Source organism: Procambarus clarkii, chromosome 38 (assembly GCF_040958095.1).
Source record: "Procambarus clarkii isolate CNS0578487 chromosome 38, FALCON_Pclarkii_2.0, whole genome shotgun sequence".
Taxonomy (NCBI): domain Eukaryota; kingdom Metazoa; phylum Arthropoda; class Malacostraca; order Decapoda; family Cambaridae; genus Procambarus; species Procambarus clarkii.
Window position 1 is genome coordinate 28,828,065 of NC_091187.1, and position 72,089 is coordinate 28,900,153.

A 72,089-nucleotide genomic window follows, 5' to 3' on the forward strand; every position below is an offset into this window, starting at 1 on the left:
GATTTTTTGAAAACTGCTGGATGAGACTGGTCAAAATGTGACCTATCGCTGCTCTCAGTAATTGGCATATTTTCGGTATAAAAAATCGTAATTTCAAACGGCGATTACCTGCAGAGAGCCAGAATTTGCCTTCAAAATATGGCTCAAGCTTCGAATTTGGGATGTTTGGGATATTTCAAAAACTGCAGGGAGGGTTTGGGCAAAATGTGGTCCATCGCCGCTTTCAGTAATTGGCATATTTTCGGTATAAAAAGTCGTAATTTGAAACTGCGAGTACGTGTACAGAGCCAGAATATGGCTCCAAAATATGGCTCAAGCGTCGAATTTGGAGTGTTTGGGATATTTTCTAAACTTCTGGGTGAGACTGGTTAAAATGTGACCTATTGCCGCTCTCAGTAATTGGCATATTTTCGGTATAAAAAATCGTAATTTTAAACGGCGAATACGTGCAGAGAGCCAGAATTTGCCTAAAAAATTTGGCTCAAGGGTCGAATTTGGGATGTTTGGGATGTTTTGAAAACTGCTGGGAGGGTTTGGGCAAAATGTGATCCATCGCCGCGTTCAGTAATTGACATATTTTCGGTATAAAAATTCGTTATTTTAAACAGCGAATATGTGCAGAGAGCCAGAATTTGGCTCCGAAATATGGCTCAAGCGTCGAATTTCGGATGTTTGGGATATTTTAAAAACGGCAGGTAGGGTTTGGGCAAAATGTGGTCCATCGCCGCTTTCAGTAATTGGCGTATTTTCTGTATAAAAATTCGTAATTTCAATCTGCGAATACGGGCTAAGAGCTAGAATTTGGGTCCAAAATATGGCTCAAGGGGCGAATTTGGGATGTTTGGAATATTTTGAAAGTTTCAGAGGGGATTGGACAAAATGTGACCCATCGCCGCTCTCAGTAATAGGCATACTTTCGGTATAAAAAGTCGTTTTTTCAAACTGCGAATACGTGAAGAGAGCCAGAATTCGGCTCCAAAACATGGTTCAAATATCGAATTTGGGATGTTTGGGATATTTTAAACTGCTGGGAGAGTTTGGCCAAAATGTGATCCATCGCCGCTTTCAGTAATTGGCATATTTTCGGTATAAAAAGTCGTAATTTTAAACGGCGAATACGTGCAGAGAGCAAGAATTTGGCTCCGAAATATGGCTCAAGCGTCAATTTTTGGATGTTTGGGATATTTTGAAAACTGCAGAGAGGAATTGGGCAAAATGTGATCCATCGCCGCTTTCTGTAATTGGCATATTTTCGTTATAAAAAATCGTAATTTCAAACTGCGAATACGTGCAGAGAGACAGAATTTGCCTCAAAAATATGGCTCAAGGGTCGAATTTGGAATGTTTGGGATATTATGAAAACTGCAGGGTGGGTTTGGGCATAATGTGACCCATCGCTGCTCTCAGTAATTGGCATATTTTCGGTATAAAAATTCATAATTTCAAACGGCGAATACGTGCAGAGAGAGAGAATTTGCCTTAAAAATATGGGTCAAGGGTCGAATTTGGGATGTTTGGGAGGTTTTGAAAAGTGCTGGGAGGGTTTCGGCAAAATGTGATCCATCGCCGCTTTCAGTAATTGGCATATTTTCTGTATAAAAATCGTAATTTTAAAGGGCGAATACGTGCAGAGAGCCAGAATTTGAGTCCAAAAAATGGCTCAAGGGTCGAATTTGAGATGGTTGGGATATTTTGAAAACTGCAAGGGGGGTTTCAGCAAATTGTGAACCATCGCCACTCTCAGTAATTGGCATATTTTTGGTAAAAAAAGTCGTAATTTGAAACTGCGAATACGTGCATAGAGCCAGAATTTGGCTCCAAAATATGGCTCAAGCGTCGAATTTAGGATGTTTGGGATATTTTTAAAACTGCAGGGAGGGTTTGGGCAAAACGTGGTCCATCGCCGCTTTAAGAAATTGGCATATTTTCGGTATAAAAATTCGTAATTTTAAACGGCGAATAAGTGCAGAGAGCAAGAATTTGGCTCCGAAATATGGCTCAAGCGTCGAATTTTGGATGTTTGGGATATTTTGAAAACTGCAGAGAGGGTTTGGACAATATGTGATCCATCGCCGCTTTCAGTAATTGGCATATTTTCTGTAAAAAAAAATCGTAATTTCAAACTGCAAATACGTGAAGAGAGCCAGAATTTGCCTCAAAAATATGGCTCAAGGGTCGAATTTGGGATGTTTTGGATGTTTTGAAAACTACAGGGTGGGTTTGGGCAAAATGTGACCCATCGCTGCTCTCAGTAATGGGCATATTATTGGTATAAAGTCGTAATTTGAAACGTCGAATACCTGCAGAGAGCCAGAATTTGCCTCCAAAATATGGCTAAAGCTTCGAACTTCAGATGTTTGGGATGTTTTAAAAACAGCAGGGAGGGTTTTGGCAAAATGTGGTTCATCGCCGATTTCAGTAATTGTCATATTTTCTGTATAAATATTCGTAATTTCAATTTGCGAATAAGTGCAGAGAGAGAGAATTTGGGTCCAAAATATGGCCCAAGGGTCGAATTTGAGATGTTTGGGATATTTTGAAAACTGTAAGGGAAGGTTCAGCAAATTGTGACCCATCGCCACTCAATAATTGGCATATTTTCGGTATAAAAATTCGCAATTTGAAACTGCAAATACGTGCACAGAGCCAGAATTTGGTTCCAAAATATGGCTCAAGCGTCAAATTTGGAATGTTTGGGATTTTTTGAAAACTGCTGGATGAGACTGGTCAAAATGTGACCTATCGCTGTTCTCAGTAATTGGCATATTTTCGGTATAAAAAATCGTAATTTCAAACGGCGATTACTTGCAGAGAGCCAGAATTTGCCTTCAAAATATGGCTCAAGCTTCGAATTTGGGATGTTTGGGATATTTCAAAAACTGCAGGGAGGGTTTGTGCAAAATGTGGTCCATCGCCGCTTTCAGTAATTGACATATTTTCGGTATAAAAAGTCGTAATTTGAAACTGCGAATACGTGTACAGAGCCAGAATATGGCTCCAAAATATGGCTCAAGCGTCGAATTTGGAGTGTTTGGGATATTTTGAAAACTTCAGGGTGAGACTGGTTAAAATGTGACCTATTGCCGTTCTCAGTAATTGGAAAATTTTCGGTATAAAAAGTCGTAATTTCAAATTGCGATTACATGCAGAGAGCCAGAATTTGCCTCCAAAATATGGCTTAAAGGTGAATTTGGGATGTTTGGGATATTTTGAAAACTTCAGGGTGAGACTGGTCAAAATGTGACCAATCGCCGCTCTCAGTAATTGGCATATTTTCGGTTTAAAAAGTTGTAATTTCAATCTGCGAATACGTGAAGAGAGCCAGAATTTGGCTCCAAAATATGGCTCAAACATCGTATTTGGGATGCTTGGGATATTTTGAAAACTGGTGGGAGGGTTTGGGCAAAATGTAATCCATCGCTGCTTTCAGTAATTGGAATATTTTCGGAATAAAAAGTCGTATTTTCAAACCGGGAATACGTTCAAAGAGCCAGAATTTGCCTCCAAAATATGGCTCAAGCTTCGAATTTGGGATATTTGAGATATTTTAAAAACTGCAGGGAGGGTTTGGGCAATATGTGGTCCTACGCCGATTTCAGTAATTGGCATATTTTCTGTATAAAAAGTCGTAATTTTCATTTGCGAATACGTGCAGAGAGCCAGAATTTGGGTCCAAAATGTGGCTCAAGAGTCGAATTTGGGATGTTTGGGATATTTTGAAAACTGCAGGGTTGGTTTTAGGAAAATGTGACCCATCGCTGCTCTCAGTAATTGGCATATTTTCGGTATAAAAATTCGTAATTTTAAACAGCGAATACGTGCAGAGAGCCAGAATTTGCCTCAAATATTTGGCTCAAGGGTCGAATTTGGGATGTTTGGGATGTTTTGAAAACTGCTGGGAGGGTTTGGGCAAAATGTGATCCATCGCCGCTTTCAGTAATTGGCATATTTTCGGTATAAAAATCGTAATTTTAAAGGGCGAATACGTGCAGAGACCCAGAATTTAAGTCCAAAAAATTGCTCAAGGGTCGAATTTGAGATGGAGTGGATATTTTGAAAACTTCAGGGTGAGACTGGTCAAAATGTGACCAATCGCCGCTCTCAGTAATTGGCATATTTTCGGTATAAAAATTCATAATTTCAAACGGCGAATACGTGCAGAGAGAGAGAATTTGCCTTAAAAATATGGGTCAAGGGTCGAATTTGGGATGTTTGGGATGTTTTGAAAAGTGCTCGGAGGGTTTGGGCAAAATGTGATCCATCGCCGCTTTCAGTAATTGGCATATTTTCGGTATAAAAATTCGTAATTTTAAACGGCGAATACGTGCAGAGAGCGAGAATTTGGCTCCGAAATATGGCTCAAGCGTCGAATTTGGGATGTTTGGGATATTTTTAAAACTGCTGGGAGGGTTTGGGCAAAATGTGACCCATCGCTGCCTTCAGTAATTGGCATATTTTCGGTATAAAAATTCATAATTTCAAACGGCGAATACGTGCAGAGAGAGAGAATTTGCCTTAAAAATATGGATCAAGGGTCGAATTTGGAATGTTTTGAAAACTGCTGGGATGGTTTGGGCAAAATGTGATCCATCGCCGCTTTCAGTAATTGGCATATTTTCGGTATAAAAATCGTAATTTTAAAAGGGCGAATACGTGCAGAGAGCCAGAATTTGAGTCCAAAAAATGGCTCAAGGGTCGAATTTGAGATGGTTGGGATATTTTGAAAACTGCAAGGGGGGTTTCAGCAAATTGTGAACCATCGCCACTCTCAGTAATTGGCATATTTTTGGTATAAAAAGTCGTAATTTGAAACTGCGAATACGTGCATAGAGCCAGAATTTGGCTCCAAAATATGGCTCAAGCGTCGAATTTAGGATGTTTGGGATATTTTTAAAACTGCAGGGAGGGTTTGGGCAAAACGTGGTCCATCGCCGCTTTCTGTAATTGGCATATTTTCGGTATAAAAAGTCGTAATTTTAAACGGCGAATACGTGCAGAGAGCAAGAATTTGGCTCCGAAATATGGCTCAGGCGTCGAATTTTGGATGTTTGGGATATTTTGAAAACTGCAGAGAGAGTTTGGGCAAAATGTGATCCATCGCCGCTTTCAGTAATTGGCATATTTTCTGTTAAAAAAAATCGTAATTTCAAACTGCGAATAAGTGAAGAGAGCCAGAATTTGTCTCAAAAATATGGCTCAATGGTCGAATTTGGGATGTTTGGGATATTTTGAAAACTACAGGGTGGGTTTCGGCAAAATGTGACCCATCGCTGCTCTCAGTAATGGGCATATTATTGGTATAAAGTCGTAATTTGAAACGGCGAATACCTGCAGAGAGCCAGAATTTGCCTCCAAAATATGGCTAAAGCGTCGAACTTCAGATGTTTGGGATGTTTTAAAAACAGCAGGGAGGGTTTTGGCAAAATGTGGTCCATCGCCGATTTCAGTAATTGTCATATTTTCTGTATAAATATTCGTAATTTCAATCTGCGAATAAGTGCAGAGAGAGAGAATTTGGGTCCAAAATATGGCCCAAGGGTCGAATTTGAGATGTTTGGGATATTTTAAAAACTGTAAGGGAAGGTTCAGCAAATTGTGACCCATCGCCACTCAATAATTGGCATATTTTCGGTATAAAAATTCGTAATTTGAAACTGCGAATACGTGCACAGAGCCAGAATTTGGTTCCAAAATATGGCTCAAGCGTCGAATTTGGAATGTTTGGGATTTTTTGAAAACTGCTGGATGAGACTGGTCAAAATGTGACCTATCGCTGCTCTCAGTAATTGGCATATTTTCGGTATAAAAAATCGTAATTTCAAACGGCGATTACCTGCAGAGAGCCAGAATTTGGCTTCAAAATATGGCTCAAGCTTCGAATTTGGGATGTTTGGGATATTTCAAAAACTGCAGGGAGGGTTTGGGCAAAATGTGGTCCATCGCCGCTTTCAGTAATTGGCATATTTTCGGTATAAAAAGTCGTAATTTGAAACTGCGAATACGTGTACAGAGCCAGAATTTGGCTCCAAAATATGGCTCAAGCGTCGAATTTGGAGTGTTTGGTATATTTTGAAAACTTCAGGGTGAGACTGGTTAAAATGTGACCTATTGCCACTCTCAGTAATTGGAATATTTTCGGTATAAAAAGTCGTATTTTCAAATTGCGATTACATGCAGAGAGCCAGAATTTGCCTCCAAAATATGGCTTAAAGGCGAATTTGGGATGTTTGGAATATTTTGAAAACTTCAGGGTGAGAGTGGTCAAAATGTGACCAATCGCCGCTCTCAGTAATTGGGATATTTTCGGTATAAAAAGTTGTAATTTCAATCTGCGAATACGTGAAGAGAGCCAGAATTTGGCTCCAAAATATAGCTCAAACATCGTATTTGGGATGCTTGGGATATTTTGAAAACTGGTAGGAGGGTTTGGGCAAAATGTAATCCATCGCTGCTTTTAGTAATTGGCATATTTTCTGTATAAAAAGTCGTATTTTCAAACGGGGAATACGTTCAAAGAGCCAGAATTTGCCTCCAAAATATGGCTCAAGCTTCGAATTTGGGATATTTTGGATATTTTAAAAACTGCTGGGAGGGTTTGGGCAAAATGTGGTCCAACGCCGATTTCAGTAATTGGCATATTTTCTGTATAAAAAGTCGTAATTTTCATTTGCGAATACGTGCAGAGAGCCAGAATTTGGGTCCAAAATATGGCTCAAGAGTCGAATTTGGGATGTTTGGGATATTTTGAAAACTGCAGGGTTGGTTTTAGCAAAATGTGACCCATCGCTGCTCTCAGTAATTGGCATATTTTCGGTATAAAAATTCGTAATTTCAAACGGCGAATACGTGCAGAGAGCCAGAATTTGCCTAAAAAAATTGGCTCAAGGGTCGAATTCGGGATGTTTGGGATGTTTTGAAAACTGCTGGAAGGGTTTGGGCAAAATGTGATCCATCGCCGTTTTCAGTAATTGGCATATTTTCGGTATAAAAATCGTAATTTTAAAGGGCGAATACGTGCAGAGAGCAAGAATTTGGCTCCGAAATATGGCTCAAGCGTCGAATTTTGGATGTTTGGGATATTTTGAAAACTGCAGAGAGGGTTTGGGCAAAATGTGATCCATCGCCGCTTTCAGTAATTGGCACATTTTCGGTAAAAAAAAATCGTAATTTCAATCTGCAAATAAGTGAAGAGAGCCAGAATTTGCCTCAAAAATATGGGTCAAGGGTCGAATTTGGGATGTTTGGGATATTTTGAAAACTACAGGGTTGGTTTCGGCAAAATGTGACCCATCGCTGCTCTCAGTAATGGGCATATTATTGGTATAAAGTCGTAATTTGAAACTGCGAATACCTGCAGAGAGCCAGAATTTGCCTCCAAAATATGGCTAAAGCGTCGAACTTCAGATGTTTGGGATGTTTTAAAAACAGCAGGGAGGGTTTGGGCAAAATGTGGTCCATCGCCGATTTCAGTAATTGTCATATTTTCTATATAAATATTCGTAATTTCAATCTGCGAATAAGTGCAGAGAGAGAGAATTTGGATCCAAAATATGGCCCAAGGGTCGAATTTGAGATGTTTGGGATGTTTTGAAAACTGTAAGGGAAGGTTCAGCAAATTGTGACCCATCGCCACTCAATAATTGGCATATTTTCGGTATAAAAATTCGTAATTTGAAACTGCAAATACGCGCACAGAGCCAGAATTTGGTTCCAAAATATGGCTCAAGCGTCGAATTTGGAATGTTTGGGATTTTTTGAAAACTGCTGGGTGAGACTGGTCAAAATGTGACCTATCGCTGCTTTCAGTAATTGGCATATTTTCGGTATAAAATGTCGTAATTTCAAACGGCGAATACGTGCAGAGAGCCAGAATTTGGCGCCGAAATATGGCTCAAGCGTCGAATTTGGGATGTTTGGGATATTTTGAAAACTGCAGAGAGGGTTTGGGCAAAATGTGATCCATCGCCGCTTTCAGTAATTGGCATATTTTCGGTATAAAAAATCGAAATTTCAAACTGCGAATACGTGCAGGGAGCTAGAATTTGCCTAAAAAATATGGCTCAAGGGTCGAATTCGGGATGTTTGGGATATTTTGAAAACTGCAGGGTTAGTTTGGGCAAAATGTGTCCCATCGCTGCTCTCAGTAATTGGCATATTTTCGGTATAAAAAATCGAAATTTCAAACTGCGAATACGTGCAGGGAGCTAGAATTTGCCTAAAACATATGGCTCAAGGGTCGAATTCGGGATGTTTGGGATATTTTGAAAACTGCAGGGTTGGTTTGGGCAAAATGTGTCCCATCGCTGCTCTCAGTAATTGGCATATTTTCGGTATAAAGTCGTAATTTCAAACGGCGAATACGTGCAGAGAGCCAGAATTTGCCTCCAAAATATGGCTAAAGCGTGGAATTTCGGGTGTTTGGGATGTTTTAAAAATTGCAGGGAGGGATTGGGCAAAATGTGGTTCATCGCCGATTTCAGTAATTGTCATATTTTCTGTATAAAAAGTCATAATTTCAAACTGCGAATACGTGAAGAGAGCCAGAATTTGGCTCCAAAATATGGCTCAAGGGTCAAATTTGGGATGCTTGGGATATTTTGAATACTGCAGAGAGGGTTTGGGCAAAATGTGATCCATCGCTCCTTTCAGTAATTGGAATATTTTCGGTACACAAAATCGCAATTACAAATTGCGAATACGTGCAGAGAGCCAAAATTTGCCTCAAAAATATGGCTCAAGGGTCGAATTTGGGATGTTTGGGATATTTTGAAAACTGCAGGGTGGGTTTGGGCAAAACGTAACCCATCGGTGCTCTCAGTAATTGGCATATTTTCGGTATAAAAATTCGTAATTTCGAACGGCGAATACGTGCAGAGAGCTAGAATTTGGCGCCGAAATATGGCTCAAGCTTCGAATTTGGGATGTTTGGGATATTTTGAAAACTGCAGAGAGGGTTTGGACAAAGTGTGATCCATCGCCGCTTTCAGTAATTGGCATATTTTCGGTATAAAAAATCGTAATTTCAAACTGCGAATACGTGCAGGGAGCCAGAATTTGCCTAAAAAATATGGCTCAAGGGTCGAATATGGGATGTTTGGGATATTTTGAAAACTGCAGGGTTGGTTTGGGCAAAATGTGTCCCATCGCTTCTCTCAGTAATTGGCATATTTTCTGTATAAAGTCGTAATTTCAAACGGCGAATACGTGCAGAGAGCCAGAATTTGCCTCCAAAATATGGCTAAAGCGTCGAATTTCGGATGTTTGGGATGTTTTAAAAATTGCAGGGAGGGTTTGGGCAAAATGTGGTCCATCGCTGCTCTCAGTAATTGTCATATTTTCTGTTTAAATAGTCGTAATTTCAATCTGCGAATACGTGCAGAGAGCCAGAATTTGGGTCCAAAATATGGCTCAAGGGTCGAATTTGAGATGTTTGGGATATTTTGAAAACTAAGGAAGGGTTCAGCAAATTGTGACTCATCGCCACTCTCAGTAATTGGCATATTTTCGGTATAAAAAGTCGTTATTTGAAACTGCGAATACGTGCAGAGAGCCAGAATTTGCCTCAAAAATTTGGCTCAAGGGTCGAATTCGGGATGTTTGGGATGTTTTGAAAACTGCTGGAAGGGTTTGGGCAAAATGTGATCCATCGCTTTTTCAGTAATTGGCATATTTTCGGTATAAAAATCGTAATTTTAAAGGCGAATACGTGCAGAGAGCAAGAATTTGGCTCCGAAATATGGCTCAAGCGTAGAATTTTGGATGTTTGGGATATTTTGAAAACTGCAGAGAGGGTTTGGGCAAAATGTGATCCATCGCCGCTTTCAGTAATTGGCACATTTTCGATAAAAAAAAATCGTAATTTCAATCTGCAAATAAGTGAAGAGAGCCAGAATTTGCCTCAAAAATATGGCTCAAGGGTCGAATTTGGGATGTTTGGGATATTTTGAAAACTACATGGTTGGTTTCGGCAAAATGTGACCCATCGCTGCTCTCAGTAATGGGCATATTATTGGTATAAAGTCGTAATTTGAAACTGCGAATACCTGCAGAGAGCCAGAATTTGCCTCCAAAATATGGCTAAAGCGTCGAACTTCAGATGTTTGGGATGTTTTAAAAACAGCAGGGAGGGTTTGGGCAAAATGTGGTCCATCGCCGATTTCAGTAATTGTCATATTTTCTTTATAAATATTCGTAATTTCAATCTGCGAGTAAGTGCAGAGAGAGAGAATTTGGATCCAAAATATGGCCCAAGGGTCGAATTTGAGATGTTTGGGATATTTTGAAAACTGTAAGGGAAGGTTCAGCAAATTGTGACCCATCGCCACTCAATAATTGGCATATTTTCGGTATAAAAATTCGTAATTTGAAACTGCAAATACGCGCACAGAGCCAGAATTTGGTTCCAAAATATGGCTCAAGCGTCGAATTTGGAATGTTTGGGATTTTTTGAAAACTGCTGGGTGAGACGGGTCAAAATGTGACCTATCGCTGCTTTCAGTAATTGGCATATTTTCGGTATAAAATGTCGTAATTTCAAACGGCGAATACGTGCAGAGAGCCAGAATTTGGCGCCGAAATATGGCTCAAGCGTCGAATTTGGGATGTTTGGGATATTTTGAAAACTGCAGAGAGGGTTTGGGCAAAATGTGATCCATCGCCGCTTTCAGTAATTGGCATATTTTCGGTATAAAAAATCGAAATTTCAAACTGCGAATACGTGCAGGGAGCTAGAATTTGCCTAAAAAATATGGCTCAAGGGTCGAATTCAGGATGTTTGGGATATTTTGAAAACTGCAGGGTTGGTTTGGGCAAAATGTGTCCCATCGCTGCTCTCAGTAATTGGCATATTTTCGGTATAAAAAATCGAAATTTCAAACTGCGAATACGTGCAGGGAGCTAGAATTTGCCTAAAAAATATGGCTCAAGGGTCGAATTCGGGATGTTTGGGATATTTTGAAAACTGCAGGGTTGGTTTGGGCAAAATGTGTCCCATCGCTGCTCTCAGTAATTGGCATATTTTCGGTATAAAGTCGTAATTTCAAACGGCGAATACGTGCAGAGAGCCAGAATTTGCCTCCAAAATATGGCTAAAGCGTGGAATTTCGGGTGTTTGGGATGTTTTAAAAATTGCAGGGAGGGATTGGGCAAAATGTGGTCCATCGCCGATTTCAGTAATTGTCATATTTTCTGTATAAAAAGTCATAATTTCAAACTGCGAATACGTGAAGAGAGCCAGAATTTGGCTCCAAAATATGGCTCAAGGGTCAAATTTGGGATGTTTGGGATATTTTGAATACTGCAGAGAGGGTTTGGGCAAAATGTGATCCATCGCTCCTTTCAGTAATTGGAATATTTTCGGTACACAAAATCGCAATTACAAATTGCGAATACGTGCAGAGAGCCAAAATTTGCCTCAAAAATATGGCTCAAGGGTCGAATTTGGGATGTTTGGGATATTTTGAAAACTGCAGGGTGGGTTTGGGCAAAACGTAACCCATCGGTGCTCTCAGTAATTGGCATATTTTCGGTATAAAAATTCGTAATTTCGAACGGCGAATACGTGCAGAGAGCTAGAATTTGGCGCCGAAATATGGCTCAAGCTTCGAATTTGGGATGTTTGGGATATTTTGAAAACTGCAGAGAGGGTTTGGGCAAAGTGTGATCCATCGCCGCTTTCAGTAATTGGCATATTTTCGGTATAAAAAATCGTAATTTCAAACTGCGAATACGTGCAGGGAGCCAGAATTTGCCTAAAAAATATGGCTCAAGGGTCGAATATGGGATGTTTGGGATATTTTGAAAACTGCAGGGTTGGTTTGGGCAAAATGTGTCCCATCGCTTCTCTCAGTAATTGGCATATTTTCTGTATAAAGTCGTAATTTCAAACGGCGAATACGTGCAGAGAGCCAGAATTTGCCTCCAAAATATGGCTAAAGCGTCGAATTTCGGATGTTTGGGATGTTTTAAAAATTGCAGGGAGGGTTTGGGCAAAATGTGGTCCATCGCTGCTCTCAGTAATTGTCATATTTTCTGTTTAAATAGTCGTAATTTCAATCTGCGAATACGTGCAGAGAGCCAGAATTTGGGTCCAAAATATGGCTCAAGGGTCGAATTTGAGATGTTTGGGATACTTTGAAAACTAAGGAAGGGTTCAGCAAATTGTGACTCATCGCTACTCTCAGTAATTGGCATATTTTCGGTATAAAAAGTCGTTATTTGAAACTGCGAATACGTGCAGAGAGCCAGAATTTGCCTCAAAAATTTGGCTCAAGGGTCGAATTCGGGATGTTTGGGATGTTTTGAAAACTGCTGGAAGGGTTTGGGCAAAATGTGATCCATCGCCGTTTTCAGTAATTGGCATATTTTCGGTATAAAAATCGTAATTTTAAAGGGCGAATACGTGCAGAGAGCAAGAATTTGGCTCCGAAATATGGCTCAAGCGTAGAATTTTGGATGTTTGGGATATTTTGAAAACTGCAGAGAGGGTTTGGGCAAAATGTGATCCATCGCCGCTTTCAGTAATTGGCACATTTTCGATAAAAAAAAATCGTAATTTCAATCTGCAAATAAGTGAAGAGAGCCAGAATTTGCCTCAAAAATATGGCTCAAGGGTCGAATTTGGGATGTTTGGGATATTTTGAAAACTACATGGTTGGTTTCGGCAAAATGTGACCCATCGCTGCTCTCAGTAATGGGCATATTATTGGTATAAAGTCGTAATTTGAAACTGCGAATACCTGCAGAGAGCCAGAATTTGCCTCCAAAATATGGCTAAAGCGTCGAACTTCAGATGTTTGGGATGTTTTAAAAACAGCAGGGAGGGTTTGGGCAAAATGTGGTCCATCGCCGATTTCAGTAATTGTCATATTTTCTATATAAATATTCGTAATTTCAATCTGCGAGTAAGTGCAGAGAGAGAGAATTTGGATCCAAAATATGGCCCAAGGGTCGAATTTGAGATGTTTGGGATATTTTGAAAACTGTAAGGGAAGGTTCAGCAAATTGTGACCCATCGCCACTCAATAATTGGCATATTTTCGGTATAAAAATTCGTAATTTGAAACTGCAAATACGCGCACAGAGCCAGAATTTGGTTCCAAAATATGGCTCAAGCGTCGAATTTGGAATGTTTGGGATTTTTTGAAAACTGCTGGGTGAGACTGGTCAAAATGTGACCTATCGCTGCTTTCAGTAATTGGCATATTTTCGGTATAAAATGTCGTAATTTCAAACAACGAATACGTGCAGAGAGCCAGAATTTGGCGCCGAAATATGGCTCAAGCGTCGAATTTGGGATGTTTGGGATATTTTGAAAACTGCAGAGAGGGTTTGGGCAAAATGTGATCCATCGCCGCTTTCAGTAATTGGCATATTTTCGGTATAAAAAATCGAAATTTCAAACTGCGAATACGTGCAGGGAGCTAGAATTTGCCTAAAAAATATGGCTCAAGGGTCGAATTCGGGATGTTTGGGATATTTTGAAAACTGCAGGGTTGGTTTGGGCAAAATGTGTCCCATCGCTGCTCTCAGTAATTGGCATATTTTCGGTATAAAAAATCGAAATTTCAAACTGCGAATACGTGCAGGGAGCTAGAATTTGCCTAAAAAATATGGCTCAAGGGTCGAATTCGGGATGTTTGGGATATTTTGAAAACTGCAGGGTTGGTTTGGGCAAAATGTGTCCCATCGCTGCTCTCAGTAATTGGCATATTTTCGGTATAAAAAATCGAAATTTCAAACTGCGAATACGTGCAGGGAGCTAGAATTTGCCTAAAAAATATGGCTCAAGGGTCGAATTCGGGATGTTTGGGATATTTTGAAAACTGCAGGGTTGGTTTGGGCAAAATGTGTCCCATCGCTGCTCTCAGTAATTGGCATATTTTCGGTATAAAGTCGTAATTTCAAACGGCGAATACGTGCAGAGAGCCAGAATTTGCCTCCAAAATATGGCTAAAGCGTGGAATTTCGGGTGTTTGGGATGTTTTAAAAATTGCAGGGAGGGATTGGGCAAAATGTGGTCCATCGCCGATTTCAGTAATTGTCATATTTTCCATATAAAAAGTCATAATTTCAAACTGCGAATACGTGAAGAGAGCCAGAATTTGGCTCCAAAATATGGCTCAAGGGTCGAATTTGAGATGTTTGGGATATTTTGAAAACTAAGGAAGGGTTCAGCAAATTGTGACTCATCGCCATTCTCAGTAATTGGCATATTTTCGGTATAAAAAGTCGTTATTTGAAACTGCGAATACGTGCAGAGAGCCAGAATTTGGTTCCAAAATATGGCTCAAGCGTCGAATTTGGAGTGTTTTGGATTTTTTGAAAACTGCAGGGTGAGACTGGTCAAAATGTTACCTATCGCTGCTCTCAGTAATTGGCATATTTTCGTTATAAAAAGTCGTAATTTCAAACTGCGAATATGTGAAGAGCTCCAGAATTTGGTTCCAAAATATGGTTCAAACATCGAATTTGGGATGTTGGGGATATTTTGAAAACTGCAGGGTGGGTTTGGGCAAAATGTGACCCATCGCAGCTCTCAGTAATTGGCATATTTCGGTATAAAAATTCGTAATTTCAAACAGCGAATACGTGCAGAGAGCCAGAATTTGCCTCAAAAATATGGCTTAAGGGTCGAATTTGGGATGTTTGGAATATTTTGAAAACTACAGGGTGGGTTAGGACAAAGTGTGACGCATCGCTGCTCTCAGTAATTAGCATATTTTCGGTATAGAAATTCGTAATTTCAAACAGCGAATACGTGCAGAGAGCCAGAATTTGCCTCCAAAATATGGCTAAAGCGTCGAACTTCGGATGTTTGGGATGTTTTGAAACTGCAGGGAGGGTTTGGGCAAAATGTGGTCCATCGCTGCTTTGAGTAATTGTCATATTTTCTGTATAAATAGTCGTAATTTCAATCTACGAATACGTGCAGATAGCCAGAATTTGCGTCGAAAATTTGGCTCAAGGGTCAAATTTGAGATGTTTGGGATATTTTAAAAACTGTAAGGGTTGGTTCAGCAAATTGTGACCCATCGCTACTCTCAGTAATTGGCATATTTTCGGTATAAAAATTCGTTATTTGAAACTGCGAATACGTGCACAGAGCCAGAAATTGGTTCCAAAATATGGTTCAAGCATCGAATTTGGAGTGTTTGTGATTGTTTGAAAACTGCAGGGTGAGACTGGTCAAAATGTGACCTATCGCTGCTCTCAGTAATTGGCATATTTTCGGTATAAAAATTCATAATATCAAACGGCGATTACATGCAGAGAGCCAGAATTTGCCTCCAAAATATGGCTCAAGCTTCGAATTTGGGATGTTTGGGATATTTTAAGAACTGCAGGGAGGGTTTGGGCAAAATGTGGTCCATCGACGCTTTCAGTAATGGGCATATTTTCTGTATAAAATATCGTAATTTCAAACTGCGAATACGTGCAGAGAACCAGAATTTGCCTCAAAAATATGGCTCAAGAATCGACTTTGGGATGTTTGGGATATTTTGAAAACAGCAGAGTGGGTTTTAGCAAAATGTGACCCATCGCTGCTCTCAGTAATTAGCATATTTTTGGTATAAAAATTCGTAATTTCAAACGGCGAATACGTGCAGAGAGCCAAAATTTGCCTCAAAAATATGGCTCAAGGGTCGAATTTGGGATGTGTGGGATATTTTGAAAACTGCCAGGTGGGTTTGGGCAAAATGTGACCCATCGCTGCTTTCAGTAATTGGCATATTTTCGGTATAAAGTCGTAATTTCAAAAGGTGAATACGTGCAGAGAGGCAGATTTTGCCTCCAAAATATGGCTAAAGCGACGAGTTTGGGATGTTTATAAAACTGCCGGAAGGGTTTGGGCAAAATGTTGTCCATCACCGCTTTCAGTAATTGGCATATTTTCTGTATAAATAGTCGTAATTTCAATCTGCGAATACGTGCAGAGAGCCAGAATTTGGGTCCAAAATATGGCTCAAGGGTCGAATTTGAGATGTTTGGGATATTTTGAAAACTGCAAGGGGGTTTCAGCAAATTGTGACCCATTGCCACCATCAGTAATTGGCATATTTTCGGTATAAAAAGTCGTAATTTGAAACTGCGAATACGTGCACAGAGCCAGAATTTGGCTCCAAAATATGGATCAAGCGTCGAATTTGGAGTGTTTGGGATATTTTGAAAACTTCAAAGAGGGATTGGGAAAAATGTGGTCCATCGCCGCTTTCAGTAATTGGCATATTTTCTGTATAAAAAGTCGTAATATCAATCTGGGAATACGTGCTGAGAGCCAGAATTTGGGTCCAAAATATGGCTCAAGGGTCGAATTTGGGATAGTTTTGATATTTTGAAAACTTCAGTGGAGTTTGGGCAAAATGTGACCCATCGCCGCTCTCAGTAATTGGCATATTTTTGGTATAAAAAGTCGTAATTTCAAACTGCGAATACGTGAAGAGCGCCAGAATTTGGCTCCAAAATATGGCTCAAACATCGAATTTGGGTTGTTTGGGATATTTGAAAACTGCCAGGAGGGTTTGGGCAAAATGTGATCCATCGCCGCTTTCTGTAATTGGCATATTTTCGGTATAAAAAATCGTAAATTCAAACGGCGAATACGTGCAGAGAGCCAGAATTTGCCTCAAAAATATGGCTCAAGGGTCGAATTTGGGATGTTTTGGATATTTTGAAAATTGCAGAGTGGGTTTGGGCAAAATGTGACCCATCGCTGCTCTCAGTAATTGGTATATTTTGGTATAAAAATTCGTAATTTCAAACAGCGAATACGTGCAGAGCGCCAGAATTTGCCTCCAAAATATGGCTAAAGCGTCGAATTTCGGATGTTTGGGATGTATTAAAACTGCAGGGAGGGTTTGGGCAAAATGTGGTCCATCGCCGCTTTCAGTAATTGTCATATTTTCTGTATAAATAGTCGTAATTTCAATCTGCGAATACGTGCTGAGAGCCAGAATTTGGGTCCAAAATTTGGCTCAAGGGTCAAATTTGAGATGTTTGGGATATTTTGAAAACTGTAAGGGTTGGTTCAGCAAATTATGACCCATCGCTACTCTCAGTAATTGGCATATTTTCGGTATAAAAAGTCGTAATATGAAACTGCGAATACGTGCACAGAGCCTGAAATTGGTTCCAAAGTATGGCTCAAGCGTCGAATTTGGAGTGTTTGTGATTTTTTGAAAACTGCAGGGTGAGACTGGTCAAAATGTGACCTATCGCTGCTCTCGGTAATTGGCATATTTTCGGTATAAAAATTCGTAATTTCAAACGGCGATTACATGCAGAGAGCCAGAATTTGCCTCCAAAATATGGTTCAAGCTTCGAATTTGGGATGTTTGAGATATTTTAAAAACTGCAGGGAGGGTTTGGGCAAAATGTGGTCCATCGCCCCTTTCAGTAATTGGCATATTTTCGGTATAAAAAGTTGTAATTTTAAAAGGCGAATACGTGCAGAGAGCCAGAATTTGGCTCCGAAATATGGCTCAAGCGCCAAATTTGGCATGTGTGGGATATTTTGAAAACTGCAGGGTGGGTTTGGGCAAAATGTGACCCATCGCTGCTCTCAGTAATTGGCATATTTTCGGTATAAAGTCGTAATTTCAATCTGCGAATACGTGCAGAGAGCCAGAATTTGGGTCCAAAATATGGCTCAAGGTTCGAATTTGAGATGTTTGGGATATTTTGAAAAATGCAAGGGGAGTTTCAGCAAATTGTGACCCATTGCCACCCTCAGTAATTGGCATATTTTCAGTATAAAAAGTCGTAATTTGAAACTGCGAATACGTGCACAGAGCCAGAATTTAGCTCCAAAATATGGCTCAAGCGTCGAATTTGCAGGGTTTGGGATATTTTGAAAACTTCAGGGTGAGACTGATCAAAATGTGACCTAACGCCGCTTTCAGTAATTGGCATTATTTCGGTATAAAAAATCGTATATTCAAATTGCGAATACGTGCAGAGAGCTAGAATTTGCCTCAAGAATATGGCTCAAGGGTCGAATTTGGGATTTTTGGGATATTTTGAAAACTGCAGGGAGGGACTGGGCAAAATGTGGTCCATCGCCGCTATCAGTAATTGGCATATTTTCTGTATAAAAAGTCGTAATATCAATCTGCGAATGCGTGCAGAGAGCCAGAATTTGGGTCCAAAATATGGCTCAAGGGGCGAATTTGGGATGCTTTTGATATTTTGAAAACGTCTGAGGGGTTTGGCCAAAATGTGACCAATCGCCGCTCTCAGTAATTATCATATTTTCGGTATAAAAAGTCGTAATATCAAACTGCGAATACGTGAAGAGCGACAGAATTTGGCTCCAAAGTATGGCTCAAACATCGAATTTGGGATGTGTGGGATATTTTGAAAACTGCTGGGAGGGTTTGGGCAAAATTTGATCCATCGTCGCTTTCTGTAATTGGCATATTTTCGGTATAAAAAATAATAATTTCAAACTGCGAATACGTACAAAGAGCCAGAATTTGCCTCAAAAATATGGTTCAAGGGTCGAATTTTGGATGTTTTGGATATTTTGAAAACTGCAGGGTGGGTTTGGGCAAAATGTGACCCATCGCTGCTCTCAGTAATTGGCATATTTTGGTATAAAAATTCGTAATTTCAAACTGCGAATACGTGCAGAGCCAGAATTTGCCTCAAAAATATGGCTCAAGCTTCAAATTTGGGATGTTTGGGATATTTTAAAAACTGCAGGGAGGGGTTGGGCAAAATGTGGTCCATCGCTGCTTTCAGTAATTGGCATATTTTCTGTATAAAAAGTTGTAATTTGAATCTGCGAATACGTGCAGAGAGCCAGAATTTGGGTCCAAAATATGGCTCAAGGGGCGAATTTGGGATGTTTGGGATATTTTGAAAACTTCAGAGGGATTTGGGCAAAATGTGACTAATCGGTGCTCTCAGTAATTGGCATATTTTCGGTACAAAAAATCGTAATTTCAAACGGCGAATACGTGCAGAGAGCCAGAATTTGCCTAAAAAATTATTTTTCAAGGGTCAAATTTGGGATGTTTGGGATGTTTTGAAAACTGCTGGGAGGGTTTGGGCAAAATGTGGTCCATCGCCGCTTTCAGTAATTGGCGTATTTTCTGTGTAAAAATTCGTAATTTTAATCTGCGAATACGTGCAGAGAGCTAGAATTTGGGTTCAAAATATGGCTCAAGGGGCGATTTTGGGATGTTTGGAATATTTTGAAAGTTTCAGAGGGGATTGGGCAAAATGTGACCCATCGCCGCTCTCAGTAATTGGCATATTTTCGGTATAAAAAGTCGTTTTTTCAAACTGCGAATACGTGAAGAGAGCCAGAATTTGGCTCAAAAACATGGCTCAAATATCGAATTTGGGATGTTTGGGATATTTTGAAAACTGCTGGGAGGGTTTGGGCAAAATGTGACCCATCGCTGCTCTCAGTAATTGGCATATTTTCGGTATAAAAATTCATAATTTCAAACGGCGAATACGTGCAGAGAGAGAGAATTTGCCTTAAAAATATGGGTCAAGGGTCGAATTTGGGATGTTTGGGATGTTTTGAAAACTGCTGGGAGGGTTTGGGCAAAATGTGATCCATCGCCGATTTCAGTAATTGGCATATTTTCGGTATAAAAAGTCGTAATTTGAAACTGCGAATACGTGCACAGAGCCAGAATTTGGCTCCAAAATATGGCTTTAGCGTCAAATTTGGAGTGTTTGGGATTTTTTGAAAATTGCTGGATGAGACTGGCCAAAATGTGACCTATTGCTGTATATTAGTAATTGGCATATTTTCGGTAAAAAAAATCGTAATATCAAACGGCGATTACATGCAGAGAGCCAGAATTTGCCTTCAAAATATGGCTCAAGCTTCGAATTTGGGATGTTTGGGTTATTTCAAAAACTGCAGGGAGGGTTTGGGCAAAATGTAATCCATCGCCGCTTTCAGTAATTGGCATATTTTCGGCATAAAAAGTTGTATTTTCAAACGGCGAATACGTTTAAAGAGCCAAAATGTGCCTCCAAAATATGGCTCAAGCTTCGAATTTGGAATATTTGGGATATTTTAAAAACTGCAGGGTTGGTTTTAGCAAAATGTGACCCACCGCTGCTCTCAGTAATTGGCATATTTTCGGTATAAAAATTCGTAATTTCAAACGGCGAATACGTTCAGAGAGCCAGAATTTGCCTCAAAAATTTGGCTCAAGGGTCGAATTTGGGATGTTTGGGATGTTTTGAAAACTGCTGGGAGGGTTTGGGCAAAATGTGGTCCAACGCCGATTTCAGTAATTGGCATATTTTCTGTATAAAAAGTCGTAATTTTCATTTGCGAATACGTGCAGAGAGCCAGAATTTGGGTCCAAAATATGGCTCAAGAGTCGAATTTGGGATGTTTGGGATATTTTGAAAACTGCAGGGTTGGTTTTAGCAAAATGTGACCCACCGCTGCTCTCAGTAATTGGCATATTTTCGGTATAAAAATTCGTAATTTCAAACGGCGAATACGTGCAGAGAGCCAGAATTTGCCTCAAAAATTTGGGTCAAGGGTCGAATTTGGGATGTTTGGGATGTTTTGAAAACTGCTGGGAGGGTTTGGGCAAATTGTGATCCATCGCCGCTTTCAGTAATTGGCATATTTTCGGTATAAAAAGTTGTAATTTTAAATAGCGAATACGTGTACAGAGCCAGAATTTGGCTATGAAATATGGCTCAAGCGTCGAAATTGGGATGTTTGGGATGTTTCAAAAACTGCAGGGTGGGTTTGGGCAAAATGTGAAGCATCGCTGCTCTCAGTAATTGGCATATTTTCGGTATAAAGTCGTAATTTTAAAAGGAGAATACGTGCAGAGAGCCAGAATTTGCCTCCAAAATATGGCTAAAACGTCGAATTTGGGATGTTTGGGATTTTTAAAAAACTGCAGGGAGGGTTTGGGCAAAATGTGGTCCATCACCGCTTTCAGTAATTGGCATATTTTCTGTATAAATAATCGTAATTTCAATCTGCGAATACGTGCAGAGAGCCAGAATTTTGGTCCAAAATATGGCTCAAGGGTCGAATTTGAGATGTTTGGGATATTTTGAAAACTGCAGGGAGGGATGGGGCAAAATGTGGTCCATCGCCGCTTTCAGTAATTGGCATATTTTCTGTATAAAAAGTCGTAATATCAATCTGCGAATACGTGCAGAGAGCCAGAATTTGGGTCCAAAATATGGCTCAAGGGGCGAATTTGGGATTTTTGGGATATTTTGAAAACTTCAGTAGGGTTTGGATAAAATGTGACCCATCGCCGCTCTCAGGAATTAACATATTTTCGGTAAAAAAAGTCGTAATTTAGAACTGCGAATACGTGAAGAGAGCCAGAATTTGGCTCCAAAATATGGCTCAAACATCGAATTTGGGATGTTTGGGATATTTCGAAAACTGCTGGGAGGGTTCAGGCAAAATGTGATCCATCGCCGCTTTCAGTAATTGGCATATTTTCGGTATAAAATGTCGTAATTTCAAACGGCGAATACGTGCAGAGAGCTAGAATTTGGCGCCGAAATATGGCTCAAGCGTCGAATTTGGGATGTTTGTGATATTTTGAAAAGTGCAGAGAGGGTTTGGGCAAAATGTGATCCATCGGAGCTTTCAGTAATTGGCATATTTTCGGTATAAAAATCGAAATTTCAAACTGCGAATACGTGCAGGGAGCCAGAATTTGCCTAAAAAATATGGCTCAAGGGTCGAATTTGGGATGTTTGGGATATTTTGAAAACTGCAGGGTTGGTTTGGGCAAAATGTGTCCCATCGCTGCTTTCAGTAATTGGCATATTTTCGGTATAAAGTCGTAATTTCAAACGGCGAATACGTGCAGAGAGAAAAATTTGCCTCCAAAATATGGCTAAAGCGTGGAATTTCGGATGTTTGGGATGTTTTAAAAATTGAAGGGAGGGTTTGGGCAAAATGTTTTCCATCGCTGCTTTCAGTAGATGTCATATTTTCTGTATAAAAAGTCGTAATTTCAAACTGCGAATACGTGAAGAGAGCCAGAATTTGGCTCCAAAATATGTCTCAAGGGTCGAATTTGGGATGTTTGGAATATTTTGAAAACTGCAGGGTGTGTTTGGGGAAAACGTAACCCATCGGTGCTCTCAGTAATTGGCATATTTTCGGTATAAAAATTCGTAAATTCGAACGGCGAATACGTGCAGAGAGCCAGAATTTGGCGCCGAAATATGGCTCAAGCGTCGAATTTGGGATGTTTGGGATATTTTGAAAACTGCAGAGAGGGTTTGGGCAAAGTGTGAACCATCGCCGTTTACAGTAATTGGCATATTTTCGGTATAAAATTCGTAATTTCAAACTGCGAATACGTGCAGGGAGCCAGAATTTGCCTAAAAAATAAGGCTAAAGCGTCGAATTTCGGATGTTTGTGATGTTTTAAAAATTGCAGGGAGGGTTTGGGCAAAATGTGGTCCATCGCTGCTCTCAGTAATTTTCATATTTTCTGTATAAATAGTCGTAATTTCAATCTGCGAATACGTGCAGAGAGCCAGAATTTGGGTCCAAAATATGGCTCAAGGGTCGAATCTGAGATGTTTGGGATATTTTGAAAACTGTAAGGGAGGGTTCAGCAAATTGTGACCCATCGCTATTCTCAGTAATTGGCATATTTTCTGTATAAAAATTCGTTATTTGAAACTGCGAATACGTGCACAGCGCCAGAATTTGGTTCCAAAATATAGCTCAAGCGTCGAATTTGGAGTGTTTTGGATTTTTTGAAAACTGCAGGGTGAGACTGGACAAAATGTGACCTATCGCTGCTCTCAGTAATTGCCATATTTTCGGTATAAAAATTCGTAATTTCAAACTGCGATTATATGCAGAGAGCCAGAATTTGCCTCCGAAATATGGCTAAAGCGTGGAATTTCGGATGTTTGGGATGTTTTAAAAATTGAAGGGAGGGTTTGGGCAAAATGTTTTCCATCGCTGCTTTCAGTAGATGTCATATTTTCTGAATAAAAAGTCGTAATTTCAAACTGCGAATACGTGAAGAGAGCCAGAATTTGGCTCCAAAATATGGCTCAAGGGTCGAATTTGGGATGTTTGGAATATTTTGAAAACTGCAGGGTGTGTTTGGGGAAAACGTAACCCATCGGTGCTCTCAGTAATTGGCATATTTTCGGTATAAAAATTCGTAAATTCGAACGGCGAATACGTGCAGAGAGCCAGAATTTCGCGCCGAAATATGGCTCAAGCGTCGAATTTGGGATGTTTGGGATATTTTGAAAACTGCAGAGAGGGTTTGGGCAAAGTGTGAACCATCGCCGTTTACAGTAATTGGCATATTTTCGGTATAAAATTCGTAATTTAAAACTGCGAATACGTGCAGGGAGCCAGAATTTGCCTAAAAAATAAGGCTAAAGCGTCGAATTTCGGATGTTTGAGATGTTTTAAAAATTGCAGGGAGGGTTTGGGCAAAATGTGGTCCATCGCTGCTCTCAGTAATTTTCATATTTTCTGTATAAATAGTCGTAATTTCAATCTGCGAATACGTGCAGAGAGCCAGAATTTGGGTCCAAAATATGGCTCAAGGGTCGAATCTGAGATGTTTGGGATATTTTGAAAACTGTGAGGGAGGGTTCAGCAAATTGTGACCCATCGCTATTCTCAGTAATTGGCATATTTTCTGTATAAAAATTCGTTATTTGAAACTGCGAATACGTGCAAAGCGCCAGAATTTGGTTCCAAAATATGGCTCAAGCGTCGAATTTGGAGTGTTTTGGATTTTTTGAAAACTGCAGGGTGAGACTGGACAAAATGTGACCTATCGCTGCTCTCAGTAATTGCAATATTTTCGGTATAAAAATTCGTAATTTCAAACTGCGATTATATGCAGAGAGCCAGAATTTGCCTCCGAAATATGGCTCAAGCTTCGAATTTGGGATGTTTGGGATATTTTAAAATCTGCAGGGAGGGTTTGGGCAAAATGTCGTCCATCGCCGCTTTCAGTAATTGGCATATTTTTTTTTTTATAAGTCGTAATTTCAATCTGCGAATACGTGCAGAGAGCTAGAATTTGGGTCCAAAAAATGGCTCAAGGGGCGAATTTTGGATGTTTGAGATATTTTGAAAACTTCAGAGGGGCTTAGGCAAAATGTGACCCATCGCCGCTCTCAGTAATTGGCATATTTTCGGTATAAAAAGTCGTAATTTTAATCTGCGAATACGTGAAGAGAGCCAGAATTTGGCTCCAAAATATGGCTCAAGCTTCGAATTTGGGATGTTTGGGATATTTTAAAAACTGCAGGGAGGGTTTGGGCAAATGTGGTCCATCGCCGCTTTCAGTAATTGGCATATTTTCTGTATAAAAAGTCGTAATTTCAAACTGCGAATACGTGAAGAGAGCCAGAATTTTGCTCCAAAATATGGCTCAGGTGTCGAATTTGGGATGTTTGGGATATTTTGAATACTGCAGAGAGGGTTTGGGCAAAATGTGATCCTTCGCTGCTTTCAGTAATTGGAATATTTTCGGTATAAAAAATGGCAATTTCAAATTGCGAATACGTGCAGAGAGCCAGAATTTGCCTCAAAAATATGGCTCAAGGGTCGAATTTGGGATGTTTGGGATATTTAAAAACTGCAGGGTGGGTTTGGGCAAAATGTGATCCATCGCCGCTTTCAGTAATTGGCATATTTTCGGTATAAAATGTCGTAATTTCAAACGGCGAATACGTAGAGAGAGCCAGAATTTGGCTCCAAAATATGGCTCAAACATCGAATTTGGGATGATTGGGATATTTTAAAAACTGCTGGGAGGGTTTGGGCAAAATGTGATCCATCGCCGCTTTCAGTAATTGGCATATTTTCGGTATAAAATGTCGTAATTTCAAACGGCGAATACGTGCAGAGAGCCAGAATTTGGCGCCGAAATATGGCTCAAGCGTCGAATTTGGGATGTTTGATTTATTTTGAAAACTGCAGAGAGGGTTTGAGCAAAATGTGATCCATCGCCGCTTTCAGTAATTGGTATATTTTCGGTATAAAAAATCGTAATTTCAAACTGCGAATACGTGCAGGGAGCCAGAATTTGCCTAAAAAATATGGCTCAAGGGTCGAATTTGGGATGTTTGGGATATTTTGAAAACTGCAGGGTTGGTTTGGGCAAAATGTGTCCCATCGCTGCTCTCAGTAATTGGCATATTTTCGGTATAAAGTCGTGATTTCAAACGGCGAATACGTAGAGAGAGCCAGAATTTGCATCCAAAATATGGCTCAAGGGTCGAATTTGAGATGTTTGGGATATTTTGAAAACTGTAAGGGAGGGTTCAGCAAATTGTGACCCATCGCAACTCTCCGTAATTGGCATATTTTTGGGGTAAAATGTAGTTATTTGAAACTGCGAATACGTGCACAAAGCCTGAATTTGGTTCCAAAATATGGCTCAAGCGTCGAATTTGGAGTGTTTGTGATTTTTTGAAAACTGCAGGGTGAGACTGTTCAAAATGTGACCTATCGCTGCTCTCAGTAATTGGCATATTTTCGGTATAAAAATTCGTAATATCAAACGGCGATTACATGCAGAGAGCCAGAATTTGCCTCCAAAATATGACTCATGCTTAGAATTTGGGATGTTTGGGATATTTTAAAAACTGCAGGGAAGGTTTGGACAAAATGTGGTCCATCGCCGCTTTCAGTAATTGGCATATTTTCGGTATAAAAAATCGTAATTTCAAACTGCGAATACGTGCACAGAGCCAGAATTTGCCTCAAAAATATGGCTCAAGTGTCGAATTTGGGATGTTTGGGATATTTTGAAAACTGCAGGGTGGGTTTGAGCAAAATGTGACCTATCGCTGCTCTCAGTAATTGGCATATTTCTGTATAAAAATTCGTAATTTCAAACGGCGAATATGTGCAGAGAGCAGAATTTGCCTCAAAAATATGGCTTAAGGGTCGAATTTGGGATGTTTGAGATACTTTGAAAACTACAGGGTGGGTTTGGGCAAAATGTGACGCATCGCTGATCTCAGTAATTGGCATATTTTCGGTATAAAAAGACGTAATTTCAAACGGCGAATACGTGCAGAGAGCCAAAATTTGCCTCAAAAGTCGAATTTGGGATGTTTGGGATATTTTGAAAACTGCAGGGTAGGTTTTATCAAAATATGACCCATCGCTGCTCATAGTAATTAGCATATTTTCGGTATAAAAATTCGTAATTTCAAACGGCGAAAACGTGCAGAGAGCCAGAATTTGCCTCAAAAATATGGCTAAAGGGTCGAATTTTGGATGTTTGGGATGTTTTGAAAACTGCTGGGAGAATTTGGGCAAAATGTGATCCATCGCCGCTTTCAGTAATTGCCATATTTTCGGTATAAAAAGTTGTAACTTTAAATAGCGAATACGTGCAGAGAGCCAGAATTTGGATCTAAAATATGGCTCAAGCGTCGAATTTGGGATGTGTGGGATATTTTGAAAACTGCAGGGTGGGTTTGAACAAAATGTGACCCATCGCTGCTCTTAGTAATTGGCATATTTTCGGTATAAAAACTCGTAATTTCAAACGGCGAATACGTGCAGAGAGCCAGAATTTGCCTCCAAAATATGGCTAAAGCGTCGAATTTGGAGTGTTTGTGATTTTTTGAAAACTGCAGGGTGAGACTGTTCAAAATGTGACCTATCGCTGCTCTCAGTAATTGGCATATTTTCGGTATAAAAATTCGTAATTTCAAACGGCGATTACGTGCAGAGAGCCAGAATTTGCCTCCAAAATATGGCTCAAGCTTCGAATTTGGGATGTTTGGGATATTTTAAAAACTGCAGGGGGAGTGCTTGGGCAAAATGTGGTCCATCGCCGCTTTCAGTAATAGGCATATTTTCTGTATAAAAAATCGTAATTTCAAACTGCGAATACGTGCAGAGAGAGAGAATTTGCCTCAAAAATATGGCTCAAAGGTCGAATTTGCGATGTTTGGGATCTTTTGAAAACTGCTGGGAGGGTTTGGCAAAATTTGATCCATCGCCGCTTTCAGTAATTGGCATATTTTCGGTATAAAAAATCGTAATTTCAAACTGCGAATACGTGCAAGGAGCCAGAATTTGGTTCCAAAATATGGCTCAAACATCGAATTTGGGATGTTTGGGATATTTTGAAAACTGTTGGGAGGGTTTGGCAAAATGTGATCCATCGCCGCTTTCAGTAATTGGCCTATTTTCGGTAAAAAAAAAGTCGTAACTTTAAACGGCGAATACGTGCAGAGAGCCAGAATTTGGCTCCGAAATATAGCTCAAGCGTCAAATTTGGGATGTTTGGGATATTTTGAAAACTGCAGGGTGGGTTTGGGCAAAATGTGAATCATCGCTGCTCTCAGTAATTGGTATATTTTCGGTATTAATTCGTAATTTCAAAAAGCGAATACGTGCAGAGAGCAAGAATTTGCCTCCGAAATATGGCTAAAGGGTCGAATTTCGGATGTTTGGGATGTTTTAAAAACTGCAGGGAAGGTTTGGGCAAAATGTGGTTCATCGCCGCTTTCAGTAATTGGCATATTTTCGGTATAAAAAATCGTAATATGAAACTGCGAATACGTGCAGAGAGCCAGAATTTGCCTCAAAAATATGGCTCATGGGTCGAAATTGGGATGTTTGGGATATATTGAAAACTGCAGGGAGGGATTGGGCAAAATGTGGTTCATCGCCGCTTTCAGTAATTGGCATATTTTCTGTATAAAAAGTCGTAATATCAATCTGCGAATACGTGCAGAGAGCCAGAATTTGGGTCCAAAATATGGCTCAAGGGATGAATTTGGGATGTTTGGGATATTTTGAAAACTTCAGTGGGGTTTGGGCAAAATGTGACCCATCGCTTCTTTCAGTAATTGGCATATTTTCGGTATAAAAAGTCGTATTTTCAAACAGCGAATACGTGCAGAGAGCCACAATTTGCCTCAAAAATATGGTTCAAGAGTCTAATTTCGGATGTTTGGGGTGTTTTAAAAAATGCAGTGAGGGTTTGGGCAAAATGTGGTCCATCGCCGCTTTCAGTAATTGTCATATTTTCTGTATAAATAGTCGTAATATTAATCTGCGAATACGTGCATAGAGCCAGAATTTGGGTCCAAAATATGGCTCAAGGATCTAATTTGAGATGTTATGGATATTTTGAAAACTGTAAGGGTTGGTTCAGCAAATTGTGACCCATCGCTACTCTCAGTAATTGGCATATTTTCGGTATAAAAAGTCGTAATTTGAAACTGCGAATACGTGCACAGAGCCAGAATTTGGTTCCAAAATATGGCTCAAGCGTCGAATTTGGAGTGTTTGGGATTTTTTGAAACTGCTGGGAGGGTTTAGGCAAAATGTGATCTATCGCCGCTTTCAGTAATTGGCATATTTTCGGCATAAAAAGTCGTAGTTTCAAACGCCGAATACGTGCAGAGAGCCACAATTTGCCTCAAAAATATGGCTCAAGAGTCGAATTTCGGATGTTTGGGATGTTTTAAAAACTGCAGGGAGGGTTTGGGCAAAATGTGGTCCATCGCCGCTTTCAGTAATTGTCATATTTTCTGTATAAATAGTCGTAATTTTAATCTGCGAATACGTGCAGAGAGCCAGAATTTGGGTCCAAAATATGGCTCAAGGGTCTAATTTGAGATGTTTTGGATATTTTGAAAACTGTAAGGGTTGGTTCAGCAAATTGTGATCCATCGCTAATCTCAGTAATTGGCATATTTTCGGTATAAAAAGTCGTAATTTGAAACTCCGAATACGTGCACAGAGCCAGAATTTGGTTCCAAAATATGGCTCAAGCGTCAAATTTGGAGTGTTTGGGATTTTTTGAAAACTGCAGGGTGAGACTGGTCAAAATGTGACCTATCGCTGCTCTCAGTAGTAATTGGCATATTTTCGGTATAAAAATTCGTAATTTCATAGGGCGATTACATGCAGAGAGCCAGAATTTGCCTCCAAAATATGGCTAATGCGTCGAATTTCAGATGTTTGGGATGTTTTAAAAACTGCAGGGAGGGTTTGGGAAAAATGTGGTCCATCGCTGCTTTCAGTAATTGTCATATTTTCTGTATAAATATTCGTAATTTCAATCTGCGAATACGTGCAGAGTGCCAGAATTTGGGTCCAAAATATGGCTCAAGGGTCAAATTTGAGATGTTTGTGATATTTTTAAAACTGTAAGTGTTGGTTTAGCAAATTGTGACCCATCGCCACTCTCAGTAATTGTCATATTTTCGGTATAAAAAGTCGTAATTTGAAACTGCGAATACGTTCACAGAGCCAGAATTTGGCTCCAAAATATTGCTCAAGCGTCGAAATTGGAGTGTTTGGGACATTTTAAAAACTTCAGGGTGAGACTAATCAAAATGTGACCTAACGCCGCTTTCAGTAATTGGCATATTTTCGGTATAAAAAATCGTAATATCAATCTGCGAATACGTGAAGAGAGCCAGAATTTGGTTCCAAAATATAGCTCAAGGGGCGAATTTGGGATGTTTGAGATATTTTGAAAACTTCAGTGGGGTTTGGGCAAAATGTGACCCATCGTAGCTCTCAGTAATTGGCATATTTTCGGTATAAAAAGTCGTAATTTCAAACTGCGAATAAGTGAAGAGAGCCAGAATTTGGCTCCAAAATATGGCTCAAACATCGAATTTGGAATGTTTGGGATATTTTGAAAACTGCTGGGAGGGTTTGGGAAAAATGTGATCCATCGCTGCTTTCAGTAATTGGCATATTTTCGGTATAAAATGTCGAAATTTCAAACGGCGAATACGTGCAGAGAGCCAGAATTTGACGCCGAAATATGACTCAAGCTTCGAATTTGGGATGTTTTGGATATTTTGAAAACTGCAAAGAGGGTTTGGGCAAAATGTGATATATCGCCGCTTTCAGTTATTTGCATATTTTCGGTATAAAAAATCGTAATTTCAAACTTCGAATACGTGCAGGGAGCCAGAATTTTCCTCAAACATATGGCTTAAGGGTCGAATTTCGGATGTTTAGGATGTTTTAAAAACTGCAGGGAGGGTTTGGGCAAAATGTGGTCCATCGCCGCTCTCAGTAATTGTCATATTTTCTGTATAAATAGTCGTAATTTCAATCTGCGAATACGTGCAGAGAGCCAGAATTTGCCTAAAAAATATGGCTCAAGAGTTGAATTTGGGATGTTTGGGATATTTTGAAAACTGTAGGGTGGGTTTTAGCAAAATGTGACCCATCGCTGCTCTCAGTAATTAACATATTTTCGTTATAAAAATTCGTAATTTCAAACGGCGAATACGTGCAGAGAGCCAGAATTTGCCTAAAAAATATGGCTCAAGGGTCGAATTTGGGATGTTTGGGATGTTTTGAAAACTGCTGGGAGGGTTTGGGCAAAATATGATCCATTGCCGCTTTCAGTAATTGGCATATTTTCGGTATAAAAAGTTGTAATTTTAAATAGCGAATACGTGCAGAGAGCCAGAATTTGGCTCCGAAATATGGCTCAAGCGTCCAATTTGGGATGTGTGCGATATTTTGAAAACTGCAGGGTGGGTTTGGGCAAAATGTGACCCATCGCTGCTCTCAGTAATTGTCATATTTTCACTATAAATTCGTAATTTCAAAAGGCGAATACGTGCAGAGAGCCAGATTTTGCCTCCAAAATATGGCTAAAGCGTCGAGTTTGGGATGTTTGGGATGTTTAAAAAACTGCAGGGAGGGTTTGGGCAAAATGTTGTCCATCACCGCTTTCAGTAATGGCATATTTTCTGTACAATTAGTCGTAATTTCAATCTGCGAATACGTGCAGAGAGCCAGAATTTGGGTCCAAAATATGGCTCAAAGGTCGAATTTGAGATGTTTGGGATATTTTGAAAACTGCAAGGGGGGTTTCAGCAAATTGTGACCCATCGCCACCGTCAGTAATTGGCATATTTTCGGTATAAAAAGTCGTAATTTGAAACTGCGAATACGTTCACAGAGCCAGAATTTGGCTGCAAAAAATATGGTTCAAGCGTCGAATTTGGAGTGTTTGGGATATTTTGAAAACTTCAGGGTGAGACTGGTCAAAATGTGACCTAACGCTGCTTTCAGTAATTGGCATATTTTCGGTATAAAAAATCGTAATTTCAAACTGCGAATACGTGCAGAGAGCCAGAATTGGCCTCAAAAATATGGCTGAAGGATCGAATTTGAGATGTTTGGGACATTTTAAAAACTTCAGGGTGAGACTAATCAAAATGTGACCTAACGCCGCTTTCAGTAATTGGCATATTTTCGGTATAAAAAATCGTAATTTCAAACTTCGAATACGTGCAGGGAGCCAGAATTTTCCTCAAACATATGGCTTAAGGGTCGAATTTCGGATGTTTAGGATGTTTTAAAAACTGCAGGGAGGGTTTGGGCAAAATGTGGTCCATCGCCGCTCTCAGTAATTGTCATATTTTCTGTATAAATAGTCGTAATTTCAATCTGCGAATACGTGCAGAGAGCCAGAATTTGGGTCCAAAATATGGCTCAAGCGTCGAATTTCGAGTGTTTGGGATTTTTGTAAACTGCAGGGTGAAACTGAACAAAATGTGACCTATCGCTGCACTGAGTAATTGGCATATTTTCGGTATAAAAATTCGTAATTTCAAATGGCGATTACATGCAGAGAGCCAGAATTTGACTCCAAAGTATGGCTCAAGCTTCGAATTTGGGATGTTTGGGATATTTTAAAAACTGCAGGGAGGGTTTGGCCAAAATGTGGTCTATCGCCGCTTTCAGTAATGGGCATATTTTCGGTATAAAAAAACGTAATTTCAAACAAGAATACGTGCAGAGAGCCAGAATTTGCCTCAAAAATATGGCTCAAGAGTTGAATTTGGGATGTTTGGGATATTTTGAAAACTGTAGGGTGGGTTTTAGCAAAATGTGACCCATCGCTGCTCTCATTAATTAACATATTTTCGTTATAAAAATTCGTAATTTCAAACGGCGAATACGTGCAGAGAGCCAGAATTTGCCTAAAAAATATGGCTCAAGGGTCGAATTTGGGATGTTTGGGATGTTTTGAAAACTGCTGGGAGGGTTTGGGCAAAATATGATCCATCGCCGCTTTCAGTAATTGGCATATTTTCGGTATAAAAAGTTGTAATTTTAAATAGCGAATACGTGCAGAGAGCCAGAATTTGGCTCCGAAATATGGCTCAAGCGTCCAATTTGGGATGTGTGGGATATTTTGAAAACTGCAGGGTGGGTTTGGGCAAAATGTGACCCATCGCTGCTCTCAGTAATTGTCATATTTTCAGTATAAATTCGTAATTTCAAAAGGCGAATACGTGCAGAGAGCCAGATTTTGCCTCCAAAATATGGCTAAAGCGTCGAGTTTGGGATGTTTGGGATGTTTAAAAAACTGCAGGGAGGGTTTGGGCAAAATGTTGTCCATCACCGCTTTCAGTAATGGCATATTTTCTGTACAATTAGTCGTAATTTCAATCTGCGAATACGTGCAGAGAGCCAGAATTTGGGTCCAAAATATGGCTCAAAGGTCGAATTTGAGATGTTTGGGATATTTTGAAAACTGCAAGGGGGGTTTCAGCAAATTGTGACCCATCGCCACCGTCAGTAATTGGCATATTTTCGGTATAAAAAGTCGTAATTTGAAACTGCGAATACGTTCACAGAGCCAGAATTTGGCTGCAAAAAATATGGTTCAAGCGTCGAATTTGGAGTGTTTGGGATATTTTGAAAACTTCAGGGTGAGACTGGTCAAAATGTGACCTAACGCTGCCTTCAGTAATTGGCATATTTTCGGTATAAAAAATCGTAATTTCAAACTGCGAATACGTGCAGAGAGCCAGAATTGGCCTCAAAAATATGGCTCAAGGATCGAATTTGAGATGTTTGGGATATTTTGAAAACTGCAGGGGGGGTTTCAGCAAATTGTGACCCATCGCCACCGTCAGTAATTGGCATATTTTCGGTATAAAAAGTCGTAATTTGAAACTGCAAATACTTGAACAGAGCCAGAATTTGATTCCAAAATATGGCTCAAGCGTCGAATTTGTAGTGTTTGGGATTTTTTGAGAACTGCAGGGTGAAACTGGTCAAAATGTGACCTATCGCTGCACTCAGTAATTTGCATATTTTCTGTATAAAAATTCGTAATTTCAAACGGCGATTACATGCAGAGAGCCGCAAATTGCCTCCAAAATATGGCTAAGCTTCAAATTTAAGATGTTTGGGATATTTTTAAAACTGCAGGGAAGGTTTTGGCAAAATGTGGTCCATCGCTGCTTTCAGTAATTGTCATATTTTCTGTATAAAAAGTCGTAATTTCAATCTGTGAATACGTGCAGAGAGCCAGAATTTGGGTCCAAAATATGGCTCAAGGGGCGAATTTGGGATGTTTGGGATATTTTGAAAACTTCAAAGGGGTTTACGCAAACTGTGACCTATCGCCGCTCTCAGTTATTGGCATATTTTCGGTATAAAAAGTTGTAATTTCAAACTGCGAGTACGTGCAGAGAGCCAGAATTTGCCTCAAAAATATGGCTCAAGTGTCGAATTTGAGATGTTTGGGATATTTTGAAAACTGCAGGATGGGTTTGGGCAAAATGTGACCCATCGCCACCGTCAGTAATTGGCATATTTTCGGTATAAAAAGTCGTAATTTGAAACTGCGAATACGTTCACAGAGCCAGAATTTGGCTGCAAAAAATATGGTTCAAGCGTAGAATTTGGAGTGTTTGGGATATTTTGAAAACTTCAGGGTGAGACTGGTAAAAATGTGACCTAACGCCGCTTTCAGTAATTGGCATATTTTCGGTATAAAAAAATCGTAATTTCAATCTGCGAATACGTGAAGAGATGTTTTTTGGGATGTTCAGAATTTTGGATGTTCAGAATTTTTGGGATGTTTTTTGGGATGTTCAGAATTTGGGATGTTCAGAATTTGGTTCCAAAATATAGCTCAAGGGGCGAATTTGGGATGTTTGGGATATTTTGAAAACTTCAGTGGGGTTTGGGCAAAATGTGACCCATCTTAGCTCTCAGTAATTGGCATATTTTCGGTATAAAAAGTCGTAATTTCAAACTGCGAATACGTGAAGAGAGCCAGAATTTGGCTCCAAAATATGGCTCAAACATCGAATTTGGAATGTTTGGGATATTTTGAAAACTGCTGGGAGGGTTTGGGCAAAATGTGATCCATCGCTGCTTTCAGTAATTTGCATATTTTAGGTATAAAAAGTCGAAATTTCAAACGGCGAATACGTGCAGAGAGCCAGAATTTGACGCCGAAATATGGCTCAAGCTTCGAATTTGGGATGTTTGGGATATTTTGAAAACTGCAAAGAGGGTTTGGGCAAAATGTGATCCATCGCCGCTTTCAGTTATTTGCATATTTTCGGTATAAAAAATCGTAATTTCAAACTGCGAATACGTGCAGGGAGCCAGAATTTTCCTCAAAAATATGGCTTAAGGGTCGAATTTCGGATGTTTGGGATGTTTTAAAAACTGCAGGGAGGGTTTGGGCAAAATGTGGTCCATCGCCGCTTTTAGTAATTGTCATATTTTCTGTATAAATAGTCGTAATTTCAATCTGCGAATACGTGCAGAGAGCCAGAATTTGGGTCCAAAATATGGCTCAAGGGTCTAATTTGAGATGTTTGGGATATTTTGAAAACTGTAAGGGTTGGTTCAGCAAATTGTGACTCATCACTACTCTCAGTAATTGGCATATTTTCGGTATAAAAAGTCGTAATTTGAAACTGCAAATACTTGCACAGAGCCAGAATTTGATTCCAAAATATGGTTCAAGCGTCGAATTTGGAGTGTTTGGGAATTTTTGAAAACCGCAGGGTGAAACTGGACAAAATGTGACCTATCGCTGCACTCAGTAATTGGCATATTTTCGGTATAAAAATTCTTAATTTCAAACGGCGATTACATGCAGAGAGCCAGAATTTGTCTCCAAAATATGGCTCAAGCTTCGAATTTGGGATGTTTGGGATATTTTAATAACGGCAGAAAGGGTTTGGGCAAAATGTGGTCCATCGCCGCTTTCAGTAATGGGCATATTTTCTGTATAAAAATTCGTAATTTCAAACGGCGATTGCATGCAGAGAGCCGCAAATTGCCTCCAAAATATGGCTCAAGCTTCGAATTTAGGATGTTTGGGATATTTTTAAAACTGCAGGGAAGGTTTGGGCAAAATGTGGTCCATCGCTGCTTTCAGTAATTGGCATATTTTCTGTATAAAAAGTCGTAATTTCAATCTGTGAATACGTGCAGAGAGCCAGAATTTGGGTCCAAAATATGGCTCAAGGGGCGAATTTGGGATGTTTGGGATATTTTGAAAACTTCAAAGGGGTTTACGCAAACTGTGACCTATCGCCGCTCTCAGTTATTGGCATATTTTCGGTATAAAAAGTTGTAATTTCAAACTGCGAGTACGTGCAGAGAGCCAGAATTTGCCTCAAAAATATGGCTCAAGTGTCGAATTTGAGATGTTTGGGATATTTTGAAAACTGCAGGATGGGTTTGGGCAAAATGTGACCCATCGCTGCTCTCAGTAATTGGCATATTTCGGTATAAAAATTCGTAATTTCAATCTGCGAATACGTGCAGAGAGCCAGAATTTGGGTCCAAAATATGGCTCAAAGGTCGAATTTGAAATGTTTGGGATATTTTGAAAACTGCAAGGGGGGTTTCAGCAAATTGTGACCCATCGCCACCGTCAGTAATTGGCATATTTTCGGTATAAAAAGTCGTAATTTGAAACTGCGAATACGTTCACAGAGCCAGAATTTGGCTGCAAAAAATATGGTTCAAGCGTCGAATTTGGAGTGTTTGGGATATTTTGAAAACTTCAGGGTGAGACTGGTCAAAATGTGACCTAACGCCGCTTTCAGTAATTGGCATATTTTCGGTATAAAAAATCGTAATTTCAATCTGCGAATACGTGAAGAGAGCCAGAATTTGGCTCCAAAATATGGCTCAAACATCGAATTTGGAATGTTTGGGATATTTTGAAAACTGCTAGGAGGGTTTGGGCAAAATGTGATCCATCGCTGCTTTCAGTAATTGGCATATTTTCGGTATAAAATGTCGAAATTTTAAACGGCGAATACGTGCAGAGAGCCAGAATTTGACGCCGAAATATGGCTCAAGCTTCGAATTTGGGATGTTTGGGATATTTTGAAAACTGCAAAGAGGGTTTGGGCAAAATGTGATCCATCGCCGCTTTCAGTTATTTGCATATTTTCGGTATAAAAAATTGTAATTTCAAACTGCGAATACGTGCAGGGAGCCAGAATTTTCCTCAAAAATATGGCTTAAGGGTCGAATTTCGGATGTTTGGGATGTTTTAAAAACTGCAGGGAGGGTTTGGGCAAAATGTGGCCCATCGCCGCTTTCAGTAATTGTCATATTTTCTGTATAAATAGTCGTAATTTCAATCTGCGAATACGTGCAGAGAGCCAGAATTTGGGTCCAAAATATGGCTCAAGGGTCTAATTTGAGATGTTTGGGATATTTTGAAAACTGTAAGGGTTGGTTCAGCAAATTGTGACTCATCGCTACTCTCAGTAATTGGCATATTTTCGGTATAAAAAGTCGTAATTTGAAACTGCAAATACTTGCACAGAGCCAGAATTTGATTCCAAAATATGGCTCAAGCGTCGAATTTGGAGTGTTTGGGATTTTTTGAAAACTGCAGAGAGGGTTTGGGCAAAATGTGGTCCATCGCCGCTTTCAGTAATGGGCATATTTTCTGTATAAAAATTCGTAATTTCAAACGGCGATTACATGCAGAGAGCCGGAAATTGCCTCCAAAATATGGCTCAAGCTTCGAATTTGGGATGTTTGGGATATTTTTAAAACTGCAGGGAAGGTTTGGGTAAAATGTGGTCCATCGCTGCTTTCAGTAATTGGCATATTTTCTGTATAAAAAGTCGTAATTTCAATCTGCGAATACGTGCAGAGAACCAGAATTTGGGTCCAAAATATGGCTCAAGGGGCGAATTTGGGATGTTTGGGATATTTTGAAAACTTCAAAGGGGTTTACGCAAACTGTGACCTATCGCCGCTCTCAGTTATTGGCATATTTTCAGTATAAAAAGTTGTAATTTCAAACTGCGAGTACATGCAGAGAGCCAGAATTTGCCTCAAAAATATGGCTCAAGGGTCGAATTTGAGATGTTTGGGATATTTTGAAAACTGCAGGGTGGGTTTGGGCAAAATGTGACCCATCGCTGCTCTCAGTAATTGGCATATTTCGGTATAAAAATTAGTAATTTCAAACGGCGAATACGTGCAGAGAGCCAGAATTTGCCTCAAAAATATTGCTTAAGAGTCGAATTTGGGATGTTTAGGATGTTTTGAAAACTACAGGGTGGGTTTGGGCAAAATGTGACGTATCGCGGCTCTTAGTAATTGGCATATTTTCGGTATAAAAATTCGTAATTTCAAACGGCGAATACGTGCAGAGAGCCAGAATTTGCCTCCAAAATATGGCTAAAGCGTCGAATTTCAGATGTTTGGGATGTTTTAAAAACTGCAGGGAGGGTTTGGGAAAAATGTGGTCCATCGCTGCTTTCAGTAAATGTCATATATTCTGTATAAATAGTCGTAATTTCAATCTGCGAATATGTGCAGAGAGCCAGAATTTGGGTCCAAAATATGGCTCAAGGGTCAAATTTGAGATGTTTGTGATATTTTTAAAACTGTAAGTGTTGGTTCAGCAAATTGTGACCCATCGCCACTCTCAGTAATTGTCATATTTTCGGTATAAAAAGTCGTAATTTAAACTGCGAATACGTGCACAGAGCCAAAATTTGGTTCCAAAATATGGCTCAAGCGTCGAATTTGGAGTGTTTCGGATTTTTTGAAAACTGCAGGGTGAGACTGGTCAAAATGTGACCTATCGCTGCTCTCAGTAATTGGCATATTTTCGGTATAAAAGTTCGTAATTTCAAACGGCGATTACATGCAGAGAGCCAGAATTTGCCTCCAAAATATGGCTCAAGCTTCGAATTTGGGATGTTTGGGATATTTTAAAAACTGCAGGGAGGGTTTGGCCAAAATGTGGTCTATCGCCGCTTTCAGTAATGGGCATATTTTCGGTATAAAAAAACGTAATTTCAAACTAGAATACGTGCAGAGAGCCAGAATTTGCATCAAAAATATGGCTCAAGAGTCGAATTTTGGATGTTTGGAATATTTTGAAAACTGTAGGGTGGGTTTTAGCAAAATGTGACCCATCGCTGCTCTCAGTAATTAACATATTTTCGGTATAAAAAGTTGTAATTTTAAATAGCGAATACGTGCAGAGAGCCAGAATTTGGCTCCGAAATATGGCTCAAGCGTCCAATTTGGGATGTGTGGGATATTTTGAAAACTGCAGGGTGGGTTTGGGCAAAATGTGACCCATCGCTGCTCTCAGTAATTGTCATATTTTCAGTATAAATTCATAATTTCAAAAGGCGAATACGTGCAGAGAGCCAGATTTTGCCTCCAAAATATGGCTAAAGCGGCGAGTTTGGGATGGTAGGGATGTTTAAAAAACTGCAGGGAGGGTTTGGGCAAAATGTTGTCCATCACCGCTTTCAGTATGGCATATTTTCTGTACAATTAGTCGTAATTTCAATCTGCGAATACGTGCAGAGAGCCAGAATTTGGGTCCAAAATATGGCTCAAGGGTCGAATTTGAGATGTTTGGGATATTTTGAAAACTGCAAAAGGGTTTTCAGCAAATTGTGACCCATCGCCACCGTCAGAAATTGACATATTTTCGGTATTAAAAGTCGTAATTTGAAACTGCGAATACGTTCACAGAGCCAGAATTTGGCTGCAAAAAATATGGTTCAAGCGTCGAATTTGGAGTGTTTGGGATATTTTGAAAACTTCAGGGTGAGACTGGTCAAAATGTGACCTAACGCCGCTTTCAGTAATTGGCATATTTTCGGAATAAAAAATCGTAATTTCATACTGCGAATACGTGCAGAGAGCCAGAATTTGCCTCAAAAATATGGCTTAAGGATCGAATTTGAGATGTTTGGGATATTTTGAAAACTGCAGGGGGGGTTTCAGCAAATTGTGACCCATCGCCACCGTCAGTAATTGGCATATTTTCGGTAAAAAAAAGTCGTAATTTGAAACTGCAAATACTTGAACAGAGCCAGAATTTGATTCCAAAATATGGCTCAAGCGTCGAATTTGGAGTGTTTGGGATTTTTTGAGAACTGCAGGGTAAAACTGGTCAAAATGTGACCTATCGCTGCACTCAGTAATTTGCATATTTTCGGTATAAAAATTCGTAATTTCAAACGGCGATTACATGCAGAGAGCCAGAATTTGACTCCAAAATATGGCTCAAGCTTTGAATTTGGGATGTTTGGGATATTTTAAAAACTGCAGAGAGGGTTTGGGCAAAATGTGGTCCATCGCCGCTTTCAGTAATGGGCATATTTTCTGTATAAAAATTCGTAATTTCAAACGGCGATTACATGCAGAGAGCCGGAAATTGCCTCCAAAATATGGCTCAAGCTTCGAATTTGGGATGTTTGGGATATTTTTAAAACTGCAGGGAAGGTTTGGGCAAAATGTGGTCCATCGCTGCTTTCAGTAATTAGCATATTTTCTGTATAAAAAGTCGTAATTTCAATCTGTGAATACGTGCAGAGAGCCAGAATTTGGATCCAAAATATGGCTCAAGGGGCGAATTTGGGATGTTTGGGATATTTTGAAAACTTCAAAGGGGTTTACGCAAACTGTGACCTATCGCCGCTCTCAGTTATTGGCATATTTTCGGTATAAAAAGTTGTAATTTCAAACTGCGAGTACGTGCAGAGAGCCAGAATTTGCCTCAAAAATATGGCTCAAGTGTCGAATTTGAGATGTTTGGGATATTTTGAAAACTGCAGGATGGGTTTGGGCAAAATGTGACCCATCGCTGCTCTCAGTAATTGGCATATTTTCGGTATAAAAAGTCGTAATTTCAATCTGCGAATACGTGAAGAGAGCCAGAATATGGCTCCAAAATATGGCTCAAACATCGAATTTGGAATGTTTGGGATTTTTTGAAAACTGCAAAGAGGGTTTGGTCAAAATGTGATAAATCGCTGCTTTCAGTAATTGGCATATTTTCGGTATAAAATGTCGATATTTCAAACGGCGAATACGTGCAGAGAGCCAGAATTTGACGCCGAAATATGGCTCAAGCTTCGAATTTGGGATGTTTGGGATATTTTGAAAACTGCAAAGAGGGTATGGGCAAAGTGTGATCCATCGCCGCTTTCAGTTATTTGCATATTTTCGGTATAAAAAATCGTAATTTCAAACTGCGAATACGTGCAGGGAGCCAGAATTTTCCTCAAAAATATGGCTTAAGGGTCGAATTTCGGATGTTTGGGATGTTTTAAAAACTGCAAAGAGGGTTTGGGCAAAATGTGGTCCATCGCCGCTTGCAGTAATTGTCATATTTTCTGTATAAAAAGTCGTAATTTCAATCTGCGAATACGTGCAGAGAACCAGAATTTGGGTCCAAAATATGGCTCAAGGGGCGAATTTGGGATGTTAGGGATATTTTGAAAACTTCAAAGGGGTTTACGCAAACTGTGACCTATCGCCGCTCTCAGTTATTGGCATATTTTCGGTATAAAAAGTTGTAATTTCAAACTGCGAGTACATGCAGAGAGCCAGAATTTGCCTCAGAAATATGGCTTAAGGGTCGAATTTAGGATGTTTAGGATGTTTTGAAAACTACAGGGTGGGTTTGGGCAAAATGTGACGTATCGCGGCTCTCAGTAATTGGCATATTTTCGGTATAAAAAGTCGTAATTTCAAACGGCGAATACGTGCAGAGAGCCAGAATTTGCCTCCAAAATATGGCTAAAGCGTCGAATTTCAGATGTTTGGGATGTTTTAAAAACTGCAGGGAGGGTTTGGGAAAAATGTGGTCCATCGCTGCTTTCAGTAATTGTCATATTTTCTGTATAAATAGTCGTAATTTCAATCTGCGAATACGTGCAGAGAGCCAGAATTTGGGTCCAAAATATGGCTCAAGGGTCAAATTTGAGATGTTTGTGATATTTTTAAAACTGTAAGTGTTGGTTCAGCAAATTGTGACCCATCGCCACTCTCAGTAATTGTCAAATTTTCGGAATAAAAAGTCGTAATTTAAACTGCGAATACGTGCACAGAGCCAAAATTTGGTTCCAAAATATGGCTCAAGCGTCGAATTTGGAGTGTTTCGGATTTTTTGAAAACAGCAGAGTGAGACTGGTCAAAATGTGACCAATCGCTGCTCTCAGTAATTGGCATAGTTTCGGTATAAAAGTTCATAATTTCAAACGGCGAATATATGCAGAGAGCCAGAATTTGCCTCCAAAATATGGCTCAAGCTTCGAATTTGGGATGTTTCGGATATTTTAAAAAATGCAGGGAGGGTTTGGCCAAAATGTGGTCTATCGCCGCTTTCAGTAATGGGCATATTTTCGGTATAAAAAAACGTAATTTCAAACTAGAATACGTGCAGAGAGCCAGAATTTGCCTCAAAAATATGGCTCAAGAGTCGAATTTTGGATGTTTGGGATATTTTGAAAACTGTAGGGTGGGTTTTAGCAAAATGTGACCCATCGCTGCTCTCAGTAATTAACATATTTTCGGTATAAAAATTCGTAATTTCAAACGGCGAATACGTGCAGAGAGCCAGAATTTGCCTAAAAAATATGGGTCAAGGGTCGAATTTGGGATGTTTGGGATGTTTTGAAAACTGCTGGGAGGGTTTGGACAAAATGTGATCCATCGCCGCTTTCAGTAATTGGCATATTTTCGGTATAAAAAGTTGTAATTTTAAATGGCGAATACGTGCAGAGAGCCCGAATTTGGCTCCGAAATATGGCTCAAGCGTCGAATTTGGGATGTGTGGGATATTTTGAAAACTGCAGGGTGGGTTTGGGCAAAAGGTGACCCATCACTGCTCTCAGTAATTGGCATATTTTCGGTATAAAGTCGTAATTTCAAAAGGCGAATACGTGCAGGGAGCCAGATTTTGCCTCCAAAATATGGATAAACCGACGAGTTTGGGATGTTTGGGATGTTTAAAAAACTGCAGGGAGGGTTTGGGCATAATGTTGTCCATCACCGCTTTCAGTAATTGGCATATTTTCTGTATAAATAGTCGTAATTTCAATCTGCGAATACGTGCAGAGAGCCAGAATTTGGGTCCAAAATATGGCTCTAGGGTCGAATTTGAGATGTTTGGGATATTTTGAAAACTGCAAGGGGGGTTTCAGCAAATTGTGACCCATTGTAACCCTCAGTAATTGGCATATTTTCGGTATAAAAAATCGTAATTTCAAACTGCGAATACGTGCACAGAGCCAGAATTTGGCTCCAAAATATGGCTCAAGCGTCGAATTTGGAGTGTTTGGGATATTTTGAAAACTTCAGGGTGAGACTGGTCAAAATGTGACCTAACGCCGCTTTCAGTAATTGGCATATTTTCGGTATAAAAAATCGTAATTTCAAACTGCGAATACGTGCAGAGAACCAGAATTTGCCTCGAAAATATGGCTGAAGGGTCGAATTTGAAGTGTTTGTGATATTTTGAAAACTTCAGGGTGAGACTGGTCAAAATGTGACCTATCGCCTCTTTCAGTACTTGGCATATTTTCGGTATAAAAATTCGTAATTTCAAACGGCGATTACATGCAGAGAGCCAGAATTTGACTCCAAAATATGGCTCAAGCTTCGAATTTGGGATGTTTGGGATGTTTTAATAACTGCAGAGAGGGTTTAGGCAAAATGTGGTCCATCGCCGCTTTCAGTAATGGGCATATTTTCTGTATATAAATTCGTAATTTCAAACGGCGATTACATGCAGAGAGCCGGAAATTGCCTCCAAAATAAGGCTCAAGCTTCGAATTTGGGATGTTTGGGATATTTTTAAAACTGCAGGGAAGGTTTGGGTAAAATGTGGTCCATCGCTGCTTTCAGTAATTGGCATATTTTCTGTATAAAAGGTCGTAATTTCAATCTGCGAATACGTGCAGAGAACCAGAATTTGGGTCCAAAATATGGCTCAAGGGGCGAATTTGGGATGTTTGGGATATTTTGAAAACTTCAAAGGGGTTTACGCAAACTGTGACCTATCGCCGCTCTCAGTTATTGGCATATTTTCGGTATAAAAAATTGTAATTTCAAACTGCGAGTACATGCAGAGAGCCAGAATTTGCCTCAAAAATATGGCTCAAGGGTTGAATTTGAGATGTTTGGGATATTTTGAAAACTACAGGGTGGGTTTGGGCAAAATGTGACCCATCGCTGCTCTCAGTAATTGGCATATTTCGGTATAAAAATTAGTAATTTCAAACGGCGAATACGTGCAGAGAGCCAGAATTTGCCTCAAAAATATGGCTTAAGGGTCGAATTTGGGATGTTTAGGATGTTCTGAAAACTACAGGGTGGGTTTGGGCAAACTGTGGCGTATCGCGGCTCTCAGTAATTGGCATCTTTTCGGTATAAAAAGTCGTAATTTCAAACGGCGAATACGTGCAGAGAGCCAGAATTTGCCTCCAAAATATGGCTAAAGCGTCGCATTTCAGATGTTTGGGATGTTTTAAAAACTGCAGGGAGGGTTTGGGAAAAATGTGGTCCATCGCTGCTTTCAGTAATTGTCATATTTTCTGTATAAATATTCGTAATTTCAATCTGCGAATACGTGCAGAGAGCCAGAATTTGGGTCCAAAATATGGCTCAAGGGTCAAATTTGAGATGTTTGTGATATTTTTAAAACTGTAAGTGTTGGTTCAGCAAATTGTGATCCATCGCCACTCTCAGTAATTGTCATATTTTCGGTATAAAAATTCGTAATTTAAACTGCGAATACGTGCACAGAGCCAAAATTTGGTTCCAAAATATGGCTCAAGCGTCGAATTTGGAGTGTTTGGGATTTTTTGAAAACTGCAGGGTGAGACTGGTCAAAATGTGACCTATCGCTGTTCTCAGTAATTGGCATATTTTCGGTATAAAAGTTCGTAATTTCAAACGGCGATTACATGCAGAGAGCCAGAATTTGCCTCCAAAATATGGCTCAAGCTTCGAATTTGGGATGTTTGGGATATTTTAAAAACTGCAGGGTGGGTTTTAGCAAAATGTGACCCATCGCTGCTCTCAGTAATTAACATATTTTCGGTATAAAAATTCGTAATTTCAAACGGCGAATACGTGCAGAGAGCCTGAATTTGCCTAAAAAATATGGCTCAAGGGTCGAATTTGGGATGTTTGGGATGTTTTGAAAACTGCTGGGAGGGTTTGGGCAAAATGTGATCCATCGCCGCTTTCAGTAATTGGCATATTTTCGGTATAAAAAGTTTTAATTTTAAATAGCGAATACGTGCAGAGAGCCAGAATTTCGCTCCGAAATATGGCTCAAGCGTCCAATTTGGGATGTGTGGGATATTTTGAAAACTGCAGGGTGGGTTTGGGCAAAATGTGACCCATCGCTGCTCTCAGTAATTGTCATATTTTCAGTATAAATTCGTAATTTCAAAAGGCGAATACGTGCAGAGAGCCAGATTTTGCCTCCAAAATATGGCTAAAGCGTCGAGTTTGGGATGTTTGGGATGTTTAAAAAACTGCAGGGAGGGTTTTGGGCAAAATGTTGTCCATCACCGCTTTCAGTAATGGCATATTTTCTGTACAATTAGTCGTAATTTCAAACGGCGAATACGTGCAGAGAGCCAGAATTTGGGTCCAAAATATGGCTCTAGGGTCGAATTTGAGATTTTTTGGATATTTTGAAAACTGCAAGGGGGGTTTCAGCAAATTGTGACCCATTGCCACCCACAGTAATTGGCATATTTTCGGTATAAAAAATCGTAATTTCAAACTGCGAATACGTGCACAGAGCCAGAATTTGGCTCCAAAATATGGCTCAAGCGTCGAATTTGGAGTGTTTGGGATATTTTGAAAACTTCAGGGTGAGACTGGTCAAAATGTGACCTAACGCCGCTTTCAGTAATTGGCATATTTTCGGTATAAAAAATCGTAATTTCAAACTGCGAATGCGTGCAGAGAGCCAGAATATGCCTCAAAAATATGGCTCAAGGGTCGAATTTGAAGTGTTTGTGATATTTTGAAAACTTCAGGGTGAGACTGGTCAAAATGTGACCTATCGCCTCTTTCAGTACTTGGCATATTTTCGGTATAAAAAGTGGTAATTTTAAACAGCGAAAACGTGCAGAGAGCCAGAATTTGCCTCAAAAATATGGTTCAAGGGTCGAATCTGGGATGTTTGGGATGTTTTGAAAACTTCAAAGGGGTTTGGGCAAAATGTGACCCATCGCCGCTCTCAGTAATTGGCATATTTTTGGTATAAAAAGTCGTAACTTGAAACTGCGAATACGTGCACAGAGCCAGAATTTTGCTCCAAAATATGGCTCAAGCGTCGAATTTGGGATGTATGGGATATTTTGAAAATTGCAGGGTGGGTTTGGGTAAAATGTGACTCATCGCTGCTCTCAGTAATTGGCATATTTTCGGTATAAAGTCGTAATTTCAAACGGCGAATACGTGCAGAGAGCCAGAATTTGCCTCAAAAATATGGCTTAAGTGTCGAATTTGGGATGTTTAGGATGTTTTGAAAACTACAGGGTGGGTTTGGGCAAAATGTGACGTATCGCGGCTCTTAGTAATTGGCATATTTTCGGTATAAAAATTCGTAATTTCAAACGGCGAATACGTGCAGAGAGCCAAAATTTGCCTCCAAAATATGGCTAAAGCGTCGAATTTCAGATGTTTGGGATGTTTTAAAAACTGCAGGGAGGGTTTGGGAAAAATGTGGTCCATCGCTGCTTTCAGTAATTGTCATATTTTCTGTATAAATAGTCGTAATTTCAATCTGCGAATATGTGCAGAGAGCCAGAATTTGGGTCCAAAATATGGCTCAAGGGTCAAATTTGAGATGTTTGTGATATTTTTAAAACTGTAAGTGTTGGTTCAGCAAATTGTGACCCATCGCCACTCTCAGTAATTGTCATATTTTCGGTATAAAAAGTCGTAATTTAAACTGCGAATACGTGCACAGTGCCAAAATTTGGTTCCAAAATATGGCTCAAGCGTCGAATTTGGAGTGTTTCGGATTTTTTGAAAACTGCAGGGTGAGACTGGTCAAAATGTGACCAATCGCTGCTCTCAGTAATTGGCATATTTTCGGTATAAAAGTTCGTAATTTCAAACGGCGATTACATGCAGAGAGCCAGAATTTGCCTCCAAAATATGGCTCAAGCTTCGAATTTGGGATGTTTGGGATATTTTAAAAACTGCAGGGAGGGTTTGGCCAAAATGTGGTCTATCGCCGCTTTCAGTAATGGGCATATTTTCTGTATAAAAAAACGTAATTTCAAACTAGAATACGTGCAGAGAGCCAGAATTTGCATCAAAAATATGGCTCAAGAGTCGAATTTTGGATGTTTGGGATATTTTGAAAACTGTAGGGTGGGTTTTAGCAAAATGTGACCCATCGCTGCTCTCAGTAATTAACATATTTTCGGTATAAAAAGTTGTAATTTTAAATAGCGAATACGTGCAGAGAGCCAGAATTTCGCTCCGAAATATGGCTCAAGCGTCCAATTTGGGATGTGTGGGATATTTTGAAAACTGCAGGGTGGGTTTGGGCAAAATGTGACCCATCGCTGCTCTCAGTAATTGTCATATTTTCAGTATAAATTCATAATTTCAAAAGGCGAATACGTGCAGAGAGCCAGATTTTGCCTCCAAAATATGGCTAAAGCGGCGAGTTTGGGATGGTAGGGATGTTTAAAAAACTGCAGGGAGGGTTTGGGCAAAATGTTGTCCATCACCGCTTTCAGTAATGGCATATTTTCTGTACAATTAGTCGTAATTTCAATCTGCGAATACGTGCAGAGAGCCAGAATTTGGGTCCAAAATATGGCTCAAAGGTCGAATTTGAGATGTTTGGGATATTTTGAAAACTGCAAAGGGGTTTTCAGCAAATTGTGACCCATCGCCACCGTCAGAAATTGACATATTTTCGGTATTAAAAGTCGGAATTTGAAACTGCGAATACGTTCACAGAGCCAGAATTTGGCTGCAAAAAATATGGTTCAAGCGTCGATTTTGGGGTGTTTGGGATATTTTGAAAACTTCAGGGTGAGACTGGTCAAAATGTGACCTAACGCCGCTTTCAGTAATTGGCATATTTTCGGAATAAAAAATCGTAATTTCAAACTGCGAATACGTGCAGAGAGCCAGAATTTGCCTCAAAAATATGGCTTAAGGATCGAATTTGAGATGTTTGGGATATTTTGAAAACTGCAGGGGGGGTTTCAGCAAATTGTGACCCATCGCCACCGTCAGTAATTGGCATATTTTCGGTAAAAAAAGTCGTAATTTGAAACTGCAAATACTTGAACAGAGCCAGAATTTGATTCCAAAATATGGCTCAAGCGTCGAATTTGGAGTGTTTGGGATTTTTTGAGAACTGCAGGGTAAAACTGGTCAAAATGTGACCTATCGCTGCACTCAGTAATTTGCATATTTTCGGTATAAAAATTCGTAATTTCAAACGGCGATTACATGCAGAGAGCCAGAATTTGACTCCAAAATATGGCTCAAGCTTTGAATTTGGGATGTTTGGGATATTTTAAAAACTGCAGAGAGGGTTTGGGCAAAATGTAGTCCATCGCCGCTTTCAGTAATGGGCATATTTTCTGTATAAAAATTCGTAATTTCAAACGGCGATTACATGCAGAGAGCCGGAAATTGCCTCCAAAATATGGCTCAAGCTTCGAATTTGGGATGTTTGGGATATTTTTAAAACTGCAGGGAAGGTTTGGGCAAAATGTGGTCCATCGCTGCTTTCAGTAATTAGCATATTTTCTGTATAAAAAGTCGTAATTTCAATCTGTGAATACGTGCAGAGAGCCAGAATTTGGATCCAAAATATGGCTCAAGGGGCGAATTTGGGATGTTTGGGATATTTTGAAAACTTCAAAGGGGTTTACGCAAACTGTGACCTATCGCCGCTCTCAGTTATTGGCATATTTTCGGTATAAAAAGTTGTAATTTCAAACTGCGAGTACGTGCAGAGAGCCAGAATTTGCCTCAAAAATATGGCTCAAGTGTCGAATTTGAGATGTTTGGGATATTTTTAAAACTGCAGGATGGGTTTGGGCAAAATGTGACCCATCGCTGCTCTCAGTAATTGGCATATTTTCGGTATAAAAAGTCGTAATTTCAATCTGCGAATACGTGAAGAGAGCCAGAATATGGCTCCAAAATATGGCTCAAACATCGAATTTGGAATGTTTGGGATTTTTTGAAAACTGCAAAGAGGGTTTGGTCAAAATGTGATAAATCGCTGCTTTCAGTAATTGGCATATTTTCGGTATAAAATGTCGAAATTTCAAACGGCGAATACGTGCAGAGAGCCAGAATTTGACGCCGAAATATGGCTCAAGCTTCGAATTTGGGATGTTTGGGATATTTTCAAAACTGCAAAGAGGGTATGGGCAAAATGTGATCCATCGCCGCTTTCAGTTATTTGCATATTTTCGGTATAAAAAATCGTAATTTCAAACTGCGAATACGTGCAGGGAGCCAGAATTTTCCTCAAAAATATGGCTTAAGGGTCGAATTTCGGATGTTTGGGATGTTTTAAAAACTGCAAAGAGGGTTTGGGCAAAATGTGGTCCATCGCCGCTTTCAGTAATTGTCATATTTTCTGTATAAAAAGTCGTAATTTCAATCTGCGAATACGTGCAGAGAACCAGAATTTGGGTCCAAAATATGGCTCAAGGGGCGAATTTGGGATGTTAGGGATATTTTGAAAACTTCAAAGGGGTTTACGCAAACTGTGACCTATCGCCGCTCTCAGTTATTGGCATATTTTCGGTATAAAAAGTTGTAATTTCAAACTGCGAGTACATGCAGAGAGCCAGAATTTGCCTCAGAAATATGGCTTAAGGGTCGAATTTAGGATGTTTAGGATGTTTTGAAAACTACAGGGTGGGTTTGGGCAAAATGTGACGTATCGCGGCTCTCAGTAATTGGCATATTTTCGGTATAAAAAGTCGTAATTTCAAACGGCGAATACGTGCAGAGAGCCAGAATTTGCCTCCAAAATATGGCTAAAGCGTCGAATTTCAGATGTTTGGGATGTTTTAAAAACTGCAGGGAGGGTTTGGGAAAAATGTGGTCCATCGCTGCTTTCAGTAATTGTCATATTTTCTGTATAAATAGTCGTAATTTCAATCTGCGAATACGTGCAGAGAGCCAGAATTTGGGTCCAAAATATGGCTCAAGGGTCAAATTTGAGATGTTTGTGATATTTTTAAAACTGTAAGTGTTGGTTCAGCAAATTGTGACCCATCGCCACTCTCAGTAATTGTCAAATTTTCGGAATAAAAAGTCGTAATTTAAACTGCGAATACGTGCACAGAGCCAAAATTTGGTTCCAAAATATGGCTCAAGCGTCGAATTTGGAGTGTTTCGGATTTTTTGAAAACAGCAGGGTGAGACTGGTCAAAATGTGACCAATCGCTGCTCTCAGTAATTGGCATAGTTTCGGTATAAAAGTTCATAATTTCAAACGGCGAATATATGCAGAGAGCCAGAATTTGCCTCCAAAATATGGCTCAAGCTTCGAATTTGGGATGTTTCGGATATTTTAAAAAATGCAGGGAGGGTTTGGCCAAAATGTGGTCTATCGCCGCTTTCAGTAATGGGCATATTTTCGGTATAAAAAAATGTAATTTCAAACTAGAATACGTGCAGAGAGCCAGAATTTGCCTCAAAAATATGGCTCAAGAGTCGAATTTTGGATGTTTGGGATATTTTGAAAACTGTAGGGTGGGTTTTAGCAAAATGTGACCCATCGCTGCTCTCAGTAATTAACATATTTTCGGTATAAAAATTCGTAATTTCAAACGGCGAATACGTGCAGAGAGCCAGAATTTGCCTAAAAAATATGGGTCAAGGGTCGAATTTGGGATGTTTGGGATGTTTTGAAAACTGCTGGGAGGGTTTGGACAAAATGTGATCCAGCGCCGCTTTCAGTAATTGGCATATTTTCGGTATAAAAAGTTGTAATTTTAAATGGCGAATACGTGCAGAGAGCCCGAATTTGGCTCCGAAATATGGCTCAAGCGTCGAATTTGGGATGTGTGGGATATTTTGAAAACTGCAGGGTGGGTTTGGGCAAAAGGTGACCCATCACTGCTCTCAGTAATTGGCATATTTTCGGTATAAAGTCGTAATTTCAAAAGGCGAATACGTGCAGGGAGCCAGATTTTGCCTCCAAAATATGGATAAACCGACGAGTTTGGGATGTTTGGGATGTTTAAAAAACTGCAGGGAGGGTTTGGGCATAATGTTGTCCATCACCGCTTTCAGTAATTGGCATATTTTCTGTATAAATAGTCGTAATTTCAATCTGCGAATACGTGCAGAGAGCCAGAATTTGGGTCCAAAATATGGCTCTAGGGTCGAATTTGAGATGTTTGGGATATTTTGAAAACTGCAAGGGGGGTTTCAGCAAATTGTGACCCATTGTAACCCTCAGTAATTGGCATATTTTCGGTATAAAAAATCGTAATTTCAAACTGCGAATACGTGCACAGAGCCAGAATTTGGCTCCAAAATATGGCTCAAGCGTCGAATTTGGAGTGTTTGGGATATTTTGAAAACTTCAGGGTGAGACTGGTCAAAATGTGACCTAACGCCGCTTTCAGTAATTGGCATATTTTCGGTATAAAAAATCGTAATTTCAAACTGCGAATACGTGCAGAGAGCCAGAATTTGCCTCGAAAATATGGCTGAAGGGTCGAATTTGAAGTGTTTGTGATATTTTGAAAACTTCAGGGTGAGACTGGTCAAAATGTGACCTATCGCCTCTTTCAGTACTTGGCATATTTTCGGTATAAAAATTCGTAATTTCAAACGGCGATTACATGCAGAGAGCCAGAATTTGACTCCAAAATATGGCTCAAGCTTCGAATTTGGGATGTTTGGGATGTTTTAATAACTGCAGAGAGGGTTTAGGCAAAATGTGGTCCATCGCCGCTTTCAGTAATGGGCATATTTTCTGTATATAAATTCGTAATTTCAAACGGCGATTACATGCAGAGAGCCGGAAATTGCCTCCAAAATAAGGCTCAAGCTTCGAATTTGGGATGTTTGGGATATTTTTAAAACTGCAGGGAAGGTTTGGGTAAAATGTGGTCCATCGCTGCTTTCAGTAATTGGCATATTTTCTGTATAAAAGGTCGTAATTTCAATCTGCGAATACGTGCAGAGAACCAGAATTTGGGTCCAAAATATGGCTCAAGGGGCGAATTTGGGATGTTTGGGATATTTTGAAAACTTCAAAGGGGTTTACGCAAACTGTGACCTATCGCCGCTCTCAGTTATTGGCATATTTTCGGTATAAAAAAATGTAATTTCAAACTGCGAGTACATGCAGAGAGCCAGAATTTGCCTCAAAAATATGGCTCAAGGGTCGAATTTGAGATGTTTGGGATATTTTGAAAACTACAGGGTGGGTTTGGGCAAAATGTGACCCATCGCTGCTCTCAGTAATTGGCATATTTCGGTATAAAAATTAGTAATTTCAAACGGCGAATACGTGCAGAGAGCCAGAATTTGCCTCAAAAATATGGCTTAAGGGTCGAATTTGGGATGTTTAGGATGTTTTGAAAACTACAGGGTGGGTTTGGGCAAAATGTGGCGTATCGCGGCTATCAGTAATTGGCATCTTTTCGGTATAAAAAGTCGTAATTTCAAACGGCGAATACGTGCAGAGAGCCAGAATTTGCCTCCAAAATATGACTAAAGCGTCGCATTTCAGATGTTTGGGATGTTTTAAAAACTGCAGGGAGGGTTTGGGAAAAATGTGGTCCATCGCTGCTTTCAGTAATTGTCATATTTTCTGTATAAATATTCGTAATTTCAATCTGCGAATACGTGCAGAGAGCCAGAATTTGGGTCCAAAATATGGCTCAAGGGTCAAATTTGAGATGTTTGTGATATTTTTAAAACTGTAAGTGTTGGTTCAGCAAATTGTGATCCATCGCCACTCTCAGTAATTGTCATATTTTCGGTATAAAAATTCGTAATTTAAACTGCGAATACGTGCACAGAGCCAAAATTTGGTTCCAAAATATGGCTCAAGCGTCGAATTTGGAGTGTTTGGGATTTTTTGAAAACTGCAGGGTGAGACTGGTCAAAATGTGACCTATCGCTGTTCTCAGTAATTGGCATATTTTCGGTATAAAAGTTCGTAATTTCAAACGGCGATTACATTCAGAGAGCCAGAATTTGCCTCCAAAATATGGCTCAAGCTTCGAATTTGGGATGTTTGGGATATTTTAAAAACTGCAGGGTGGGTTTTAGCAAAATGTGACCCATCGCTGCTCTCAGTAATTAACATATTTTCGGTATAAAAATTCGTAATTTCAAACGGCGAATACGTGCAGAGAGCCTGAATTTGCCTAAAAAATATGGGTCAAGGGTCGAATTTGGGATGTTTGGGATGTTTTGAAAACTGCTGGGAGGGTTTGGGCAAAATGTGATCCATCGCCGCTTTCAGTAATTGGCATATTTTCGGTATAAAAAGTTTTAATTTTAAATAGCGAATACGTGCAGAGAGCCAGAATTTCGCTCCGAAATATGGCTCAAGCGTCCAATTTGGGATGTGTGGGATATTTTGAAAACTGCAGGGTGGGTTTGGGCAAAATGTGACCCATCGCTGCTCTCAGTAATTGTCATATTTTCAGTATAAATTCGTAATTTCAAAAGGCGAATACGTGCAGAGAGCCAGATTTTGCCTCCAAAATATGGCTAAAGCGTCGAGTTTGGGATGTTTGGGATGTTTAAAAAACTGCAGGGAGGGTTTTGGGCAAAATGTTGTCCATCACCGCTTTCAGTAATGGCATATTTTCTGTACAATTAGTCGTAATTTCAAACGGCGAATACGTGCAGAGAGCCAGAATTTGGGTCCAAAATATGGCTCTAGGGTCGAATTTGAGATTTTTTGGATATTTTGAAAACTGCAAGGGGGGTTTCAGCAAATTGTGACCCATTGCCACCCACAGTAATTGGCATATTTTCGGTATAAAAAATCGTAATTTCAAACTGCGAATACGTGCACAGAGCCAGAATTTGGCTCCAAAATATGGCTCAAGCGTCGAATTTGGAGTGTTTGGGATATTTTGAAAACTTCAGGGTGAGACTGGTCAAAATGTGACCTAACGCCGCTTTCAGTAATTGGCATATTTTCGGTATAAAAAATCGTAATTTCAAACTGCGAATGCGTGCAGAGAGCCAGAATATGCCTCAAAAATATGGCTCAAGGGTCGAATTTGAAGTGTTTGTGATATTTTGAAAACTTCAGGGTGAGACTGGTCAAAATGTGACCTATCGCCTCTTTCAGTACTTGGCATATTTTCGGTATAAAAAGTGGTAATTTTAAACAGCGAAAACGTGCAGAGAGCCAGAATTTGCCTCAAAAATATGGCTCAAGGGTCGAATCTGGGATGTTTGGGATGTTTTGAAAACTTCAAAGGGGTTTGGGCAAAATGTGACCCATCGCCGCTCTCAGTAATTGGCATATTTTTGGTATAAAAAGTCGTAACTTGAAACTGCGAATACGTGCACAGAGCCAGAATTTTGCTCCAAAATATGGCTCAAGCGTCGAATTTGGGATGTATGGGATATTTTGAAAATTGCAGGGTGGGTTTGGGTAAAATGTGACTCATCGCTGCTCTCAGTAATTGGCATATTTTCGGTATAAAGTCGTAATTTCAAAAGGCAAATACGTGCAGAGAGCCAGATTTTGCCTCCAAAATATGGCTAAAGCGTCGAGTTTGAGATGTTTGGGATGTTTAAAAAACTGCAGGGAGGGTTTGGGCAAAATGTGGTCCATCACCGCTTTCAATAATTGGCATATTTTCTGTATAAATATTCGTAATTTCAATCTGCGAATACGTGCAGAGAGCCAGAATTTGGGTCCAAAATATGGCTCAAGGGTCGAATTTGGGATGTTTGGGATATTTTGAAAACTTCAGGGAGGGATTGTGCAAAATGTGGTCCATCGCCACTTTCAGTAATTGGCATATTTTCTGTATAAAAAGTCGTAATATCAATCTGCGAATACGTGCAGAGAGCCAGAATTTGGGTCCAAAATATGGCTCAAGGGGCGAATTTTTGATGTTTGGGATATTTTGAAAACTTCAGTGGGGTTTGGGCAAAAGGTGACCCATCGCCGCTCTCAGTAATTGGCATATTTTCGGTATAAAGTCGTAATTTCAAACAGCGAATACGTGCAGAGACCCAGAATTTGCCTCCAAAATATGGCTAAAGCGTCGAATTTCAGATGTTTGGGATGTTTAAAAAATTGCAAGGAGGGTTTGGGCAAAATGTGGTCCATCACCGCTTTCAGTAATTGGCATATTTTCTGTATAAATATTCGTAATTTCAATCTGCGAATACGTGCAGAGAGCCAGAATTTGGGTCCAAAATATGGCTCAAGGGTCGAATTTGAGATGTTTGGGATATATTGAAAACTGCAGGGAGAGATTGTCCAAAATGTGGTCCATCGCCGCTTTCAGTAATTGGCATATTTCCTGTATAAAAAGTCGTAATATCAATCTGCGAATACGTGCAGAGAGCCAGAATTTGGGTCCAAAATATGGCTGAAAAGGCGAATTTGGGATGTTTGGGATATTTTGAAAACTTCAGTGGGGTTTGGGCAAAATGTGACCCATCGCCGCTCTCAGTAATTGGCATATTTTCGGTATAAAAAGTCGTAATTTCAAACAGCGAATACGTGAAGAGAGCCAGAATTTGGCTCCAAAATATGGCTCAAACATCGAAATTGGGATGTTTGGGATATTTTGAAAACTGCTGGGAGGGTTTGGGCAAAATGTGATCCAACGCCGCTTCTAGTAATTTGCATATTTTCGGAATAAAATATCGAAATTTCAAACGGCGAATACGTGCAGAGAGCCAGAATTTGGCGCCGAAATATGGCTCAAACATCGAATTTGGGATGTTTGGGATATTTTGAAAACTGCTGGGAGGATTTCAGCAAAATGTGATCCATCGCCGTTTTCAGTAATTGGCATATTTTCGGTAAAAAATAAAGTCGTAATTTTAAACGGCGAATACGTGCAGAGAGCCAGAATTTGCCTCCGAAATATGGCTCAAGCGTCAAATTTGGGATGTTTGGGATATTTTGAAAACTGCAGGGTGGATTTGGGCAAAATGTGAATCATCGATGCTTACAGTAATTGGCATATTTTCGGTATTAAGCCGTAATTTCAAAAGGCGAATACGTGCAGAGAGCCAGAATTTGGCTCCGAAATATGGCTCAAGATTCAAATTTGGGATGTTTGGGATGTTTTAAAAACTGCAGGGAAGGTTTGGGCAAAGTGTGGTTCATCGCCGCTTTCAGTAATTGGCATATTTTCGGTATAAAAAATCGTAATTTCAAACTGCGAATACGTGCAGAGAGCCAGAATTTGCCTCAAAAATATGGCTCAAGGGTCGAATTTGAAGTGTTTGTGATATTTTGAAAACTTCAGGGTGAGACTGGTCAAAATGTGACCTATCAGTACTTGGCATATTTTCGGTATAAAAAGTGGTAATTTTAAACAGCGAAAACGTGCAGAGAGCCAGAATTTGCCTCAAAAATGTGGCTCAAGGGTCGAATTTGGGATGTTTGGGATGTTTTGAAAACTTCAAAGGGGTTTGGGCAAAATGTGACCCATCGCCGCTCTCAGTAATTGGCATATTTTTGGTATAAAAAGTCGTAACTTGAAACTGCGAATACGTGCACAGAGCCAGAATTTGGCTCCATAATATGGCTCAAGCGACGAATTTGGGATGTGTGGGATATTTTGAAAATTGCAGGGTGGGTTTGGGCAAAATGTGACTCATCGCTGCTCTCAGTAATTGGCATAATTTCAGTATAAAGTCGTAATTTCAAAAGACGAATACGTGCAGAGAGCCAGATTTTGCCTCCAAAATATGGCTAAAGCGTCGAGTTTGGGATGTTTGGGATGTTTAAAAATCTGCAGGGAGGGTTTGGGCAAAATGTGGTCCATCACCGCTTTCAGTAATTGGCATATTTTCTGTATAAATATTCGTAATTTCAATCTGCGAATACGTGCAGAGAGCCAGTATTTGGGTCCAAAATATGGCTCAAGGGTCGAATTTGAGATGTTTGGGATATTTTGAAAACTGCAGGGAGGGATTGTGCAAAATGTGGTCCATCGCCACTTTCAGTAATTGGCATATTTTCTGTATAAAAAGTCGTAATATCAATCTGCGAATACGTGCAGAGAGCCAGAATTTGGGTCCAAAATATGGCTCAAGGGGCGAATTTTTGATGTTTGGGATATTTTGAAAACTTCAGTGGGGTTTGGGCAAAAGGTGACCCATCGCCGCTCTCAGTAATTGGCATATTTTCGGTATAAAGTCGTAATTTCAAACAGCGAATACGTGCAGAGACCCAGAATTTGCCTCCAAAATATGGCTAAAGCGTCGAATTTCAGATGTTTGGGATGTTTAAAAAATTGCAAGGAGGGTTTGGGCAAAATGTGGTCCATCACCGCTTTCAGTAATTGGCATATTTTCTGTATAAATATTCGTAATTTCAATCTGCGAATACGTGCAGAGAGCCAGAATTTGGGTCCAAAATATGGCTCAAGGGTCGAATTTGAGATGTTTGGGATATATTGAAAACTGCAGGGAGAGATTGTCCAAAATGTGGTCCATCGCCGCTTTCAGTAATTGGCATATTTCCTGTATAAAAAGTCGTAATATCAATCTGCGAATACGTGCAGAGAGCCAGAATTTGGGTCCAAAATATGGCTGAAAAGGCGAATTTGGGATGTTTGGGATATTTTGAAAACTTCAGTGGGGTTTGGGCAAAATGTGACCCATCGCCGCTCTCAGTAATTGGCATATTTTCGGTATAAAAAGTCGTAATTTCAAACAGCGAATACGTGAAGAGAGCCAGAATTTGGCTCCAAAATATGGCTCAAACATCGAAATTGGGATGTTTGGGATATTTTGAAAACTGCTGGGAGGGTTTGGGCAAAATGTGATCCAACGCCGCTTCTAGTAATTTGCATATTTTCGGAATAAAATGTCGAAATTTCAAACGGCGAATACGTGCAGAGAGCCAGAATTTGGCGCCGAAATATGGCTCAAACATCGAATTTGGGATGTTTGGGATATTTTGAAAACTGCTGGGAGGATTTCAGCAAAATGTGATCCATCGCCGTTTTCAGTAATTGGCATATTTTCGGTAAAAAATAAAGTCGTAATTTTAAACGGCGAATACGTGCAGAGAGCCAGAATTTGCCTCCGAAATATGGCTCAAGCGTCAAATTTGGGATGTTTGGGATATTTTGAAAACTGCAGGGTGGATTTGGGCAAAATGTGAATCATCGATGCTTACAGTAATTGGCATATTTTCGGTATTAAGCCGTAATTTCAAAAGGCGAATACGTGCAGAGAGCCAGAATTTGGCTCCGAAATATGGCTCAAGATTCAAATTTGGGATGTTTGGGATGTTTTAAAAACTGCAGGGAAGGTTTGGGCAAAGTGTGGTTCATCGCCGCTTTCAGTAATTGGCATATTTTCGGTATAAAAAATCGTAATTTCAAACTGCGAATACGTGCAGAGAGCCAGAATTTGCCTCAAAAATATGGCTCAAGGGTCGAATTTGAAGTGTTTGTGATATTTTGAAAACTTCAGGGTGAGACTGGTCAAAATGTGACCTATCAGTACTTGGCATATTTTCGGTATAAAAAGTGGTAATTTTAAACAGCGAAAACGTGCAGAGAGCCAGAATTTGCCTCAAAAATGTGGCTCAAGGGTCGAATTTGGGATGTTTGGGATGTTTTGAAAACTTGAAAGGGGTTTGGGCAAAATGTGACCCATCGCCGCTCTCAGTAATTGGCATATTTTTGGTATAAAAAGTCGTAACTTGAAACTGCGAATACGTGCACAGAGCCAGAATTTGGCTCCATAATATGGCTCAAGCGTCGAATTTGGGATGTGTGGGATATTTTGAAAATTGCAGGGTGGGTTTGGGCAAAATGTGACTCATCGCTGCTCTCAGTAATTGGCATAATTTCAGTATAAAGTCGTAATTTCAAAAGACGAATACGTTCAGAGAGCCAGATTTTGCTTCCAAAATATGGCTAAAGCGTCGAGTTTGGGATGTTTGGGATGTTTAAAAATCTGCAGGGAGGGTTTGGGCAAAATGTGGTCCATCACCGCTTTCAGTAATTAGCATATTTTCTGTATAAATATTCGTAATTTCAATCTGCGAATACGTGCAGAGAGCCAGTATTTGGGTCCAAAATATGGCTCAAGGGTCGAATTTGAGATGTTTGGGATATTTTGAAAACTGCAGGAAGGGATTGTGCAAAATGTGGTCCATCGCTACTTTCAGTAATTGGCATATTTTCTGTATAAAAAGTCGTAATATCAATCTGCGAATACGTGCAGAGAGCCAGAATTTGGGTCCAAAATATGGCTCAAGGGGCGAATTTTTGATGTTTGGGATATTTTGAAAACTTCAGTGGGGTTTGGGCAAAAGGTGACCCATCGCCGCTCTCAGTTATTGGCATATTTTCGGTATAAAGTCGTAATTGCAAACAGCGAATACGTGCAGAGACCAAGAATTTGCCTCCAAAATATGGCTAAAGCGTCGAATTTCAGATGTTTGGGATGTTTTAAAAATTGCATGGAGGGTTTGGGCAAAATGTGGTCCATCACCGCTCTCAGTAATTGGCATATTTTCTGTATAAATATTCGTAATTTCAATCTGCGAATACGTGCAGAGAGCCAGAATTTGGGTCCAAAATATGGCTCAAGGGTCGAATTTGAGATGTTTGGGATATATTGAAAACTGCAGGGAGGGATTGTGCAAAATGTGGTCTATCGCCGCTTTCAGTAATTGGCATATTTTCTGCATAAAAAGTCGTAATATCAATCTGCGAATATTTGCAAAGAGCCAGAATTTGGGTCCAAAATATGGCTCAAAAGGCGAATTTGGGATGTGTGGGATATTTTGAAAACTTCAGTTGGGTTTGGGCAAAATGTGACCCATCGTAGCTCTCAGTAATTGGCATATTTTCGGTATAAAAAGTCGTAATTTCAAACTGCGAATACGTGAAGAGAGCCAGAATTTGTCTCCAAAATATGGCTCAAACATCGAATTTGGAATGTTTGGGATATTTTGAAAACTGCTGGGAGGGTTTGGGCAAAATGTGATCCATCGCTGCTTTCAGTAATTGGCATATTATCGGTATAAAATGTCGAAATTTCAAACGGCGAATACGTGCAGAACGCCAGAATTTGACGCCGAAATATGGCTCAAGCTTCGAATTTGGGATGTTTGGGATATTTTGAAAACTGCAAAGAGTGTTTGGGCAAAATGTGATGCATCGCCGCTTGCAGTTATTTGCATATTTTCGGTATAAAAAGTCGTAATTTCAAACTGCGAATACGTGCAGGGAGCCAGAATTTGCCTCAAAAATATGGCTTAAGGGTCGAATTTCGGATGTTTGGGATGTTTTAAAAACTGCAGGGACGGTTTGGGCAAAATGTAATCCATCGCCGCTTTCAGTAATTGTCATATTTTCTGTATAAATAGTCGTAATTTAAATCTGCGAATACGTGCAGAGAGCCAGAATTTGGGTCCAAAATATGGCTCAAGGGTCTAATTTGAGATGTTTGGGATATTTTGAAAACTGTAAGGGTTGGTTCAGCAAATTGTGACCCATCGATACTCTCAGTAATTGGCATATTTTCGGTATAAAAAGTCGTAATTTCAAACAGCGATTACATGCAGAGAGCCAGAATTTGACTCCAAAATATGGCTTACGCTTCGAATTTGGGATGTTTGGGATATTTTAAAAACTGCAGAGAGGGTTTGGGCAAAATGTGATCCATCGCCGCTTTCAGTAATGGGCATATTTTATGTATACAAAATCGTAATTTCAAAATGCGAATACGTGCAGAGAACCAGAATTTGCCTCAAAAATATGGCTCAAAAGTCGAATTTGGGATGTTTGGGATATTTTGAAAACTGGAGGGTGGGTTTTTGCAAAATGTGACCCATCGCTGCACTCAGTAATGGGCATATTTTCGGTATAAAAATTCGTAATTTCAAACGGCGAATACGTGCAGAGAGCCAGAATTTGCCTCAAAAATTTGGGTCAAGGGTCGAATTTGGGATGTTTGGGATGTTTTGAAAACTGCTGGGAGGGTTTGGACAAAATGTGATCCATCGCCGCTTTCAGTAATTGGCATATTTTCGGTATAAAAAGTTGTAATTTTAAAGGGCGAATACGTGCAGAGAGCCAGAATTTGGCTCCGAAATATGGCTCAAGCGTCGAATTTGGGATGTGTTGGATATTTTGAAAACTGCAGGGTGGGTTTGGGCAAAAGGTGACCCATCGCTGCTCTCAGTAATTGGCATATTTTCGGTATAAAGTTGTAATTTCAAAAGGCGAATACGTGCAGAGAGCCAGATTTTGCTCCCAAAATATGGATAAACCGTCGAGTTTGGGATGTTTGGGATGTTTAAAAAAGTGCAGGGAGGGTTTGGGCAAAATGTTGTCCATCACCGCTTTCAGTAATTAGCATATTTTCTGTATAAATAGTCGTAATTTCAATCTGCGAATACGTGCAGAGAGCCAGAATTTGGGTCCAAAATATGGATCTAGGGTCGAATTTGAGATGTTTGGGATATTTTGAAAACTGCAAGGGGCATTTCAGCAAATTGTGACCCATTGCCACCCACAGTAATTGGCATATTTTCGGTATAAAAAATCGTATTATCAAACTGCGAATACGTGCACAGAGCCAGAATTTGGCTCCAAAATATGGTTCAAGCGTCGAATTTGGAGTGTTTGGGATATTTTGAAAACTTCAGGGTGAGACTGGTCAAAATGTGAACTAACGCCGCTTTCAGTAATTGGCATATTTTCGGTATAAAAAATCGTAATTTCAAACTGCGAATACGTGCAGAGAGCCAGAATTTGCCTCAAAAATATGGCTCAAGGGTCGAATTTGGAGTGTTTGTGATATTTTGAAAACTTCAGGGTGAGACTGGTCAAAATGTAACCTATCGCTGCTTTCAGTAATTGGCATATTTTTGGTATAAAAAGTGTTAATTTTAAACAGCGAAAACGTGCAGAGAGCCAGAATTTGCCTAAAAAATATGGCTCAAGGGTCGAATTTGGGATGTTTGGGATGTTTTGAAAACTTCACAGGGGTTTGGGCAAAATGTGACCCATCGCCGCTCTCAGTAATTGGCATATTTTTGGTATAAAAATTCGTAACATGAAACTGCGAATACGTGCACAGAGCCAGAATTTGGCTCCAAAATATGGCTCAAGCGTCGAATTTGGGATGTTTGGGATATTTTGAAAACTGCTGGGAGGATTTCAGCAAAATGTGATCCATCGCCGTTTTCAGTAATTGGCATATTTTCGGTAAAAAATAAAGTCGTAATTTTAAACGGCGAATACGTGCAGAGAGCCAGAATTTGCCTCCGAAATATGGCTCAAGCGTCAAATTTGGGATGTTTGGGATATTTTGAAAACTGCAGGGTCGGTTTGGGCAAAATGTGAATCATCGCTGCTTACAGTAATTGGCATATTTTCGGTATTAAGCCGTAATTTCAAAAGGCGAATACGTGCAGAGAGCCGGAATTTGGCTCCGAAATATGGCTCAAGAGTCAAATTTGGGATGTTTGGGATGTTTTAAAAACTGCAGGGAAGGTTTGGGCAAAGTGTGGTTCATCGCCGCTTTCAGTAATTGGCATATTTTCGGTATAAAAAGTCGTTATTTTAAACAGCGAATACGTGCAGAGAGCCAGAATTTGGCTTCGATATATGGCTCAAGCGTCGAATTTGGAGTGTTTTAGATTTTTTGAAAACTGCAGGGTGAGACTGGTCAAAATGTGACCTATCGCTGCTCTCAGTAATTGGCATATTTTCAGTATAAAAATTCGTAATTTCAAACGGCGATTACATGCTGAGAGCCAGAATTTGCCTCCAAAATATGGCTCAAGTTTCGAATTTGGGATGTTTGGGATATTTTAAAAACTGCAGGGAAGGTTTGGGCAAAATGTGGTCCATCGCTGCTTTCAGTAATTGGCATATTTTCTGTACAAAAAGTCATAATTTCAATCTGCGAATACGTGCAGAGAGCCAGAATTTGGGTCCAAAATATGGCTCAAGGGGCGAATTTGGGATGTTTGGGATATTTTGAAAACTTCAAAGGGGTTTACGCAAAACGTGACCTATCGCTGCTCTCAGTTATTGGCATATTTTCGGTATAAAAAGTCGTAATTTCAAACTGCAAATACGTGAAGAGAGCCAGAATTTGGTTCCAAAATATGGCTCAAACATCGAATTTGGGATGTTTGGGATATTTTGAAAACTGCTGGGAGGGCTTGGGCAAAATGTGATCCATCGCCGCTTTCAGTAATTGGCATATTTTCGGTATAAAAAATCGTAATTTCAATCTGCGAGTACGTGCAGAGAGCCAGAATTTGCCTCAAAAATATGGGTCAAGTGTCGAATTTGGGATGTTTTGGATATTTTGAAAACTGCAGGATGGGTTTGGGAAAAATGTGACCCATCGCTGCTCCTAGTAATTGGCATATTTCGGTATAAAATTTCGTAATTTCAAACGGCGAATACGTGCAGAGAGTCAGAATTTGCCTCAAAAATATAGCTCAAGGGTCGAGTTTAGGATGTTTGGGATGCTTCTAAAACTGCAGGGAGTGTTTGGGCAAAATATGGTCCATCTCCGCTTTCAGTAATTGGCATATATTCTGTATAAATAGTCGTAATTTCAATCTGCGAATATGCAGTTAACCAGAATTTGGGTCCAAAATATGGCTCAAGGGTCGAATTTGAGATGTTTGGGATATTTTGAAAACTGCAAATGGGGTTTCAGCAAATTGTGACCCATCGCCACTCTCAGTAATTGGCATATTTTTGGTATAAAAAGTCGTAATTTGAAACTGCGAATACGTGCACAGAGCCAGAATTTGGCTATAAAATATGGCTCTAACGTCGAATTTGGAGTGTTTGGGATATTTGGAAAACTTCTGAGGGGTTTGGGCAAAATGTGACCAATCGCCGCTCTCAGTAATTGGCATATTTTCGGTATAAAAAGTCGTAATTTAAAACTGCGAATTCGTGAAGAGAGCCAGAATTTGGCTCCAAAATATGGCTCATACATCGAATTTTGGATGTTTGGGATATTTTGAAAACTGCTGGGAGGGTTTGGGCAAAATGTGATCCATCGCCGCTTTCAGTAATTGACATATTTTCGGTATAAAAAATCGTAATTTCAAACTGCGAATACGTGCAGAGAGCCAGAATTTGCCTAAATAATATGGCTCAAAGGTCGAATTAAGATGTTTGGGATATTTTGAAAACTGCAGGGTGGGTTTGGGCAAAATGTAACCCATCGCTGCTCTCAGTAATTGGCATATGTTCAGTATAAAAATTCGTAATTTCAAACGGCGAAAACGTGCAGAGAGCCAGAATTTGCCTCAAAAATATGGCTCAAGGGTCGAATTTGGGATGTTTGAAATGTTTTGAAAACCGCTTGGATGGTTTGGGCAAAATGTGATCCATCGCCGCTTTAAGTAATTGGCATATTTTCGGTATAAAAAGTGGTAATTTTAAACAGTGAAAACGTGCAGAGAGCCAGAATTTGCCTCAAAAATATGGCTCAAGGGTCGCATTTGGGATGTTTGGGATGTTTTGAAAACTTCAGAGGGGTTTGGGCAAAATGTGACACATCGCCGCTCTCAGTAATTGGCATATTTTTGGTATAAAAATTCGTAACTTGAAACTGCGAATTCGTGCACAGAGCCAGAATTTGGCTCCAAAATATGGCTCAAGCGACGAATTTGGGATGTGTGGGATATTTTGAAAACTTCAGGGTGAGTTTGGGCAAAATGTCACTCATCGTTTCTCTCAGTAATTGGCATATTTTTGGTATAAATTCGTAATTTCAAAAGGCGAATACGTGCAGAGAGTCAGGTTTTGCCTCCAAAATATGGCTAAAGCGTCGAGTTTGGGATGTTTGGGATGTTTAAAAAACTGCAGGGAGGGTTTGGGCAAAATGTGGTCCATCACCGCTTTCAGTAATCGGCATATTTTCTGTATAAATATTCGTAATTTCAATCTGCGAATACGAGCAGAGCGCCAGAATTTGGGTCCAAAATATGGCTCAAGGGTCGAATTTGAGATGTTTGGGATATTTTGAAAACTGCAGGGAGGGATTGTGCAAAATGTGGTCCATCTCCGCTTTCTGTAATTGGCATATTTTCTGTATAAAAAGTCGTAATATCAATCTGCGAATACGTGCAGAGAGCCAGAATTTGGGTCCAAAATATGGCTCAAAAGGCGAATTTGGGATGTTTGGGATATTTTGAAAACTTCAGTGGGGTTTGGGCAAAATGTGACCCATCGCCGCTCTCAGTAATTGGCATATTTTCGGTATAAAAAGTCGTAATTTCAAACTGCGAATACGTGAAGAGAGCCAGAATTTGGCTCCAAAATATGGCTCAAACATCGAAATTGGGATGTTTGGGATATTTTGAAAACTGCTGGGAGGGTTTGGGCAAAATGTGATCCATCGCCGCTTTTAGTAATTTGCAAATTTTCGGTATAAAATGTAGAAATTTCAAACGGCGAATACGTGCAGAGAGCCAGAATTTGGCGCCGAAATATGGCTCAAACATCGAATTTGGGATGTTTGGGATATTTTGAAAACTGCTGGGAGGGTTTCGGCAAAATGTGATCCATCGCCGCTTTCAGTAATTGGCATATTTTCGGTAAAAAAAAAGTCGTAATTTTAAACGGCGAATACGTGCAGAGAGCCAGAATTTGCCTCCGAATTATAGCTCAAGCGTCAAATTTGGGATGTTTGGGATATTTTGAAAACTGCAGGGAGGGTTTGGGCCAAGTGTGGATCATCGCTGCTTACAGTAATTGGCATATTTTCGGTATTAAGTCGTAATTTCAAAAGGCGAATACGTGCAGAGAGCCAGAATTTGGCTCCGAAATATGGCTCAAGAGTCAAATTTGGGATGTTTGGGATGTTTTAAAAACTGCAGGGAAGGTTTGGGCCAAGTGTGGATCATCGCTGCTTTCAGTAATTGGCATATTTTCGGTATAAAAAGTCGTTATTTTAAACAGCGAATACGTGCAGAGAGCCAGAATTTGGCTTCGAAATATGGCTCAAGCGTCGAATTTGGAGTGTTTTAGATTTTTTGAAAACTGCAGGGTGAGACTGGTCAAAATGTGACCTATCGCTGCTCTCAGTAATTGGCATATTTTCAGTATAAAAATTCGTAATTTCAAACGGCGATTACATGCAGAGAGCCAGAATTTGCCTCCATAATATGGCTCAAGCTTCGAATTTGGGATGTTTGGGATATTTTAAAAACTTCAGGTTGGGTTTGAGCAAAATGTGACCCATCTCTTCTCTCAGTTATTAGCATATTTTCGGTATAAAGTCGTAATTTCAAACGGCGAAATTTCTCTACGTGCAGAGAGCCAGAATTTTCCTCCAAAATATGGCTAGAGCGTAGAATTTCGGATGTTTGGGTTGTTTTAAAAATTGCAGGGAGGGTTTGGGCAAAATGTGGTCCATCGCCGCTTTCAGTAATTGTCATATTTTCTGTATAAATAGTCGTAATTTCAATCTGCGAATACGCGCAGAGAGCCAGAATTTGGGTCCAAAATATGGCTCAAGGGTCGAATTTGAGATGTTTGGGATACTTTGAAAACTGTAAGGGAGAGTTCAGCAAATTGTGACCCATCGCCACTCTCAGTAATTGGCATATTTTCGGTATAAAAAGTCGTTTTTTGAAACTGCGAATACGTGCAGAGAGCCAGAATTAGGATCCAAAATATGGCTCAAGCGTCGAATTTGGAGTGTTTTAGATTTTTTGAAAACTGCAGGATGAGACTGGTCAAAATGTGACCTATCGCTGCTCTCAGTAATTGGCATATTTTCGGTATAAAAATTCGTAATTTCAAACGGCAATTATATATTCAGAGAGCCTTAATTTGCCTTCAAAATATGGATCAAGTTTCGAATTTGGGATGTTTTAGATATTTTAAAAACAGCAGGGAGGGTTTGGGCAAAATGTGGTCCATCGCCGCTTTCAGTAATTGGCATATTTTTTGTATAAAAAGTCGTAATTTCAATCTGCGAATACCAGCAGAGAGCTAGAATTTGGGTCCAAAATATGGCTCAAGGGGCAAATTTGGGATGTTTGGGATATTTTGAAAACTTCGGAAGGGTTTGAGCAAAATGTGACCCATCGTCGATCTCAGTAATTGGCATATTTTCGGTATAAAAAGTCGTTATTTGAAACTGCGAATACGGAAAGTAATGAACATTTTAGTTAATTCTAATAAAAACACATTGATTTTTATCATTTGCATTGGAAACAACATTCTTATATGTCCTTTCTATGATCTAAATCTTACGAAACCTCGCTTTATGATTTAAAATTTAAATCCTCAAATTTGGTAATATAGTGATTTTTTTCACGTTTTTCATTTAGTGTGACTTTACGTAAATATATTCGTTTTTACCAATATTTCGATACTACTTCAAGTTTTCTCACGATATTTGATTTTGCTTTCAAATCTCAGAATTTCGCATAATATTGCATTTTTTAGGCAAGTTTTCTTGTATTTTGTTTTGTACTAAAAATCAATAACAATATTTTGACGTTTATGATCCCCTTTTCCTTTATGCGATTTAAACAAAATATCATCGAAATAGGCAATGATTTTCCGGTTTCAAGGTTTTTGTGAATTTTCAGTTTATTGTTATTAATTCATTAAATATACGATAAAAAACGATGCGACCACATAATTGATTAGAATTTATCTTAAATACTTCATTTTCAATCTAGTATATGTTTCTGGTTAAAATACTGAGTAAGATATTGAAAAGGGGGAAAAGTTCTGTTTCATTGTATATATCGACGTTTCAGCCGGATTAGAGCGGTTTTACGTGTACATATATTCCATCGGAAATATAAACGGAAAATCAGGAACATTTTAGTTACTTCTAAGGAAAACGCATTGATTTTTATCATTTGTATTGGAAACAACATTTTTATGTCTTTTCTAGGATCTAAATATTACGAAACCTTGCTTTATGATTTAAAGTTAAAATCATCATATATGGTAATATAGTGAATTTTTCCACGTTTCCACGAAGTGTGATTTTACGTAAATATATTCGTTTTTACCAATGTTTCGATACTACTTCATGTTTTCTCACGATATGTGATTTGACCTTTAAATCTCAGAATTTCGCATAATATTGCAAGAAAACTTGCTTAGAAAAGCAAGTTTTCTTGCATTTTGTTTCGTACTAAAAATCATCGAATTTAGCAATATTTTGACGTTTATAATCCCTTTTTCTTTTTATGCGACTTAAACAAAATATCATCGAATTAGGCAATGATTTTCCGTTTTTCAACGTTTTTGTGAATTTTCCGTTTATTGTTATTAATTCATTAAACATACGATAAAAATGATGCGACCACATAATAGATTAGAAATTAACCTTAAATACTTCATTTTTAATAAACTATTTGTTTGTCGGTAAAATACAGAGTATGATATTAAAAATGGGAGAAGTTTTCTTTTTAATGAATATATCGACGTTTCAGCTGGATTAGAGCGGTTTTACGTGTACATTTCCCATCGGTAATAAAAACCGAAAATCAGGAATATTTTAGTTAATTCTAATGAAATCACATTGATTTTTATCATTTGTTTTGGAAACAACATTTTCAATTAAAATAGGATCAAGGATCTAAATAACACAAAACAATAATACAATAATTTCAAGGATCTAAATAATACAAAACCTCGCTTTATGATTTAAAGTTAAAATCCTCAAATTTGGTAATATAGTGACTTTTTTCACGTTTTTCATGTAGTGTGATTTTACGTAAATATATTCGTTTTTACCAATGTTTCGATACTACTTCATGTTTTCTCATGATATGTGATTTGACCTTTAAATCTCAGAATTTCGCATAATATTGCAAGAAAACTTGCTTAGAAAAGCAAGTTTTCTTGCATTTTGTTTCATACTAAAAATCATCGAATTTACCAATATTTTGACGTTTATCATCCCCCTATTCCTCTATGTGATTTAAACAAAATATCATCGAATTAGGCAATATTTTGCCGTTTTTTCACGTTTTTGAGAATTTTCAGTTTATTGTTATTAATTCAATATATATATACGGTAAAAATTATGCAAACACATAATTGATTAGAAATTAACCTTAAATACTTCATTTTCAATCAAGTATTTTGTTTCTCGTTACAATACTGAGTAAGGTATTGAAAAGGGGAGAAGTTCTGTTTTTATTGCATATATCGACGTTTCAGCGGATTTGAACGGTTTTACGTGTCCGTTCCATCGGTAATATAAACGGAAAATCAGGAACATTTTATTTAATTCTAATGAAAACACATTGATTTTTATCATTTGTATTCGAAAGAACATTTTTATATGTTTTTTTTTTCTAGGATCTAAATATTACGAAACCTCGCTTTATGATTTGAAATTAAAATCCTCAAATTTGATCATATAGCGATTTTTTTAACGTTTTTCATGTAGCGTAACTTTACGTAAATATATTCGTATTTACCAATATTTCGATACTACTTCATTTTTTCTCACGATATGTGATTTGGCCTACAAATCTCAGAATTTCGCATAATAATGCAATTTTAATTAAGTATTCTTGCATTTTCTTTTGTACTAAAAATCATCGAATTTAGCAATATTTTTACGTTTTTCATCTCCCTATTCCTCTATGTGATTTAAACAAAATATCATCGAATTAAGCAATATTTTGCCGTTTTTTCACGTTTTTGAGAATTTTCAGTTTATTGTTATTAATTCATTATATATACGGTAAAAATTATGCAAACACAAAATTGATTAGAAATTAACCTTAAATACTTCATTTACAATCAAATATTTGTTTCTCGTTAAAATACCGAGTAAGATTTTGAAAAGGGAAAAGATCTGTTTTCATTGCATATATCGACGTTTCAGCCGGATTAGAGCGGTTTTACGTGTACATTTTCCAACTGTAATACAAACGGAAAATAATGAACATTTAAGTTAATTCTAATGAAAACACAATGATTTTTATTATTTCTATTGGAAACAACATTTTTATATGTCTTTTCTAGAATCTATATATTGCGAAACCTCGCTTAATGATTTGAAATTTAAATCCTCAAATTTGGTAATATAGCTGTTTTTTATACGTTTTTCATGTAGTGTGACTTTACGTAAATATATTCGTTCGTACCAATATTTTGATACTACTTCAGGTTTTCTCACGATATGTGATTGTTCCTTCAAATCTCAGAATTTCGCATAATATTGCGTTATTAAGCAAGTTTTCTTGCATTTTGTTTCGAACTAAAAATCATCGAATTTAGCAATATTTTGACGTTTATAATCCCTTTTTCCTTTTATGCGACTTAAACAAAATATCATCGAATTAGGCAATGATTTTCCGTTTTTCAACTCTCGTGAGCCTCTGCATCATACTCTTGAGCCTCTGCATCCCTCTCTTAAGCCTCTACATCATTCTCTTGGGCCTCTTCATCACTCTCTTGAGCCTCTGCATCACTCACTTCAGCCTCTGCCGTTCTCTCTTGAGCCTCTGCATCATTCTCTTGAGCCTCTGCATCCCTTTCTTAAGCTTCTGCATCACTCTCTTGAGCCTCTGCATCGCTCTATTAAGCCTCTGCATCACTCTTTTGAGCCTCTGCATCCCTCTCATGAGCTTCTGCATCACTCTCATGAGCCTCTGCCTCACTCTCTCGAGCCTCTGCATCACTCTCTAGAGCCTCTGCATCACTCTCCTAAACCTCTGCATCCCTCTCTTGATCCTCTGCATTAGTCTCTTGAGCCAATGCATCATTCTCTTGAGCCTCTACATCCTTCTCTTAAGCCTCTACATCATTCTCTTGAGCCCCTGCATCACTTTCCTGAGCCTCTGCATCACTCTCTTAAACCTCTGCATCCCTCTTTTGATCCTCTGCATCAGTCTCTTGAGCCTCTGCATCGTTCTCTTGAGCCTCTACATCCTTCTCTTAAGCCTCTACATCATTCCCTTGAGCCCCTGCATCACACTCTTAAGACTCTGCATCACTCTCTTGAGCCTCTGCATCACTCTCTTAAGCCTCTGCCTTTCTCTCTTGAGCCTCTGCATCACTCTCTTGAGCCTCAGCATCCCTCTCTTGAGCCTTTTGCAGCACTCTGTTGAGCCTTTGCATCACTCTCTTGAGCCTCTGCATCATTCTCTTGAGCCTATACATCCTTCTCTTAAGCCTCTACATCATTCTCTTGAGCCCCTGCATCACTCTCTTGAGCCTCTGAATCACTCTCTTAATCCTCTGCATCTCTCTCTTCAGCCTCTGCATCACTCTCTTGATCCTCTGCATCACTGACTTGAGCCTCTGTATCATTCTCTTGAGCCTCTGCCTCCCTCTCTTAAGCCTCTACATCATTCTCTTGAGCCTCTTCATCCCTCTCTTGAGCCTTTGCATCACTCTCTTAAGCCTCTGCATTCCTCTCATGAGCTTCTGCATCACTCTCAAGTGCCTCTGCATCTTTCTCTTGTGCCTCTGCATCCCGCACTTTAGCCTCTGCTTCCCTCTCTTGAGCCTCTGCATCCCTCTCTTGAGCCTCTGCAAACTCTCTTCAGCCTCTGCATCACTCTCGTAAGCCTTTGCATTATGCTCTTAAGCCTCTCATCACTCTCGTAAACCTCTGAATCACTCTCCTCAGCCTCTCTATCACTCTCCTGAGCCCCTGCATCCCTTTATTGAGCCTCTGCATCACTCTTGTGAGCCTCTGCATTACACTCTTAAGCCTCTGCATCCCTCTTTTGAGCCTCTGCATTACTTTCTTAAGCCTCTGCATCCCTTTTTTGATCCTCTGCATCTCTCTCTTGAACTCCTGCATCCATCTCATGAGCTTTTGCATCCCTCTCATGAGCCTTTGCATCACTTGCTTAAGCCTCTGCATCCCACTCTTGAGCCTCTGCATCACTCTCAAGAGCCTATGCATCCCTCTCTTGTGCCTCTTCATCCCTCACTTGAGCCTCTGCATCCCTCTCTTGAGCCCCTGCATCCCTCTCTTGAGCCTCTGCATCCCTCTCTTGAGCCTCTGCATCCCTCTCTTAAGCCTCTGCATCACTCTCTTAAGCCTCTGCATCACTCTCATAAGCCTCTGAATCACTCTCTTGAGCCTCTGCATCCCTCTCTTGAGCCTCTGCATCACTCTCTTCAGGCTCTGCATCCCTTTTTTGAGCCTATGCATCACTGTCTTAAGCCTCTGCATTCCTTTCTTGAGCCTCTGCATCACCCTCTTGAACTGCTGCATCCCTTTTTTGAGCCTATGGATCACTTTCTTAAGCCTCTGCATCCCTTTCTTGAGCATCTGCATCACTCTCTTGAACTCCTGCATCCCTCTCATCAGCCTCTGCATCCGTCATCTGAGCTTTTGCATCACTCTGTTAAGAATCTGCATCCCTCTCTTGAGCCTCTGCGTCACTCTCAAGAGCCTCTGCATCCCTCTCTTGTGCCTCTGCATCCCTCACTTGAGCCTCTGCATCCCTCTCTTGAGGCAGTGCATCCCTCTCTTGAGCCTCTGCATTTCTCTCTTAAGCCTCTGCATCACTCTCGTAAGCCTCTGAATAACTCTCTTGAGCCTCTGTATCCCTCTCTTGAACTCCTGCATCCCTCTCATTAGCCTCTGCTTCCCTCTCTTGAACCTTTGCATCACTCTCTTAAGCCTCTGCATCCCTCTCCTGAGCCTATGCATCCCTCTCTTGAGCCTCTGCATCCTTCTCCTGGGCCTCTGCATCACTCTCTTGAGATTCTGCATCACTCTCTTGAGCCCCTGCATCCCTCTCTCAAGCCTCTGCTACACCCTCTTCAGCCTCTGCATCACTCTCTTAAGCCTCTGCCTTTCTCTCTTGAGCCTCTGT